The sequence below is a fragment of the Lithobates pipiens genome, unplaced genomic scaffold (genome assembly GCF_037356315.1).
Source record: "Lithobates pipiens isolate NorthernLeopardFrog02 unplaced genomic scaffold, aLitPip1_a1.2 Scaffold_18, whole genome shotgun sequence".
In the NCBI taxonomy this organism is placed as follows: domain Eukaryota; kingdom Metazoa; phylum Chordata; class Amphibia; order Anura; family Ranidae; genus Lithobates; species Lithobates pipiens.
Genome location: NW_027507758.1, coordinates 310277330 through 310349418, shown reverse-complemented (window position 1 = coordinate 310349418; position 72089 = coordinate 310277330).

The following is a 72089-nucleotide window of genomic DNA, read 5'->3' as shown; positions in this document are numbered from 1 at the left end:
CTGTAGAATATAGTATATTCCCATGTGCAATACGTTTAAAAGGCTAAAAATAAAACCATTATTGTTCACAACCAAAGTTAAAAAAGCTAAAAGAAAAGAGCTTTTGAAAATTATAAAAATGAAGGAACACTATCATTGCTTAAATGTTACAAAGAATATAACAGAATGTGTAAAAAGGAAATCAAGGATGCAAAAATCCAAAACGAACGACAGATTGCAAAAGATAGCAGGACAAACCCCAAAATTTTCTCCAAATATATTAATAGTAAAAAGGTCAGGTCTAAGCATGTAGGCCCTTAACAAAATAATCGAGAGTGGGTAACTGGGACAAAGAGAAGGCAAATTTATGAAATACCTTCTTCCATGCTGCATATACAAAGGAGCATGGGGGAGCTCATGTCTGTAATGGGGATGGTATTGACACAGCCCCAAATGACCCACAATGGCTCAAAATTTATCTGATCTCAAGATGAATAAAGCACTTGGATCAGATGGCATACACCTATTTATCCCAAAAGAATTGAGCTCTGTCATTTAAAAGCCTTTGTCATTTTGGTACTCTTTAACCACGTCAATACAGGGCACTCCCCCCATATCATTTTCTACCCACAAATAGAGCTTTCTTTTGGTGGTATTTGATAACCTCTGGGGTTTTTATTTTTTGTTAAACACACAAAAAAATACATTTTTGAAAAAAAAAAGTTTTTATTAGTTTCTTTTATAAAATTTTGTTTTCTCCTTCACTGACAAGCACTGATGAGGCGGCACTAATGGGCACTGATGAGTTGGCTCTGATGGGCACTGATGAGGAGGCACTGATATGTAGAATCGATGGACACTGATAGCCGGCACTGATATGCAGCACTGATGGGCACTGATAGGTCACACTAATGGGAATTGACAGGCGGGACTGATGAGCACTGAAAGGCGGGACTGATGAGCACTGACAGGTGGCACTGATTGGCACAGATAGGCGGCACTGATTGGCACTAACAGGTGGCACTGATGGACACTAATAGATGGCATTGATAGGCAGCACTGATGATGAGGTACTGAAAAGTATTACTGATGGGCACTGATTGGCACTGCGATGAGCACTGATTGGCACTGTGGTGGGCACTAATTGGCACTGTTATGGGCACTGACAGGTGTAGCTGATGGGCACTGATTGGAATTGTTGTGGCTCCTCTCATTAGGGCTGCACTGATAATCAATGTGCTGATTATCAGCGCAGACACTCCCTCTGACAGGGAGAGCCGCCGATCAGCACTCCCTGTCAGCGCAAACCAAGAAAAGCCATTTACTGGAACTTCCTGGTTCATGCTGTAATCAGCTGTGATTGGTCACAGCTGATCACGTGGTAAGGAGCCTCCATCCGAGGCTCCTTACTACGATCGGAGATGCGGTATGTCAGACTGACACACAGCAACACTGGTCGCCACGCTGCACGCCCCTGCGGGTGCGCACCAGCGTGTTATCCTGCTGGACATCATATGGCACCCAGTCAGGATAACTGAACTACTGCCTGGACGATGATTGTAATAGTACCACTGGATTGGTGTAAGGCAAATGTAGTGCCTATATTTAAAGATACTGGAGAGTTTAATAAAAGACCACATAGATAAGTTCTGGCTGGAAAAAATATATTTTAAGCAACAGACAGCATCTTTTTATGAGGAGGTAGATAAAACCCTAAACAAAAGAGTGGCTGTGGACATGGTATACCTGGAATTTGCAAATGTTTCGTGTTGGTGTATGAATCTTTCGTATTGCAGTGTAATGGCCATGTGGTCAATCCAAGCCTAGGGAGGGAGCTACAGTATTTAAATGAATTATGATACGTTTGTGGGCTTGGAAAAGGGCTCAAGAAACGTCCTCTCTATTATGCGGTTCTTGTACTACATCATTAGTTATACCTAAGACACATTGTTTAGGGTCTGATATAATTATAATCTGAAATGCTCCAATAATAGTATTGACTATGTCATCCCAGTACTTATAGAGCTTATGGCCATGCTATAACATATCCACCATGTTTCTATGATCCCAGCAGCATTCACTGCATATGGGATCTGGTCTGAGACCAGCTGTATACAGTTTACCTGTTTGTGGACCACCTACTGCAGATTTATTGCAGCAGAGCAGCCCTGCTGTGCTGTATAACGTACATGTACATTATCCAGCACTTATGGGTAGGGGGTACGTGCATGTGTGCCCACCACCCCAACTGTGCTGTTATTTGCTACAGCACAAGTCAATCAATGGGTCCAGGCCAATGGTTTATGGTGTGGCAGTGTGGTACACTACCAGGGTGATGATGCAGGATTCTCAAACAGGCAGGTTGAGGGAATCCAGGGAGTTTGCTTAATTGGGAGCAGACTGGCTTTTAAGTTTCCTCATTGTTTATAAAAGTCCACGCTGAGACCTGGAGCCCGGGGATTTCTTAGCAATCCGGATGGGATGAAATTTCTAATCCTGGGTGCCGATTTTGTGAACCACCAGCTCGCTGACAGGCCAGGTCTGGGCTGGGTTATTAATAGACACCTGATCATGGATCTGGGCTCCACCCTCCCGAGGAGTCCAAGCTTGCAAGAGAGAAGCCAGAAAGTGCATGGATGCACTGGGAAAGCCAAAGACCCAAGTCTGAGGTCACTGATAGGAGTCAGGAGGGCTCCAAGTGGGAGCCAAAGCAGTAAGGACCTGCAGATAATGTGCACAGAGTGCATAGAGTGTGTATAAAGACTGTGAAAACCAGAGAAAGGCCTGAAGTGGAAGGCCAGAGTGGCAGGGATGTATGTATATGCAAGGAGGCTGAATCTACCATTGTTTGGTGTTGATGGTGAAAACCCCCTGCAAGGGAAAACCCTGTGATTTTGTTTTTCTGGAACTTTGAATTTTCTTTCATAAAAGTGGGCCAGAAAGACCTGAAATGGGAATTTCTGGCATGGAGTATACTCAATAGCAGGTGCTACACTTCAGCTAAATAACCCCAAACTTCACACTGAACAGAACCCGCTGATCGACTGAGCGAATGACAAAAGAGAGGTCTGTGTTGGTAAACAACACAGAGCTCTCTACAGACAGTGGTGATGTGCCATTTTATTTCTCTCCCTGCTTAGCAAGGAGTAAAAACTGGCACATCATTCAGTAAAACCAAAACACGCTGCACACAGTTAACCCCTTGATTGCCCCAAATGTTAACCCCTTCCCAGTCAGTGCCATTACTACAGTCACAATGTATATTGCTAGCACCGATCACTGTATTAGTGTCACTGATGATGTCAGTGTCAGTTCCTCCCCCAGCATCAGTTAGTATTAGATTTTCAGTCACACTATAAGTCACTGATTGCAAAAAAATTACTAAATCCCATAATTTGTAGAAGTTATAACTTTCATGCAAAACAATCAATATATACTTATTGGGAATTTATTTATTTATTAGTATTTCAATCGTTTTTATTGGAATTTACATGCTATACACAAACAAACTCAAATGCTGTGTACACACGACCGGACTTTCTGGCAGACTAGGTCCGAAGGATTAGTCCGATCGTGTGTGAGCTAGTCCGATAGTTTTTCGAAAAAAAAAAAAATCAGACGGACCTAGAAATAGAACATGTTTCAAATCTATCCGATGGACTCAACTCCAACGGACTAAAATCGGGAAAACTGTTCATCTGTGTGCTGGTCCGACGGACCAAATAAGACGCAATGGAAGCTATTGGCTACTGGCTATTGAACTTCCTTGTTTAGTACCATTTATGCCATCACATTCAAAATGAACAGACTTTCGAATGGACTTAGTCCGTTCATGTGTGGCCAAGTCCGTTAGTTCAGAAAGTCCATTGGAAACACCGCCGAAAGTCCGTTGAGAAGACCGTCGGACCTAGTCTGCCGGAAAGTCCGGTCCTGTACGCAGCAAAAGAATGCATTACAAATGTTTGTTAATCATTTAATAACATATTTGATCATCATCAGGAAAGATTAATTAATAACCTGAATTTGGGCCTTTACTCTAGGTTCCACCCCATGCAATCTCTCAGTACAGTCGCGGTGGATGATCTCTGGTAGTGAAGATCCATCTCTCTGTTTGGTATGTAAAACCATAATTTGTACACTTAGTGGTGTTTTAACCTTTGTAAGCATTAACAACATAAAACTAAACTGTATAGAATCTCAATTCAGTCAGAATAACGTTTGTGAAGCTGACCATTATTGGTTATACTATATACTATACTTACACAAGTAATACTGTTCCTAGAATTCCAAGAAGGATAGTGAGAATTTAAATAGCTTATGTTACAATTTTGCTCCCTTAAGGTACCAGTCTAGCCATGGGCTCCAGTCTTGCAAGGTTTTTTCATATTTTCCTATCGTTGAAGAATGTAGTACCTCATAGGTGCGATGTGTATGGACAGTATGTATGACCTCCATGATTGTGGGTGTTGTTGATGGTTTCCAGTGTCTAAGCCCTTGTACACACGGTCGGAGATTCCGACGGAATGTGTCCGATCGGACCGTATTGGAATATCCGACTGACCAAGTTTTCCAACTTGTCTATAAAATTTTCCGACAACATGCTCCGATCGGACATACTCCGATCATGTGTAGCCTACTCCGAGTGCCACGCATGCTCAGATCAAATTCCTAGACCAAAGTTATTGGCTACTAGCCTGAACGTAGTCCCGTTGTAACGAAATCACGTTATGTACAATCGGATTTTCCGACAACTTTGTCCGACCGTGTGTATGCTACAGTTTCGGACAAAATCCGTCGGACAAAATCCGTCGGACAAAATCCAACAGATTTGGTTGTCAGAATGTCCGACTGTGTGTACAAGGGCTAAGAATAGTAAGACGTGTAAACAATATAATGTTTGAGACTACAGTTCTGTAGGGAAATGGTATATTATGCAGGTCATGTGACAGTATTGCCATGCCTGGTGTTAACGTTTGTTGGGTATCTATGATAATAGATAATAACCTTTTAACTCAGGACCATAGTAGGCGGAGCTGCGAAAATGACCACAAAACATGGTACAATTTCCTCAGGCTGCCGTATATTCTCCATCATTGTGGAGAAGCCTCTGGGTAAATTTTGGATATCCGGTTTGGTGTGAGGTACAATCAGAGTGTTATTTTTTACTGCATTTCCCGTAGGCTGTGCATTTAGTGGAGGTGTAAATGAGGTGTAAATGAGGCGTAATGTTATTTCCCAGTGTTGTGTCATGTATTCTACACCTATTTCCTGTTCCACCACTCTTACTGATTAGGATTTTTCACATATATTTTTGTCTTGTAAACTGGAGTAGATGACAAATATGGCTTTAGCTGAAGTTGTAGTACTTTGATAATATCATGTTATTTTTTCTGGTAAGAATGCGAGTCTCAGTGGATTCTTTTTTATTAGGTGATCTACTTTTACTTTCAAAAGATTTTTATTTTATAAAAAAGGCACTTGCAAGAACATACTTATAAAAGCAAACAAACTCCAGCAGGGTAGGCCTGCTGCCAAAGTGCAAGTAAAAGTACAATAAGACAGTTGTATAAACTAGTGGCAAATAAGTACAGACATCCTGCCCCGTCAAAGCGAAGGGGCCAAACGATAAACCAAAGGGTAGCGCCCCGTGAGGAGCCCATCTAAAACATCTGTCTGGGGGAGCAACCAGTAGACCCCCCCAAAACCCCTGATAGGGAGCTTGCTGCATCAGGATGGGGGCGTATTCTCCCGGGTCCCCCCCCTTCCACAAGGAAATTACCCGATGAGCAGCCCACAGGGAGCACCTCTACAAGCAATTTGTCTATACGGTAAATCTGTCAATTATAGCACCGTTGAGATAACCACAAAAACAGGTAATCAAGAGGGACTGAAGAGAGAAGGGGGGAAGAAAAGAGAAGAACAGAGGGGTATAGGGGTAAGCTATTTCCGAAAAGGGTGGAGGGGTACGGAGTAAGAATGCCTAACACTCAGTAAGAGAGGGAGAGCTTTAAGAATTAGATCGGGATGATAGGGAAAAGCCTGGGGGCACTCCCGGCAGAAGGGATATGCCCATGTACCGGGCCCAAGGATCCCACACCTTTCTGAATTTAGGCGTGGTATCCAACAGAATGCATGACAGTTTTTCTTGGGACATTATCCAGGATATCTTCCTCTTCACTGCGAGGAAGGAGGGCCTGGGTTGCTTCCAAGCGGAGGCAATTGCAATTTTGGCACCTAAGAGGATAAAGTGGGTTAGTTTCTGAGTGTTTACAGGCAACAAAGGAGCAGGGGCATTGAGCAACGCAACCTCAGGAGTTCTTGGAACCCGGCAGCCTGTGACCCTGTGAATCAAGTTAAAGATTTTAGTCCAGAACGATCGAAGCCTAGGGCATTCCCACCAGATGTGGATCATGGAGCCACGAAGTTGACACCCTCTAAAGCATAGGGGGTTTGCCGTGGGATAAATTTTGGCCAGCTTGGCTGGAGTGAGATACCACCTGGTTATCAATTTGATGCTAGCTTCCATGAGTGAGATGTTTTGGATCCCACTAAAGGATCTGGCTAGGGCCAACTGCCAGGTTTCAAGACTGCCAGAGGTCTGGAGGTCAGTCTCCCATGCTGTCATGTAGGGGGATTTACCCATTGGGGCAGTGAGCCGCATAGATTACTGATATACCGCCCCTCTGCTCCCCGACCCTACCACACCAGGCTTCGTAGTCAGTAAAGGGGGGAGGAAGGGGCTTGTTCTTCCAAAGCGAGTGTAAGAAATGAGATATTTGCTGGAAGCGGAACCTCTCTGAGTCAGGTAGCTCTAAGTGTTCGATACAATAGGCAAGGGAAATTGGACCCCTTGGGGTGAAATAATGACCTATCCGGTATAGTCCCTTGTCCAGCCACCATTTGAAGGCCCCGATATTCAGGCCGGGGGGAAAATCGTGATTACGGAAGATGTGAGCAAGGGGCCGTAATGTGGAGACCAGGGAAGGCTCTCTGCGGAGACCATCCCATAGGGCACAGGAGTGAGAGAGGGAGGGAGACATGATGGGCGGCCTGGCTTTGGGTGGGCACCACAAGAGATAGTCTAGTGTGAATGAGGGCACGGAACAGCGTTCAATGGACAACCAATCCGGTTTCTCGTATTTGGAGTAGAGCATGGAGAGTTGGGCCAGGCGGGCTGCGAGGTAATATTTGTGGAGATTAGGAAGACCCAACCCACCCCTGCGTCTGTGTAGGAAAAGCGTGTTTTGCGAGAGACGGTACCCTTTTTTACTCCATATGTATTTCAATATTTTGCTTTGCAGAGAGCAAAGATGGTCCTTCTGGACCGGTATGGGGAGGGCTCGAAAGTAATACAAGATTTTGGGAAGAAGGGTCATTTTTAAGGAGTTAATCCGGCCAAGCCATGATAATTCGTGTTTAGACCATGAACAGAGGTCAGCTTCCAACTGTCTGTATAGTTTGGGATAATTGTGAGCATACAACATCTCCGTCCTAGGTGTAAGGGAGATACCTAAGTATTTAATGGCAGTGTTACTCCATTGGAAAGGGAAGGATTGTTTGAGTGAGTTGACTTGATGAGTGGGAAGAGATACATTAAGTGCCACAGACTTAGGCCGCGTACACACGGGCGGACTGTTCGCCCAACTTAGTTCGTCAGACAATCCGACAAACAGTCCGCTCAAAATTTGCATGAACGGACTTGACCACACACGATGAACGAACAGTCCGCTGAAAGCGCGCGCAATGACGTACGTCACGTACGACGGGACTAGAAATAGGAAGTCCAAGACACAGCAAAGCACCCTTTGGGCTCCTTCTGCTGACTTTGCGTTAGTAGAAGTTTGGTTAGAGACGATTCGCGCTTTTCAGACTTCAGCTTAATTTGTCCGTTCACTGCGGCGCAGTCTACCTGTGAGGTTTGTATCTGTCTTTCGGTACGCGTGGATCAGTTGTACCTGTTATTAGGCGCTTCTGGTCCGCTCGTTTCTGGGTTTCAGGTCGTTCTTCATAGGTCTGGCTGTTCTTCAGTGCATTCAGTTGAGCTTGTCTGTCCAGCCGACCGTTTCAAAGCCATGGAGAGTGGACGTACTCGGGAACGAGTTCGTGCTATATTGGGGCTTGGTGTTGGGGTTAATACTTTGACCCGAGCCCAGTCTGTGAACAGGGTGAGGAGGAGTTCATGGACAAAGAATTGGTTGCGCCAGCGTGACCAATTCTCGCATATGCCTTTACTCCATGAGATCCGTGAGAATAATCCTGATGATTTCAGGAATTATCTCAGGATGACGGACCCCGTTTTTCACCGTCTGCTGGCTTTGCTGACCCCTTATATCAGCAGGCAGGATACCTTCATGCGGCAAGCCATCACTCCGGAGCAGAGGCTCGTAGCCACGTTGCGCTACTAGGCGACAGGGAGAAGCCTTCAGGACCTCAAGTTCTCGACAGGCATCTCCCCCCAGGCTCTGGGGATCATTATTCCAGAGACCTGTTCTGCCATTATTCGGGTCCTGCAGAAGGAATATATGAAGGTAAGTTTGTTCTTTTAATATTGCATTATTTGCATTATATGCATTGTATGTTTGTATTCATTTCATCATGACTTTTAATATCCATGACAGGAATATGATGTGAATGTCCCCTTTATATGAATGCATGCATTTTTTTTTTTTTTTTTTTTTTTTTGTGTCATTTTTTTTGACCTTTTTTACCTTTTTGTGTCCCACGTGCATATTTGCTTTCATTAACGTCCTCAGCATTCAATCCTGGGCCCCATATACACCCACAGCCGAGACTGTTTTTCTCTATAATTCATATTGTCAGCTCCATTGTACTATTTTACTTGCCCCCCCCACCCTTTGTATACTCTTTGTATACACCCTGTGTGTGTAGATAGATAGATAGATAGATATAGATATAGATATAGATATAGATATAGATATAGATATAGATAGATAGATATATATGGATTGATATATATGGATTGTCAACTCATTAATTAGTCCCCCCACTCAAATTGGTTGCAGGTGTTGGATACTCATTAATTAGTCCCCGCACCCCACTCAAATTGCTTGCAGGTGTTGGATACTCATTAATTAGTCCCCCCACCCCACTTACCCACCTAATTTATGTCCCCTGGTCCATCAGAGGGCTGATTAATCTGTGAATTGGTCCGCCTATTTTTTTTTTTTTGCAGAAAACAAATTTGCAATATTTCTGTTTAACTGTTGTTCCAAAATGTTTTTGAGTTTTATTTGTTATGAATTGTTTTTATTTAATGACTAATTTTTATTTTTTCCTGTGTTTGACTCCCCAGTGTCCTTCCACGCCACAGGAATGGCAGACTGTGGCTTCCCAATTCGCTGCCCGTTGGGACTTTCCCAACTGCGGAGGGGCGATCGACGGGAAACATGTGAGGATTGTGCCCCCACCCCATTCGGGTCCTACTATTGGAATTATAAGGGGTTCCATAGTGTGGTGCTAATGGCGGTGGTGTCGGCACAATGTGACTTTCTTTATGTGGATGTGGGGAAGAACGGCCGGATGTCTGACGGAGGAGTCTTTAGGCAGACCGAGTTCTGCCACCGTCTTATCACTGGTGGCCTGGACTTGCCACCAGATGCCGAGAATGTGGAGGGTCTACCGTTTGTGTTTCTGGCTGATGAAGCGTTCGGTCTGAGTGAACATCTTATGAAACCCTTCCCCCAAAGGACCCTCACCCCGGAGAAGAGGGTTTTTAATTACCGGCTGGCCAGAGCAAGAAGGGTTGTGGAGAGTGCCTTTGGCATTATGGCCAGCCGGTTCCGTCTGTTACTGACAGCGATCAACCTTGCAGAATATAAACTGAACTATGTGATTCTGTGCTGCTGCATTCTGCACAATTTTCTACGTAAATTTTCAGGTAACCAGTACCTGCAGCCTATTGGGCCTGAGGCCGGACTAATATTTCCAGAACTGACAGGGCTGGATCATGCCCTTCCTGGCTTAGCCCCCCAAACAGCACGTGAGGTGCGTGACCGCTATGTCAGCTATTTTAATGGTAGGGGGGCTATTACAATGCCAGCTGAGCAATAAAAATGTATTTTTCTTGAAATATGTATTGTCTGTTCAAATTTTTAAGTTTGGTTCTTGTTTGCTTTTCACGTTGCTTGTCTCCTACATTGTCCTAATTCAGGGATATGCAATTGGCCAACCTCCAGCTGGTGCAAAACTACAAGTCAATCATGCCTCTGGGTCTCATGCTTGTGGCTGTCAGTCTTGCTATGCTTCATGGGACTTGTAGTTCTGCAACAGCTGGATTTCCACTAATTGCATATTCCTGTCCTAGTGCATTTGTATAGCAAAGTGGTTTTTGACAATAGGAAATAAGGCCCTTTGTGACAGAAAACACAAAATGACTTCCCAAACTGGTATTGAGTATTGAAAGAAGTAGACACACACACACACATCTTTTTTTTGATTTTTTAATAGTGCACATTCCAACCAGTGCCTCTTTTTTAGATATTTTTCTTTTTGTGTTTTTTTTCTTTTTTTTTTCTTTTTTTGTAAACATAGAAATATATAGATATATCTATATCTAAAATACAATTATCACAAAAATTAAAAATAAAAGCATATTTTTAACTATTTACATAAAACAAGGGGCAAAGCCAAATTTTGAAGATGCACACCAAAAATTGGTAATGTCAACATGTGCTATGTACCATCATGAGTGATCAATGGACGTGTTTGGTGTGTGCAATCCCTTCCTCTCACATACTAGAATGAGGAAGGGTTTGCAAACACCAAATGCGTCCATTGCGATCCTCTAATGGCACATAGCACATGTTGACACACCGTGTGCATCTTCAAAATTTGGCCTCTAAAAACTATGTTGTAAAAACATTAAAAACGTTTTTCCAAGGGAATGAAGAACATGATCGATTGGGTTTTACGGAAAAGGGGCTTAGATTCTCCCTAAAACATTGATCATGTTCTTCATTCCCTGCCTCATAGTGATCAGTTCTCTTTGTATGTTGAGAATTTGGTTCTCCATACGGTCAATCTGCCCATTCCAGGCCATGATGTCACCAATCAGCCTCTGGGCACTGTCCGTGAAAAATGGCTCCGCGGCTTCTCCTACCACAACCAGATCATCACCTAAAAACATGTGTAGATAAAAAATTGGTTAAAATATACAGCCATTAATTGTTTACCTTAAGCTGGGTTGTCAGACACTCACTTTGTGGGGTGTGTATCTCCACCTGCTCTTCCTCCTCCACATCTAGCCCTGGGCTCGGCTGATCCAGTGGAGCTACGGAGCTTGGTCCAGCGGAGGATACGGAGCTTGGCTGTTCCCTCTCGGACACTGGGCTGGGCAGCTCCAATACCGACGCGGGGCTCGGGCTAAGTGCCCAATCAGGCTGGCGAGGTCGGGGGGTCCTGGTCTGCTCCGCCTCTTGTCTGAGTCTTTGTTCCCCTATGAGAATGAAAAAAAAAAAAAAAAAAGGATACTTTTAAGCATAGTGATATTTGAGTTCAGAAATTTGAATATGAAACATTGGTTTGAAGTGGTGTACAATTATTAGCTGGTTATTACAAGCTCATAGTTTAATACATCATTAAAATTACTTTTTTTTAGTTAGGCTGTGTTCAGACTGCTGCGATGTGTGAACGCTGCAAATCTACTGTGGTTTCACGCATCGCATGCGCAGTTCGCACTGCCCTATGTGACCTGCTGGGAGTATCAGTGTAAAGTTTTATTGACACCTCCAAATTAGTTCTCATTTCACAGTGCAATCTTTAAACTCGGACAGGAATCGGACCACATGGTGTGAACACCCATGTGATCCGATTCGGCTGTGGACTAAAAAAAGGGCCATGTACAAGTTTGGGCCGGATGCGATGCGAATTCAGCCATACTATATGTATGGCTGAAATCGCATCACACAGAGATCACATGTGATTTGCACTGCAGTGCGGTGCAAATCACATTCGATCTCGTACATTGCAGCAATGTGAACCTAGCCTTTAACCAAACTGTGATACTTTATATCTTTTGTCCAAGTTTCACAGACGGACACACTCGAATCATCCCCTGGAGTACCTGTGTGTGATTATGTCAAAAAATGTTCTATGATGTCCCAAACTACACTAAATGTTTCCCAGTCCAGATGTTGAACCAGCATTTTATCTATCTATCTATCTATCTCATTTTTTTTATTGAGTCTACATTGCACTGAATAAATTTATGAAACTTTATTAAAAATTTATATCCTATAAACTGAGTGTGACAATTCAGTTTATCATGAACAATACAAAAAAATTAATAACTAATTAAAATCTAATCCAACACCAGATAAATTTACACCATATACAAATTCATGCTATTTACGCCCACATATACGAACAACCATATGCGCTCATTACATGAACTATTAACTACACGAACGATCAAATCCGCCATATTTACATATAATACCTACACGAACGATTACGAACAAATCCACCAGATTTACATACAATACCTACACGAACGATTACGAACAAATCCGCCAGATTTACATATAATACCTATACGAACGATTACGAACAAATCCGCCAGATTTACATATAATACCTATACGAACGATTATGTCCGACAGTCACGATAAACGCGGAGTTTACTCACTTTTTTTCAGGGCCTTTTTGATGCGGTGATATTGGTCCGGCTCCCTGGACTTGATGTCGGACCATCGTTTCCGGAGCTGGTCCTTGCCTCTTTGTACCCCAAATTTGTTCTGCAACGTTGTCACGACCTTATCCAAGATGCCGCTTTTCCGGACATTAGGTTTGGGGTACGGGCCATGTTCCCCATCATAGTCCTCCCTTCTTAATATAGCCACCATCTCCACCATCTCTTCAAAGGCCATATTGGTGGCCTTATATCTCCTCCTTGCTCCGGAAGCATGGGGTCCATGGCTTTCCTCCGCGCTGCTCACGCTGCTAATTGAATTTGCGTCCGCCATTTTCTCCTATCATTCACCCACAGCGGAACGAGGGTAAAAGGGGCGGGGAAATACGGTCACAAGGAACGTCAGGGGCGGGCGACGCAGGCGGAGCCTGAACGCATGCACTGTATACAAAGCGTTACCGCGAGGCCGTACGCTTGTCCAAACGGAAGCAGCGAGTGCTACACGCGACGGTAATCGTTTTATTTTAGTTTAATTTTAAGCCTGCGTTAGGAATGTGTATATTGAAATTTAATCTTATTGATGTTTAATTGATTTTTATGTGGGTTGGTGGTTGAGTGGGGTTGGTGTTTTGTGTGGTAGTGTGGGGGTGGGGGTGGGTGTATAGGGGGGGGGTAGTGTGTGTTTGTGTGTGTGTGTGTGTGTGTGTGGGGGGGGGGGGTAGTGTTTGTGTGTGTGTGGGAGGGGTAGTGTGTGTGTGTGTGTGTGTGTGTGTGTATGTGTATGGGGCAGTAGTGTGTGTGTGTGTGGGGGGGGGGTAGTGTTTGTGTGTGTGGGAGGGGTAGTGTGTGTGTGTGTGTGTGGGGGGGGTAGTGTTTGTGTGTGTGGGAGGGGTAGTGTGTGTGTGGGAGGGGTAGTGTGTGTGTGTGTGTGTGTGTGTGTGTGTGTGGGGGGGGGGGGGGGTAGTGTTTGTGTGTGTGTGGGAGGGGTAGTGTGTGTGGGGGGGGTAGTGTGTTTGTGTGTGTGTGTGTGTGGGGGGGGGGTAGTGTTTGTGTGTGTGTGGGAGGGGTAGTGTGTGTGTGGGAGGGGTAGTGTGTGTGTGGGGGGTAGTGTGTGTGTGTGTGTGTGTGTGTGGGGGGGGGGGGTAGTGTTTGTGTGTGTGGGAGGGGTAGTGTGTGTGTGTGTGTGTGTGTGTGTGTGGGGGGGGTAGTGTTTGTGTGTGTGGGAGGGGTAGTGTGTGTGTGGGAGGGGTAGTGTGTGTGTGTGTGTGGGGGGTAGTGTGTGTGTGGGGGGTAGTGTGTGTGTGGGGGGGTAGCGTGTGTGGTAGTGTGTGTCTCGCCTACATTGTCACAATATAAATAGTGTGCATTTGGTCTGACTTTTTTTTTTGTATTTATTTATTTATTTTTTGTTTTTCAGAAAACAACATAAACAGAAAATGCAAAGGTATACCCCAGACCCCTTTAAGGAGGAGGCCTTCCTCTCCACATTTCTAGATTTAATTGAGTCGCACAGTAGTCTTTGGGATTCAAAACACCCCCAATATTCTAGCCGTGCTGCCCGGAAGAAGACACTGGAGACAGTTTTGACGTTTGTGAAAACCCGACTCCCCCAGGCAGACACTGACTTTGTGAACGCCAAAATTAAGAACCTGCGTAGCGTGTATAGGCGGGAGCGCAGAAAGATCCTAGAGTCCCAAACATCAGGATCAGCAGCAGGTCAGGTCTATGTACCTAAGCTGTGGTATTATGACAGGCTGCGTTTTCTGGATGACACGTCAGAAGCCAGGCAGTCACTTTCTACTCTTCCGTCTACCCGTCCCTCCACCCTTCCCTCCACCTCAGGTGAGCCATCCCTGGAAGATCCAGACCCTTCCTTGCTGGACGAAGTTGATGCGCCCAGCTGGAGCCAGGTATATTTTAGTTTCTAAAGTTTGGATTGCTCAAATATTAATGATGTAAAGTTCAATGTTTGAATTGCTTCCAAATCTAGGATTTCATCACAAATTAAATTAGATAGAAGGATACAGTAGTTTACACAAATGTGGCTCAAATCTTGGTGAACTGATGGAAAAATGATGGTGTCAAAATGATAGCCTTTTGTATTTCAAGACAAATGTATTTGCAAGTGAGAACTGTAAAATTGTTAGTGATTGATGATTTCAAAATATAGACATATTTTATTTATTGATTTCTTTGTTTTTTACACAGGATGAGCTCACCCAGGGGGAGGCCGGGACCAGTGGTATGGAGGAGGAGGCCGGGACCAGCCACACACAGGAGCTAGCTGGGCCCAGCAGGAGTCGGACCGAAAGCCAGGTCCCTCCCCTCCGCCTAGCCAGCAAAAGGCCCAGGAGGATGACCCGTACAGAGGAGGAGTCCTTGGCTCTTATACACCAAGCCACCCAAGTTCTGTCCAAACCCCCCAATCCGGAGGAGGCCTATGGCACTTATCTGGCTAGTAAGCTACTCGAAATGGAAAAACCACAGCGCAACTTGTGTGAAGCAATATTTTTTGATGCCATCCAACGGGGTCTGAAGAGTGAGCTCACACCGACCACCAAGCTTTATAACGCAGACCCTACTGCTCCTCCTCCTCCTCCTCCTCCTCCTACCACAAGTCCACCACCAGAGGCACAGCCTCCAGCGACGCGTGGAGGGAAGGCTAGACGGAAGAGTCGCAAGTGACTGCCTGGCTTCAGTCTGCTCTGAAAGAAGACGCAGGCTGTTGTAGTACCACAGTCTGGGGACATAGATCTCATCTCCTGCTGTTCATGGTCTTTGGGATTCTAGGACCATGTTGTGCTCCCTATTTACATGCTACACAGGTTCGGAATTTTGGTGGCCACTCACTTGATGTGTGCCTGGGGGACAAAAGGCTTCACAAACGTCAAAATTGTCTCCAGTGTTGCCTCCCTCTTGATTTAGTTTTGTTCTGAGGAAAAATAAAAATTTATTATTTCAAAAAAATATTGTATGTTTTTTTTTTTTTTTTTTATTTTGGCTTAAAAAACAAAGTTTATTTGTGAGTAGGCAGATACATGTCAAAAGACTCTGGGGGTTATTTACAAAACACACGTTCATGTAAATATGCTAACTTCAAGTGCAATTTTTAAAGCACTGCAAGTGCACTTGGAAGTGCAGTCGCTGTAAATTTGAGGCTTAACATTTGAAATGAGGGGAAGCTCTGCTGATTTTGAACATGCAATCATGTGTAAGCTAAAATGCTGGTTTGGGTATCTATCTATCTATCTATCTATCTATCTATCTATCTATCTATCTATCTATCTATCTATCTATCTATCTATCTATCTATCTATCTACCTATCTATCTATCTATCTATCTCTACTTGCATAGTCCTGCTTGGGCAAAAAAAATGCAAGTCCATCTTGTTTCAACCCCCCCCACAAAAAAAAAAATGACAATAGTAGTTCCAAAAATATATAGTAATAGATAAATTCTATATTTTTTTTAAATAAATAAATAAAAAAAAAAATATATATATATATTTTTTTTTAATTTTTTGGGGTTTTTTTTTTTTTTTATATATATATATATATATATATATATATATATATATATAATTTTTTTTTTTGGGGGTTTTTTTTTTTTTTTAAATAATTTAGAATATATTTTTTCTATAATTGGAAGATTAATCATAGGATGAGGATGAATAAAAACATGTGGTATAACTCTGTGTGAATATAAGCAGCAAAGCTACTTCACTTTTCTTGCATTACGAAGAAGAAAAGAACGGGCTATATTAAAAAACCACAAAATTAGCAGCATGACGAATATGCTAGCTTCAATACGAACACTAGTTTTACAAGACCGAGCGCTTCCGCCCTGTCCGCCCTGTCCGCCCTGTAAATCCTTTCTTGGCATGTGCGAAACTTAGGCCGCGTACACACGGGCGGACTGTTCGCCCAACCTTGTCCGCTGAACAGTGTTTGGGCGGACAGTCCGCTCGTGTGTGGGCTTTCAGCGGACAGTTTCAGCGGACAGTTGGACGGACAAAGTCTTTCGGAAATTCCGAAAAACTGTCCGCTGAAACTGTGTTTGAGCGAACAGTCCGCCCGTGTGTGGGCCTGTCCGCTGTACTTTCGAAATGAGCGGACTGTTCCCGCTCGGAAAGTCCGCCCATTTCGAGCGCGTGTACAGGTAGGCGGGGCCCGCGAAGGAGACGTCGCGGGCTCCGCCGCCTGGAATGGGCTTAAAGGGGAACCCCAACGCCGAAAAAAATCGGCGTGGGGGTTCCCCCAAAGTCCACACCAGACCCTTGTCCGAGCACGCTACCCGGCCGGCCAGGAAAGGGGGGCGAGCGAGCGCGCCCCCCCTCCTGAGCCGTACCAGGCCGCGTGCCCTCAACATGGGGGGGTGCCTTGGGGAAGGGGGGGCCGCGCGGCCCCCCCACCCCAAAGCACCTTGTCCCCATGTTGATGAGGACAAGGGCCTCTTCCCGACAACCCTGGCCGTTGGTTGTCGGGGTCTGCGGGCGGGGGGCTTATCGGAATCCGGGAGCCCCCTTTAAGAAGGGGGCCCCCGGATACCGGCCCCCCACCCTATGTGAATGAGTATGGGGTACAATGTACCCCTACCCATTCACCTGTGAAATAAAGTACAAAAAAAAACACAACACAGGGAAAAAATATTTTATTGCACAGCTCCGGGGGGTCTTCCGTCTTCGGGGGTCTTCTCGCCGGACTCCTCCGCTATCTGTGTGTAGCTCTTTTACTAGCGGAGGAGTCCGGCTTTCTTCCTCCCCGCCGCCGGCCTCTTCTCCCGACTTCGGGGGTCTTGTCCCCCTCTTCGGTTCTTCTGCCGGGCCACCGCGCCTTCTTGTAGCTCTTTTACAGGCGGTGGCCCGGTCTTCTGTCGCCGCTGTCGTCGCCGCCGCCGCCGCCTTCTGTTCTTGTTCTTCTTCTTGTTCTTCTTCTTCTTCTCCTGGAGATGTTGACTCGACGAGCTCTCCGGCCGGAATGCCAGGGCCGCGCTGTGCGGTCACTTATATAGTGACAATGGGGCGGTGTCACATGGTATATGTCACATGGGTTATGACTCCCAAAATCTCCTCTGTCTGAATGGGGGATTCCATGAATTGTTTGTGAGCGTCCGACAAGACAGGGATGGGGAGTCCCTCCAAAAACCATGGAAGAAGGTTTGTTTTGGGAGATGGGGGACTGCTGTAAAGAGAGGTGTAAAAGTCCTGAAAGGCATTCAGAACTGTGACCGGGTTAGAGGTGGGCGGGTGACCTGCACTTCTGATCCAGGGTAGGGTGCTTAGCTTGGTTCTAGGGGAGAGTCTATTAGCTAGGAGTGTGCCTATTTTGTCTGCCTGTGAATAAAATTTGTGGCCGGACCACCTAATAGATTTTTCTGCTTTCGTGGTTAGAGCGAGATTGAGTTCTAAACGAGTCTTGTCAAGCAAGGTGGTGGGAGTTCGGAGAGGGTCTCGTTTGTGAAGAGCCCTGAGTCTAGAGTATTCCTCTTCTAGCTTAAGGATAGCTGATTGCCTTTCACGTTTTATTTGAGTTCCTAGCTGAATGAGTTTTCCCCTAATAAATGCTTTGTACGCCGCCCACAAGGTTTCGGGGGAGACATCAGGTGTCGCATTAATAGAAAAATATTCCTGTAGTGCTTTGTCCAGATCCATTATTCGTGATGGCTCAGACAGAAGAGATTCGTTTAACCTCCAGTGTCTGGGATGTCTCCCACTCGAACCCCCGAGGATCGTCACAATTACCAGGGAGTGATCCGAGACCACCCTGTCAGTTATGGAGGCTTTGACAACCCGGGGCAGGAGCGAAGAGGGAACAAGGATGTGGTCAATCCTTGCATAGGATTGGTGTGGTGCTGAAAAGTGTGTATAGTCTCTCTTTGTGGGGTTTAATTCCCGCCAAGTGTCGGATAAACCATATGCGTGAAGCAATTTGGCGATCCACAGGCTTGCCTTCGTGGGCCGGGTTAATCGGGAATGAAAGGTGGAGGATTTGTCAAGGCCTTGATCGAAGGCGACGTTAGAGTCTCCTCCGACAATAACAGTCCCTTCTAAATGAGGCGCAAGGGTGCGCAGCAGGGATTCAAAGAACTTGACTTGGCCCGTGTTCGGGGCATAGTAGGAGACCAGGGAGTATAGGTGGTCTCCCACAGTGCCCTTTAGAAGTAAAAATCTGCCCCCCGGATCCGCCTTTTCAAAACTTTTGTTGAATTTGCACGTTTTGGCTATCAGGATGGCCACCCCCTTGGTTTTGGATTCTGCGTTGGCTAGGTAGAACTGAGGGAAGTGGGCGTGAAGGAACTTGGGACTATACCGGACAGGAAGGTGCGTTTCCTGAAGTAGGATTATATCCAGGTTCAGGGACTTATAGTAGTCAAGAGCTTTTCTGCGTTTAATGGGGGAATTGAGGCCCTGGATATTGTGAGTGGCTATCTTGAGCCTAACATCTTGTTGATCAGTCATGGAGCAGAGGGGGAGCCTAGCATCTGAAGACGACCTCACTTACCCAGTCAGTGGCGGAGTTCCCGGCAACAGTGGTGGGATCGACGGCCTGTGATTTTCTCGTGGAATGTATTGCCGACAGGGTTAGCTCAGACATACCTGAAAGATACGACAGTGTCAAGCAAACATTAAAAAGGAGTAGCTTACCATCTAGGGGGGAGACAGAAAGAGATAGAACAAGGAAAGAAAGTGTTCCTGGGAAAGGAAAGAGGAGATCAGGGCAGGAGACACCCCCCGAAATCCTGAGAAAGAACAATGTGAACAGCTGACCCATAGGGTCAGCTGTCCCGACCCTCAGGCACCCGAGAGAGACCGAGGGAGGGGGAGTTGCGCAAGTGGTCCCTCGCAGAACTGGGGACCCCTAGTCGGGAAATATCCCGATCCGTTGATTTAACATCATACAACGATAGAAATTAAACAATACTAAAGAACTTGAGGCACGGCCAAACTTTGCGTTTAGGGGACGCGGGGGCAGACCAGTAAAAGAGAGTCATTAAACATAAAGTGAGAATACATATCTGGGGGGGTTGCTGGAATCTGCAGCCCTCTAAAGTGACCGTTTAGAGGCCCTGAGGGCCAAACTAGAGGGGGCGCAGATCATGTGAGGGGTTGTGGATAGTCCAGAAGTGGGTATGGAAGACTGCATAGCGTCCAGGGTTATTGAAAGCAAGGGGAAAAGAGGTCAGCGTAGGTCCTAGGAAGGGGGAGGGCAACAAAGGTGGAGGACCAAACTTCCAATGGTTGGGGAAAAGTCCTCTGGCCCTCTCCAGGACCTCAGACGGTCAGTCACACCATGGAGAGTAGAAGTTGAGGCCTGGATGTAATTCAGGTGGGTGCATTGTCCTTGACATTCTTGGCTCTTCCGGAGGTCCACAGCGGGGATTGTGGGCTGTTGGGTGTGGGCCGTTTGTGTGAGCCCTGTCCAGAGTTAGAAGTGTCCATGTCAGCTTCTTGAGAAATAATTTTCAACCTGGTGAGGAGCTTCTCCCCCTCGGGGAATGTGGAAAAAGCATATGATTTCCCTTTGTCCGTGAACCGGACAGCAAATGGGAAGGCCCACTTGTATTTTATGTCTCTTTGTGTCAGTGCAAGCAAGAGGGGTTTCAGGGCTCTCCGTCTCTGTATGGTGGAGGGGGAGAGGTCCGCAAAGATCTGAACCTGGTGGCCCCGGTACGTGACGTGTTGCATGGATCTGGCTCTCTTCATGACTTCTTCTTTCACAGAAAAATGGTGTGGCTTGGCCAGTACATCACGTGGAGTTCTGTCTTTCCTAGGGGGGCCAAGGGTTCTGTGGACCCTGTCGAGTTCCAGCTTTGGAGCTGGGATGTCAGGGATTAGCTGAGTAATTAGGTCGTGAACTGCTTTGGACACATCAGTTATCGATTCTGGAAGCCCTCGGATTCTAATGTTGTATCTGCGTGACCTGTTTTCAAGGTCATCAATACGGGCCATGGCTAGGTCTAGTTGCTCCTGCACCGAATAAATGTGTCTGGAGTTTTGGATGGATCTGGCAATTGTGTCTTCCATTTTGTGTTCGATCGTTTCGATCCGGGAGCCCAGGTTAATAAAGTCAGCTTTCAATTCCCCTGTGATTTTCAGGGCAGTTTGGGAGAGTCCCCTTTCCAACAGTTCAGAGAACTTACCGAACAGGGCATCCATGTGTGAAACTGGATCTGCATGAGCAGCCTCATGTGAGGCCATGGCAGCCTGGGAGGCCCTGTGTGTCCCTGCGGGGGATGGGGAGAATTCCTGGAGGGTGCGTTCCAGCAGGGATACCGTGGAGGCCGGGGACGGCGTGGCATCCTTGGGTGGGCCCCTGAGGTTGCCAGGGGTGGCATGGAGAGGAGGAAAGTCTGTGTCTGACCTGTAATCCGCCAAGCCTGTGGATCTGTGTTCCTGAGATAGGAGCTGTGCTGCGGTGGCCATCTTGGATTTCTCCCACACATCCAGCGATGCGAACAGCGGGCCCAGACTTCATTTAGCCGATCCCCCGGTCATTTGGTAGTGTGCCCCAACTCTCCGGGAGTCTGTCCGTGCTGCTCGGTAAGCGGAAGGGTGGCCGTGTCGTGCAGTAGGGGTCCCGTTGTTCCGCGAGGCGGCGGGGCTTTAGATGATCGCGGCCATCTTGGAAGCCTCGCGCATGCGCACTCGTGATCTACTTTTATATGTTTATATTGCGCCTGCAGAGGTAGTTGGTGTTTATGTTGTAATGTTTTAAATGGTTTAAGTTGCCCTCCTTCTAATATATCCTCTAGATAACTGATTCCTTTACTTACCCATGTATTGATGTTGATATGGGGTATTAGGAGATTTAAGACGGTAAGGGGGAGTTTCATGGGAGATATTTTACTAACCCCTTTTTGGTTCTTCCTGAGGTGTATCCATGCTCTTATCGATGCTAGAATATGGGTTATGGCTAGTAGATTCTCCTACCATTAATGTGACCAAGGCATGGTCTGACCAAGTGATATTATTGATTTTAGCCCCTTTGCATTTGAACAATAACCACTTATCCACCAAGAATAAATCAATCCTGCTATAAGATCTGTGGCTGTTTGAAAAAAAAAAAACAATAGTCCCTCTCATTGGCATTGAGACATCTTCAGGAGACATACAAATCATATGATCTTAGAGCCTCTTTAAGGGATGGCGGTGTCCGTTTCTGTGTAGCTGTGGAATCAAGGCATGGGTCAGGAGTGATATTTCCTTATAGCCTGGATTGTTTTCATAATATTATGGAAGAAACAGATCTGTCCCTTGTTTGGCGCATATATGTTTGCCACTGTATATGTGGTGGAGTTTATATCGCACACTAGAATTTAGACATGTGCGATTCGTTTCGTACGAATCTCAAATTCGTACGAATTTCCCTAAATTTGTACGTTCGGGAGCATCCGAAATACGAATTGCCATGCGTCCGAATTCTGTACGAAATACGAACTTTTGTTTACGAATCCGAAGGAGGAAGTCAGCACAGCACAGGGATGGTGGGAGCCCCTCATCTAACGAAAATTCGTATTTCGGATAGGAAATTCTTCAACAGAATTTCGTATTTCGGATAAAAACCAAACTTCCATCAGCATCGACTGTCATATTGAGGTATATTTTTGCCATTAAATTCATCGTAACGAACGTTCGTACACGTTAACGAACCTAACGACAATTCGTATTTCGTACGAATTGAAACGGAATTTCGGACACGAAATACGAAGTACGAATTAATTTTAATACGAAGCATAATGGAACAGAACGAAACAAATTTATTGACGGCGCCCATGTCTACTAGAATTAGGAAGCAGCCTTGTGGATCTGTGATAGCCTTGTGTAACTTGAAGGCAATTGAGTCCCTTATTGCTATGATCACCCCTTTTTTCTTTGAGGCAGCGTTCGCATTGTATTGTTAGGGAAATGTAGGATGAGAGCATTTGGGGGGGGGGGGATTGGTTTTGGAAGTGAGTTTCATGAACACACAGTATATCATATTTTTAGTGTATAGCTTCCTTCTATAATGACCTCCTTTTAGCCAGGTAGTTGAGACCCTTAGCATTGATAGTCAAAAATGTTACTGCCATTGGAGTCTAAAATGATGCTGAGTGGTGCATGGTGTGTAGTTTCCACTTACAGTTAGTAGTATAGATGTCCAGGTTTGGAAGGGCTTTGTCAACTGGTGGTGCTGTGTAGATTCTGGGTTATCTTTCAGGAAATTCTTAGCTCTTTGAAGAGATGTAATGGTTTCTGACTGATGAGAAAAACAAGTTTTTTGTTTTTTTTTTAACAATAGCATATTATATAACAGAGGTTTTGAGCCAAACAAGAAAAACAAAATTTGAGTGTGGCACATAGCCAATCAGAAAAGTGGGGTAGGTAAAACACAAGCTAGAAAAGTGTTACTGATTCTGTGAACATTTTCTCCAGCAGGTGGGTATGTGTCAGGATTAGGGATGAGCCGAACACCCCTGGTTCGGTTCGCACCAGAACTTTCGAACAGATCGAAAATTCGTGTGAACTTTAGAAGCCCATTGAAGTCTATGGGACTCAAACGATCGAAATAAAAAGCGCTAATTTTAATGGCTAATAAGCAAGATATTGTCCTAAAAAAGGTTTGGGGACCTGGCTCCTGCCCCAGGGGACAAGAGTCAATGCGATTTATTTTTTTCTTCTTTGGGAGCACTGATTTTAATGACGATTAAAGTGAAAAAAGTGAAATATTCCTTTAAATATCATGCTTGGGGGGCGTCTATAGTATGCCTGTGAAGTGGCACGTGTTTCCCGTGTTTAGAACAGTCCCTGCACAAAATGACATTTAACGGAAAAAAAGTAATTTAAAACTGCTTGCGGTTTTAATGTCATATCTAGTTCTGGCAATATGGATGAAAATCATTGATAAAACATGGCAAGGAAGTCCTCCTCTTTCAGCCTCTGTTCTGCCTCAAGTGCCCTGTCCATTATTCCACGGAGCATGTGCTCCAACAGGTGGACAAGAGGTACAGTGTCACTGATGCATGCACTGTCACTGCTCACCATCCTCGTGGCCTCTTCAAATGGTGACAGGACAGTGCATGCATCCCTGATCATGCCCCACTGGCGTGGTGAAAAAAAATGAGCTCCCCTGACCCTGTCCTGGTGCCTTAGTCACACAGGTACTCATTGATGGCCCTCTGCTGCATGTGCAGCTGCTGCAGCATGGCCAACGTTGAGTTCTACCTGGTGGGCATGTTACATATAAGGTGGTTCTTGGGCAGGTTCAACTCCTTTTTTGAGCTCAGCCAGCCAAGCACTGGCATTAAATGATCGGCAGAAATGCACACAGACTTTTCTGGCCTGCCTCAGGACATCCTGTAAGCCCGGGTACCTGCCCAAGAACCGCTGCACCACCAAGTTAAGGATGTGAACCACACAGGATACATGGGTCAGTTTTCCTTGTCGGAGGGCGAAGAGGAGGTTGGTGCCATTGTCGCAAAACACCATTCCTGGCTTAAGCTGGCGTGGTGTCAACATCCTCTCAGCCTGCCCCTGCAGAGCTGACAAAATATCTGTCCCAGTGTGGCTCCTGTCCCCCAAACAAACCAGTGCAAGCACGGCATGGCATCTTTTTGCCTGCGTACTTGCGTAGCCCCTGGAACGCCTACGGAGCACCACTGGTTCCGAGGACAGAGCACTGGAAGAGGCCATGGAGGAAGAAGAAGAGGAGGGGGTATAGGAGAGAGGTGTGTCACAACCAGTAGTAGCATTTTGGAGGCGTGGTGGTGGAACAACCTCCAACACTACTGCACCTTGTCCTGCATCCTTCCCAGCTGCCAGAAGAGTGACCCAATGGGCCGTGAAGGATAGGTAACGTCCCTGTCCATGCCTTATGGACCACGAGTCAGCAGTAATATGCACCTTACCGCTGACCACCCTGTCCAGTGAGGCATGGACATTGCCTTCCACATGCCCTTAAAGAGCCGGAATCGCCTTCCGTGAGAAAAAGTGGCGTTTGGGGACCTGCCACTGAGGAACCGCACATTGCACAAACTCACTGAAGGGGGCCGAGTCTACCAACTGAAAAAGCATCAGTTGAAGTGCTAGCAATTTAGCCAAGCTAGCATTCAACCGCTGGGCATGTGGATGGCTGGGAGTTAACTTCTTTCGACAGTAGCTGGGGCAGGGAAATTTGCCTGCTCCAATCGGACGTCGGTGTACTGCTAGCAGAGTGCCCGCAAGTAATGGCTGTGACACACCTAATTCTACACCTTCATTCCACTCAGTGCAGGATTCAGAGGATTGAAGGTCTAGTGGGGTTGGAGATCCCAGCTGATGAGGAGCAAGGAGAGGCCCGCTTTGTTCTTTGGTGTGGGTCTTTAAGGTACGCTTGCCAATGAGCAGCCTGGCAGGACAACATATGTCTGGTCAAGCATGTGATGCCCAAGCGGCTGATGTTTTGGCCACGTGAGATACACTTGAGACATATGTTGCAAATAGCAGCGGCGCAATCTGATGCACTCGTCTCAATAAAGTCCACACCAAAGAACTTTTGGAATAATGCGCAGAGGCAGCGCCCTGCACAGGCGGAGCTCTGCGGTGTGATTCAGTCGGTGTGTTGCCCCTAAGCTGGCCCCCGGAGGGCATCCTGCCTCATTGGATATGTGCATCCTCCTCCTCTCTCCTATCAGGCACCCACGTGGAGTCAGTGACCTCATCATCCCCTCCCTCTTCATCACTGGGGAAAACCTGGCAGTATGCTGCAGCTGGTGGAACATGACTGCCAGATTGCTGTCCTTCTTGAGCATCCCCTCTCTCTGCGCTCACGCTACTGCCTTCCTCTAGCTGGGTATCATCATCAGAGCCTTCAAAATGCTGGGCATCCTCCTGGAGCATGTACCCAACACTGTGCTCAAACTGTTCGGGGGACTCCTCAGGAGGACATGGGGGGTCTAGAGAAGGAGTGACTGATGACGTTGAGACGAGGGAAGACGATGCGTTGGCAGCTGCTTTGCTAGTACCCTGAGACTGGGTGAGAGAGGATGAGGAGGATGAAGAGGGCTTGGTCATCCACTCTACCAAGTCGTTGGCATGTTGCGGTTCAACATGTCCAGCTGCCGAAAAGAAGGACAAGCGTGTCCCATGGCCACGTGCTGATGACAATGCACAGCGTCCACGACCAGCACTGTTGTCTCTAGACACAGAGCCTGCTTGCCCCCTTTTATCGGCTTGCGCCTGTCTGCCTCTCCTTGCTGGCCTTCCAGACATGGTAATGGCCTGAAGGGAGTTAGGTAAAACAGCAGTTGGGTAGTGTATATTGTGCTGGAGGCACACAACACCCACTAACTCCTGCAGATGCCTTTATTATAGAACACCAGAGATAAAGGGGTATACTGTACTGGTGGCAAACAACACCCACTAAGCCCTGCAGATGGCTCTATTAGAGAACAGCAATAAAGGGTAGATGCAGGTGTATATTGTGCTGGAGGCACACAACACCCACTAACTCCTGCAGATGCCTTTATTATAGAACACCAGAGATAAAGGGGTATACTGTACTGGAGGCAAACACCCACTAAGCCCTGCAGATGGCACTATTAGAGAACAGCAATAAAGGGTAGATACAGGTGTATATTGTGCTGGAGGCACAAAACACCCACTAACTCCTGCAGATGCCTTTATTATAGAACACCAGAGATAAAGGGGTATATACAGATATATACTGTGCTGTGCTGGAGGCACACACAACTTCCAATAACTCCTGCAGATGGCAAGTGGGCTCAAATAGAGAAGAGCGATGTAGGTGGATATAGCGGTGTGTACTGGGTACAGAGCATGCAGACAGCACGCACAAGCTCCTAACACTACTGACTGCAAGCTCTATTATAAAAGATAGATCACTAGCTATATAGGTGAGGTGAATATAGCGGTGTATACTGCGGTCAGGGCACGCAGACAACAACCACTACAGAAGAGCAAGATCGAAAATCGGCCGATAACGATCGGTGTATACTGTGTTGAAGGTACACAGAACACCCACTAACTGCTTCAGACGCCAACACACTACACAAGGCCGCCGCGCTGGCGGCCTTATATAGTGTGGGGCGTGTACTACACAGCCTGAGCTATGATTGGCCACAGGCATCCTGCCTGTGGCCAATCATGGCTCTCCTCGCTGCTGGCGCTGTGATTGGCCAAGCATGCGGGGTCACAGTGCATGCTTGGCCAATCATGAGCCAGCAATGCACTGCGATGACGCAGTGCATTGTGGGCCGTGAGCGCCACACGAATTTGTCGCGAACGGCCCATAATGTTCGGAATTCGCAGAACGGGCGAACAGCCGATGTTCGAGTTGAACGTATGTTCGACTCGAACATGAAGCTCATCCCTAGTCTCCAGTCTCCTGTGATTGACCCTCAGCCTGCCCCTGGATTGCCTTCTGTCTTCAGTGCTTCAAACTCTTGCTTGTTCCTGGACTTCTTGCCTGTGTTTGACCCCCGGCCTGCCTTTGGACTTTCTCTTACGTGTTTACGGACTTGCTTGCTGCTGCCTTCTTGGACCTGCCCTGGACTTGCTACTTACCTTCTGGGTCTAGAATACCTCAGGACAGCCAAACGCTTAAGACCCCGACAAGCTCGTTGGGCACTTTTCTTTTCTAGGTTCAACTTCCACATTTTCCACATTTTGTACTGACCCGGGTCCAAAAATGGCAAAGCAGATGCACTCTCCTGGATGTTCCCTGAATCTTCCCAGTTGACTGAACCCAGCACCATTCTGTCTCCACAAAATTTTCTCCTTCTTACGCAACCTGATTTGGCAGCCATCATTGAAACCGCTGTACTGGTCTGGAAGTGCCTTCCTTGGAGGGACGCAATAATTTACTTTGGGCTCAGAATAAGATCTTTGTCCCTCAGGAAGTAAGGTCGCTAATTCTAAAGACTTATCATGACCATAAGTTGGTCAGTCATTTTGAAATACATAAAATGTCAGAACAAATTTTTCGTTCCTTTTGATGGCCTGCTTGGAGGCGTGACTGTCAAAAATATGTCTCCTCGTGTGTTCCTTGCCAATGCAGTAAAGGATGTAATAACAAACCTTGGGGATTATTGAAACATTTGCCTATTCCTGAATGGCCATGGGCAAATGTCTCAATGGACTTTATCATTGATTTTCCACCCTCAGAAGGCTTCACCGCCATTCTGGTTGTTGTTGACAGCCTCTCGAAAATGGCTGACTTTCTGCCCATGACTGGTACTCCTTCCGCCCTGGACACTGCCAACACTTTTATCAGGGAAAGCATCAGACTCCACAGTGTACCTAAAAGTATTGTCTCAGATAGAGGCGCTCAGTTTACTTCCAAATTCTGGAGAGAACTCTGCAAGGCACTGGAAATTAAGGTTTGTCTCTCATCTGCATACCATCCCCAGAGCAACGGATAAGAGAGAACAAACCAAACCTTAGAACAGTATCTCTGCTGTTTCTGTTCCGGTTCCCAGGATGATTGGTCTTCCCTCCTGCCTTATGCAGAGTTCGCTTTATAACAATTCTGTACATACAGCTACTAACCAAACACCCTTTGGTCAAATTTTGGATTTCATCCCTCCTTCCTCCCCAACTCCATCCCCGAAACTTCAGTCCCTGCTGTCCAAGATCAGATAGCCTCTATCCAATCAAACTTTCAGAGAATTCAAGAAATGATGCAAAGGGCTCAGGACGACTACAGGAAGTACTATGATAGGGGAAGAAAGGAGAACCCAGCTTTTTGAATAGGTGAGAAGGTTTGGCTATCCGCTACTCACCTTAGGCTACCTTGCCCCTCACGTAAATTAGGCCCTGGATTCATAGGCCCAGTCAAGATTAAGAGAATGGTGAATCCTGTAGCCTTTAATCTACAGTGGTGTGAAAAAGTGTTTGCCCCCTTCCTCATTTCCTGTTCCTTTGCATGTTTGTCACACTTAAGTGTTTCGGAACATCAAATCAATTTAAACAATCGTCAAGGACAACACAAGTAAACACAAAATGCAATTTGTAAATGAAGGTGTTTATTATTAAAGGTGAAAAAAAATCCAAACCATCATGGCCCTGTGTGAAAAAGTGATTGCCCCCTAAACCTAAAGCTTTTACAGCGTCCTGGAGGAATTTTGGCCCACTCATCTTTGCAGAATTGTCCTAATTCAGTTACATTAGAGGGTTTTCGAGCATGAATGGCCTTTTTAAGGTCATACCACAACATCTCAATAGGATTCAGGTCAGGACTTTGGCTAGGCCACTCCAAAGTCTTCATTTTGTTTTTCTTCAGCCATTCGGTGGTGGACTTGCTGGTGTGTTTAGGATCATTGTCCTGCTGCAGAACCCAAGTTCGTTTCAGCTTGAGTACACGAACAGATGGTCGGACATTCTCCTTCAGGATCTCTTGGTAGACAGCAGAATTCATAGTTCCTTTTATCACGGCAAGTCTTCCAGGTCCTGAAGCAGCAAAACAGCCCCAGACATTCACACTACCACCACCATATTTTACTGTTGGTATAATGTTCTTTTTATGAAATGCAGCGTTCCTTCTACGCCAGATATACTTGGACACACACCTTCCAAAGAGTTCCACTTTTGTCTCATCGGTCCACAGAATGTTGTCCCAAAAGTCTTGGGGATCATCAAGATGTGTTGCGGAGAAATTGAGACGAGCTTTGATGTTCTTTTTGCTCAGCAGTGGTTTTCTCCTTGGAACTCTGCTATACAGGCCATTTTTGCCCAGTCTTTTCCTGATGGTGGAGGCATGAACGCTGACCTTAACTGAGGCAAGTGAGGCCTGCAGTTCCTTGGACGTTGTTGTGGGGTCTTTTGTGACCTCTTGGATGAGTCGTCGCTGCGCTCTTGGGGTAATTTTGGGCAGCCGGCCACTCCTGGGAAGGTTCACCACTGTTCCATGTCTTCGCCATTTGTGGATAATGGCTCTCACTGTGGTTCGCTGGATTCCCAAAGCTTTGGAAATGGCTTTATAACCCTTTCCAGACTGATAGATCTCAATTACTTTCTTTCCCAATTGTTCCTGATTTTCTTGGGGTCTTGGCATGATGTGTAGCTTTTAAGGATCTTCTGGTGGACCTTACTGTGTCAAGCAGCTCCTATTTAAGTGATGCCTTGATTGTGAACAGGTGTGGCAATAATCACGCCTGGGTGTGGCTAGAGAAATTGAACTCAGGTGTGGACAACCACAGTTATAGTATGTTTTAACAAGGGGGGCAATCACTTTTTCATACAGGGCCATGATGGTTTGGATTTTTTTTCACCTTTAATAATAAACACCTTCATTTACAAATTGCATTTTGTGTTTACTTGTGTTGTCCTTGACTATTGTTTAAATTGGTTTGATGTTCCAAAACACTTAAGTGGGACAAACATGCAAAGGAACAGGAAATGAGGAAGGGGGCAAACACTTTTTCACACCACTGTAGCTTTACCAAGCTCGTACAAAATACATCCAGTATTCCATGTATCTCTCCTAAAGCTGGTGGTCCCTAATCTGTTTCCCGGGAGAGAGGAGCCTCCCCCTGCTCCTGTCGTAATTAACAGAGAAGATGAATTTGAAATGGAAGCTATACTTGGCTGCAGGAAAATGGGTAGGCAACTCCAGTACCTGGTGTCATGGTACTACTTACAGTGAGCCCACAGGAGAGCAGGTGACATGGGATCCCCCAGGGCGTGGAATCTAAGAGCCAGCCGGTGTTCCACCAGGGACCCCCTCACGCGGGTTTGGGCTTAGCTGCATGCTGACCCCAGGTCACGACCCCCGGGTTCACCCTGCTGGCTAGGGAAGTACCAGCAGACACTGTTAGACAAGGATGGATGTATGAAGCAAAGGAGAGCCGGATAGTGAGCAAAGGTCAGGGCAGGCTGCAGACAACTTAATCAGAACAAGCCGGGTCGGTACACAAGAGGTCAGTTCACGAGAGGTCAGGTAAAACAGGTTACATGAAGGGAGCTCAGAAACAAACATTGCTCAAGCAATCAGTAGCTGGTTTGAAAGGGATTTAAACAGAGAACCACATGAGGGGCTGGACAGGAAGTAGCAGGAAGGAAACCTATATTAAACAACAGGTGATGGGTGGCGACACCCATAGCTGCAGAGTGCACTGAGCTGAACACCAGCTAGTGGAACAACAGATGCCAGCTGACCTACAGCAGTAAAGGTGAGACACAGATCAGCTCCGCAGCTGATCTGTGACAGTACCCCCTCTTACATGGTCCCCCTACACATCTGGGGGCTGGCTTGGAGGGAAATTTCTGATGGAATCTGGTCACCAAACGTGGAGAAGAGACATCGGTGGCAGGAACCCAAGACCTCTCCTATGGACCATAGCCCTTCCATTTAATGATATATGAGAGTAGCCTCCTCTGGGAGTACTTGGAGTCCAGTATTTCTTTAATCTCATACTGATCCAAGGTATGAGCCACAGGAGCGGGGTGAGAAGAAGGGGCGAGAGAAGCGATTGAGGACCAGTGGCCTGAGCAGGGAGACATGGAAGGCGTTGGGTAACCTGAGATGAGAGGGCAGACGGAGCTTGAAAGCTACTGGATTGATCTGGCAGAGAATAGGAAATGGACCAATGAAGCGAGGGGCAAATTTCATTGAGGGTACCCGGAGTCGGATCTGCTTGGTAGAGAGCCAAACTCTATCGCCAGGCAGGAACCTAGGAGCCGGACGGCGATGACGATCTGCTGCCGTTTCATGCCTGGAAGCAGCTAGATGAAGATTCCCAGGGACTTCTTTCTAGATTGAGTTGAAGGACCTTTGGGTCTCAGCTGCTGCTGGTACAACAGGCGAAATGAGAACAGGAAAGGGTACAGATTGATGCTGCCCGTAAACAGTGAAGAAAGGAGATTTTCCAGAACTGGCATTGGCGTGATGGTTTAAGGCAAACTCTGCCCAGGGCAAAAGGTCCACCTAGTCATCTTGGTGAGCTGAGATGAAGGCACGGAGAAAACATTCTACATTTTGATTGACACATTCCGTTTGCCCATTGGACTGGGGATGAAAGGCAGATGAAAAATCCAATTTAATCCCAATGGAGCTGGCCAAGGCTCTCCAAAACCGAGCAGTAAATTGAACTCCTCTGTCAGAGATGATATGTGAAGGCATCCCATGAAGACGAAAGATCTCCTTAATGAAAGTTGTGGCAAGACCGGGAGCAGAAGGTAGGCCTGGGAGAGGAATCAAGTGACACATTTTGGAGAACTGATCCACCATTACCCAGATGACTGTGAACCTATTGAGGGAGGCAGATCTGAGATAAAATCCATGGAAATACAATGCCAAGGTACATCAGGCACTGGTAAGGGCAAAAGCAACCCAGCAAGGGCAGACATGGAAGATTTGGATAGTACACAAACTGTACAAGATTGAATGTATTACTTGACATCCTTATGAAGAAAAAGCCACCGATAATGATGCTGAAAAAGATCACAAGTACGAGATATGCCAGGATGTCCAGAGAACTTGGAGTCATGTGACCAAGCAAGGAGTTTGGGACGAAGTACAGGAACTACAAAAGTTTTACCTGGAGGAGGCTGCATAGACTGGAGCTGAGTAGTGGCTAGAATACGATGCGGAGGGATGATGGGACCAGGGTCTAGGTGAGTCTCAGAATCATTAACATCAAATGACCTGGACAAGGCATCGGCTCAAAGGTTTTTGGCACCTGGACGGAAAGTAATGTTAGAATTGAAGCGGGCAAAAAAGAGGGCAGAGTGAGCTTGACGTGGGTTCAAGCGTTTCACGGATTTTAAATACTGCAGATTTTTATGGTCAGTATAGATGGTAATACAATGGGGAGAACCCTCTAGAAGATGTTGCCATTCTTGAAGAGCTAGTTTAATAGCGAGTAGCTCACGGTCCCCAATGGTATAGTTCTTCTCTGCATCAGAAAACTTATTGGAGAAGAATCTGCAAGGTTGCGACTTGCCCTGCTGAGCTTGAAGTAGGACGGCACCGACTCCTACTGATGAGGCATCTACCTCCAAAGAAAAGGGTTTAGTAATATCCGGGTGTAAAAGAATTGGGGCGGAAAGGAAGGCTGCCTTGAGTTTGCGGAAAGCTTCAATGGCTTCAGGGGACCAAAAACAAACATTGACACCTTTGCGGGTGAGAGATGTAATTGGGGCCACTAAGGTGGAGTAGTTACGAATGAATTGGCGATAGTAATTGGTGAAGTCCAAAAAGCGTTGGGTGGCTTTAAGACCAGATGGCTGGGGACACTCGGAGATGGCCTGAAGTTTGGCTGGGTCCATGAGGAGACCTTGTGACGAGATTATATATCCCAGAAATGGAACTTGTGTTTGTTCAAATAGACATTTCTCCAATTTTACATGTTAGAAGGCTGGCTGTAGGCCAGCCTGTATTTGTGGGAGGAGTCGGAGACTATATAACCCTCCTCCTCTGTCAGGGCCAGGGTTGGGGTTTTCTAGGTGGTGGCACTGGCAGCCGGCGTTCATGGGGGGGGAGGAGGAGGCCGGTCAATCTATCCTCCACTACGCTCCTCTCTTCGTCCCTGCCGGCTTCCAGGGGGGGGGTGATCCCGCTCGGCGTTTTCTTCCGGCATGGGAGGAGGGGAGAGTGTGTTCGGCTACCCCCAGCGCCTCTCTCTCCCCATGTGTATCGCTCCGTCAGCCTGTCCTCCATTTCTCCTGGTGTGGGGGAGAGGGGGGTGATCGGCCAGCTCCTCTCTCACTCATGGGCATTGTGCTGTCCGCCCACGTTCTCCTGTCTCTGCTTCTTTCTCTCCCCGCCCACCCTCTCCACAGGTACAGGGCTCCTCGTGGCTTTTCTCCCATTGGGGGAGAGGTGGGTCGGCTGGCTCCGGCTGCTCCCTCCCAATTTGTGCCTTTTGCTCCGCCCGCCGATTCTCCTGGGGAGAGGAGGTAGCCGGCCGCCGCCGGCTCCCCTTCTCCCCTCGCAGGTACGGAGCGCCCGCTGTTTCTCCTCGTGGGGGGGGGGGGGAGATGATTGGCCGCGCCGTCTCCCCCTCCCCCCTCGCATATGCAGTACACCTGCCGATTCTCCTTGCGGGGGGGAGGGGGGGTAGTCGGCCGCCCCCCCATACACACATATGTTGTACACCCGCCGCTTTGGTTGTCCTTCACTCTCCCCTCCCTCAGCTCTCCGGCAGTCGGCTCAGTGTTCCTGGGGGGGGGGGGGGGGAGGAGCTGGGGCGGCCGATCGTCGATCACCCCCCCCCCTCGCCCCACACTGGAAGAAACATCCGCCTGCTATCATATCCCCATAGCTCCGTGGGGCTGGCATGCGGCCCGCCCGCTCTTCCCGGCGCTCAGGCCGAGGGAGCGGGGGGGGGGGGGGCGTTCGGCCATCCTTCCACCTTGCCATGTCCCCAGTCAGTTCCCAGCTCCACCTGGGCGCGCTCATGCCGGAGGCAGCGGGATGCGTCCTTCCTTCCTGGTGCATGGCTGCACTCTCCCTGCCCGCCCACTCCTCATGCGTCCAGCCATCGGCCGCGCCGGCTCTCTCCCCCCTCACAAAAAAAAAAAAAAAAAAAAAAAAAAATGACAATGATGATGATCGGCCGATTCTCGGGGGGGGGGGGTATTCGGCCCCTCACATATGCCGGGGGGAGGGGGGGTTGATCGGCCGTCCTTCGCCCACATTCTCCCCTCCTTCAGCTCTCCTGCGTGCAGTCCGCCCTTCCCACCGGTTTTTCCCATGGGGGGGGGGAGGTAATTGTAGCTTCCATGAGCAATATATATGTGTCATAGCGTTCTGCCAGCGTTTTCCGTCATATCATTCTGCCAGCGTTTTCTGTCATAGCGTTCTGCCAGCGTTTTCTGTCATAGCGTTCTGCCAGCGTTTTCTGTCATAGCGTTCTGCCAGCGTTTTCTGTCATAGCGTTCTGCCAGCGTTTTCTGTCATAGCGTTCTGCCAGCGTTTTCTGTCATAGCGTTCTGCCAGCGTTTTCTGTCATAGCGTTCTGCCAGCGTTTTCTGTCATAGCGTTCTGCCAGCGTTTTTTCTGTCACAGCGTTCTGCCAGCGTTTTTTCTGTCACAGCGTTCTGCCTGCGATTTTCTGTCACAGCGTTCTGCCTGCGATTTTCTGTCACAGCGTTCTGCCTGCGATTTTCTGTCACAGCGTTCTGCCTGCGATTTTCTGTCACAGCGTTCTGCCTGCGATTTTCTGTCACAGCGTTCTGCCTGCGATTTTCTGTCACATCGTTCTGCCTGCGATTTTCTGTCACAGCGGGCTATCCAGCATTTCTGTCACCGCGTTCTGCCCTGCATTTTCTGCCCAGCATTTTCTGTCACAGCGTTCTGCCCAGCATTTTTCTGTCACAGCGTTCTGCCCAGCATTTTTCTGTCACAGCGTTCTGCCCAGCATTTTCTGTCACAGCGTTCTGCCCAGCATTTCCTGTCACAGCGTTCTGCCCAGCATTTTCTGTCACAGCGTTCTGCCCAGCATTTTCTGTCACAGCGTTCTGCCCAGCATTTTCTGTCATAACATTCGGCCCAGCATTTTCTGTCATAACGTTCGGCCCAGCTTTCCTGTCATAGCGTTCTGTCAAGCATTTCGGTCACAGCGTTCTGTCCAGGTTTCGGTCATAGCATTCAGTCCAGGTTTTGTCACAGCATTCTGTTCAGCATTTTCTGTCATAGCGTTCGGCCCAGCATTTCTGTCATAGCATTCCGTCTAGCTTTCCTGTCATAGCGTTCTGTCCAGCATTTCTGTCACAGCGTTCTGTCCAGGTTTCGGTCATAGCATTCAGTCCAGTTTTGTCACAGCGTTCTGTTCAGCATTTTCTGTCATAGCGTTCGGCCCAGCATTTCTGTCATAAGCGTTCCATCTAGCTTTCCTGTCACAGCGTTCTGTCCAGGTTTCGGTCAGCATTCAGTCCAGTTTTTCTGTCACAGCGTTCTGTTCAGCATTTTCTGTCATAGTGTTCGGTCCAGCATTTCTGTCGCAGCGTTCGGTCCAGCATTTCTGTCACAGCGTTCGGTCCAGCATTTCTGTCACAGCGTTCGTGTCACAGCGTTCGGTCCAGCATTTCTGTCACAGCGTTCGGTCCAGCATTCCTGTCACAGCATTCGATCTAGCTTTCCTGTCATAGCGTTCTGTCCAGGTTTTGGTTATAGCATTAGTCCAGTTTTCTGTCACAGCGTTCTGTTCAGCATTTTCTGTCATTACGTTCGGCTCAGCATTTTCTGTCATTACGTTCGGCCCAGCATTTTCTGTCATTACGTTCGGCCCAGCATTTTCTGTCATTACGTTCGGCCCAGCATTTTCTGTCATTACGTTCGGCCCAGCATTTTCTGTCATACGTTCGGCCCAGCATTTTCTGTCATATGTTCGGCCCAGCATTTTCTGTCATACGTTCGGCCCAGCATTTTCTGTCATACGTTCGGCCCAGCATTTTCTGTCATACGTTCGGCCCAGCATTTTCTGTCATAATGTTCGGCCCAGCAATTCTGTCATAGCGATTGGTCCAGCATTCTCGGTCATAGCATTCTTTCTAGCTTTCCTGTCATAGCGTTCTGTCCAGGTTCGGTCACAGCATTTAGTCCAGTATTTCCGTCATAGCGTTCGGTCCAGTATTTCCGTCATAGCGTTCGGTCCAGTATTTCCGTCATAGCGCTCTGTCCAGCATGGCGGTCATAGTGGTTTGCCCCTGGGTTCCTGTCATATCATTCTGCCCGGCATGTCTGTCAGTGTTCTGCCCCTGGAGTTCTGTCATAGCGTCCTGCCAGCATGTCTGTCATAGCGTTCTGCCCCGGGATTTCAGTCATTGTTCTACCAGGTTAACTTTTAGCATTTCTGTCATGGCATTGTCGTGACATTTTTCTGTCAGTATTTCTGTCAGAGTGTTTCTGTTCAGTGGTTCTGTCATGGTGTTTCAACCTCTGTGTTTGGCTTCAGAGTTCGCAGAAGGGCGTTCACTTATGACATATTCTGGTTAGGTTTGTCTGCATTCATTGTCATGTCTTATCGTATCTGTGTTCATGTTTGTACCGGGGTCAGTTAGCTAGGGCTCGCACATCGGGATCTGTCACGTCTACAGATCCATACGGGCTGAGGTTTCGTTATTAATGATTGTTGACCACAATCTTCTCGCCTGTATACCATACGTCATACGATGCATGTTCATTCACCACACCTGTACGTCTACCCACCACGGTCTGTGGGTACTCTAGGCCTGAGTTTCTGTTAATTACCTGTCTCTGCGCTGCAGGTTACTCGGGTTAACTCACTATTTCTCAACTCAAACACGGGGGGGGGGTTCATCATTAGGTTCATTCATGCGCTGTGGTCTTGACTTTTCTGCCATGTTCTCATTCTTAGGTAGGCAGAGGGGCGTTGTTGTTGTTCTCATGTCTGGTTGTCTGTCTTTCCTTCTAGTTACGTTTTCAGGTTGGGCCGTCTTGGCATCCATACCAATATCAACCATGCCTGCACTCACGTACAGATGTCTTTTCGCCACTGGGCGCACCCTCAGGTTGGAAGCAGACAACAATTTTCTTTAGTGGACATCCTGTTGCATAGAGGCCCTGGTTACCGCCCTGGGATTCATACTCATTCAGGGTGTGTCCAAGCCACGGTCCTTAGGTGGTAGGTTGGGCGACGTCGTCACCATTCTGGATTCCACTCTCAGCTCCGATCTCTTGTCTAGGAGGTTGCCTGGAGTACTGCTCAGGGACGTTGGTCCAGTCATCTTTGCTCCTCCCCGGTTTGTTCCAGGTGGGGAGGGGGGTGCTTTAGTCACTTTGGGCATGGCTGGTTCATGCTATGGGACTTATTCCCCTGGGTTGGAGTCTGTTTCTCCTTCCTCGGTTCAGGATTCGGTCTCGGTTGGGAGGTCTCGGGCAGTAGCATGACCTGCTCACATCCGGTGGGACCATTTTGTCTTGGTGTCGCCATGTTGATGATGCTTGCCATGGCATCTACTCCATCACATCCATCAGGCAGCCAGGTTTCCTCTCCTATCACTGGTATTTTTGCCACTCACCCTCTCACATCCTCTTACCAGGTATGGGAAGGGGTGTTTTCACGGTGCTTCTTCTGGTGTGTGTTGTAGGGGTTCTTCGGGTCAGCCCTTGCTCTCTTTTCCCCACGTATCCTCTCATTCATAGCAGTTCATTCTCATGTCTGGGTCACCTTGGGCATCAGGCTCATCCTATCCTTCACGGGACGTTCAATTGGGTTTGCGTAGCTTGCAGGCTCTAAGGAGGTTCCTTCTCATCTCCAGGTCTGGAGTCGATGGGTTCTACTCTCACAGCGGATACTTACCGGTTACTTACGGTTGGCGTTTGGGCATACGTCATTTTAGGGATGGGATCTCTACCTTCCCTCTCCCACCTAAACTGGTGTCTTTTTGCCCTCTTTTCAGGCATACTGACCATCCAGGCCATGGCACACCTCAGGCCTTGTTTCTTAAGTAATATTGCATTTCCCACTTGAAGACTCCGATTACAAGTTAGAAGGCTGGCTGTAGGCCAGCCTGTATTTGTGGGAGGAGTCGGAGACTATATAACCCTCCTCCTCTGTCAGGGCCAGGGTTGGGGTTTTCTAGGTGCCCACCCACCCGTTTCCCCCAGGTTATTCACTCATACTCATAGTATTTTTCTTATTCTTACATTCAGGGTATGCCCTCTTTTCAGGCATACTGACCATCCAGGCCATGGCACACCTCAGGCCTTGTTTCTTAAGTAATATTGCATTTCCCACTTGAAGACTCCGATTACAAATAGACAATTATCCCGTAGACGCTGTAGCACAATTTTCTCATGAAGACGATTGGTAGGTTAGTCTGGTGAGAAAATAAGAATATCATCTAGATCTGCAATAACACTGCCGGACTTTCAGCCGAGAATCCCCTTGTGCGCATGCACCGCTGCAGTCAGCTGCGCATACCGAGGGGAATATCTCCTAAACCGTACAGGTTTAGGAGATATTTTTTTTACCTACAGGTAAGCCTTACTATAGGCTTTCCTGTAGGTAAAAGTAAAAAAAACGAGTATACAACCGCTTTAAATTGTAGGCCCCTCTAAGATCCAGCTTAGTAAAAACACGAGAACCTCGCAGTCTTTCAAAGAGTTCTGAAATTAAAGGAAGAGGGTATCGGTTCTTCACGGTGATGGTGTTAAGACCCCTGTAGTCGATGCATGAACGGAGTGAACCATCTTTTTTCACTACAAAGAAGAACCCGGCTCCTGCAGGTGAGTTAGATTTCCTGATGAAACCCGTTTGCAGGTGTTGTGTCTCGGGGATAGATAGAGGGAAAAGAAGTGGGGAAGAAACTGCGCTACAGTATAAATTAAAAAATCTCCCGAGGGATACGGTAATGGATGAAAGCTGCAGTTCTGTCTTGTACCAAAAAATACAACATACATATGAATTTGTAAAACTAGAGAACCGCGCTAATTCACAATAAGGTGATATAATGCCCACCTATCGGAGCCACCCTCCCCTTAACCAAGCATGCAAACCCCAGTGCTAATTAATTAAGTCAATACCGATAGGTGGGCATTATATCACCTTATTGTGAATTAGTGCGGTTCTCTAGTTTTACAAATTCATAGATAGAGAGTAGACTCAGCCTCGGGGAGGAAAGGTCCCAGGTAAAAGATCAATGGAGCAGTCAAAGTCTCTGTGAGGAGGAAGGCGATCAGTGGACTTTTTCCAGAAAACATCTCGGAAGGACTGATATTGGGCAGGCAACATAGGAGTTGTGGAGGTCTCAGCAAGAGGAATGGAAGGAGGAGGTAGCACCTTGGAAATACATTGTTTCTGACATGGAGGACCCCAAGCCAATACTTGTCCAGAATTCCAGTCAAGATGCGGGGAGTGTTTCTGCAACCAGGGAAGACCCAGGATGATGGGACTGGAGGATTTAGGCAAAATTAGTAAAGAGATCTCCTCACCATGCAAAGCCCCAATGTGTAACTCTATAGGAGATGTTTTAAACTGGATGGGACTCATAGGCAAGCCGTCTACTGCGGTCACAGAGAGGGGTATAGCCAAGGCAACAAAGGTGATTCCCAACTCGGAAGCTAAAGATTGTTCAATGAAATTCCCGGCAGCACCAGGGTCCACGTATGCAGAGAGTTGATAGGCATTCTGAGCCCAGTGGATAGCCAGGGGAAGGGTGAAACGAGGGAAGCGAACAAAATTAACAGATCGGTCTAGATCACCTCCCTCCGAGTGACCTAGACTCTGTTTTTACCTGGACGGACTGGACAGGAGTTCAAAAGATGTCCTTTTTCGCCACAGTAAAGGCAAAAGCCCAATCCCATACGTCGGGCACGTTCCTCGGGAGTGAGGCGGGTTCGCCCAAGCTGCATAGGTTCTTCCAACGCATGAGAGGTTGAAGACAGAGAGGATTGCACCGGTCTTTGGGCTATCTGTGCTGGATGGCTAGCAGGGGGATGACTGGATCTGAATTTCTCCAGGGCCCGCTCCTGGAAGCAAATGCCTATTTGAATGCTCAATGCGATTAAGTCATCCAATGTGGTAGGAATGGTGCGTCCAGCCAGTTCATCCTTGACACGGTCAGATAGGCCTTGTCAGAAGGTAGTAGTAAGGGCCTCACTATTCCATTTGAGTTCAGCGGCCAGGGTACGGAATTGAACTGCGTATTGGCCACCTGTTATTTCTTGCTGACGAAGACTGTTGTGATTAAAATGGTATTTCTATATACCTGACAAAGACCAGCTAGAGGTATAACTAACGCAATCACAATACTCACAAAAACCCTTTACTTAACACTGCAGTATTAAGGAGACAACATCTTGGCCTACACAAGAAGGTGATGAGTCAAGATTACAGTTCAGCGGTTGTCTGGTTTATTCTGGGAGGGGCTGCATTTTATATGCACCCTTATCAGCCAATCATTGCATAGAACATGGGTGTGGTTAATACAGAGGCATACATTACACATCATTACACATCATTGCATATCATTACATATCATTAATTATGTCATCTGCTTCTGAGTCACAGTCATGAGTTATGTAGCCCAGACATATTGTGACACAATTTATTTATTTAGACAGTACAGAATAAAACTGCCTATGCAAGCTATATTTTCTCATATGCATGTTTTATATAAAAACTGCTACAGTCTGCAGATACAGAGTTTAAACCAACTAGTAAGTTAACCCAAGTTAATCTTATATGAACTTATAAAGATGGAGCCACTCTGGTTCAGCCATATCACAACAATGTTGCCCCAGCAGCCCATGACACTCTGCCGGGCTCATCAAAAGTTTTCCAAAATGTATCCAAAAAGAGCTGGAGGTTGGAGGTGATAGAATTGTGTGATTCCCAGAGTGGAGAGGCCCAAGCTAGAGCATCATCGGAGAGGAGAGAGATGATATATGCGACTTTGGTGCGATCAATTGAAAAATGGGGGCTGGAAAGTTCGAAGTGGATGGAACACTGATTAATGAAGCCCCGACAAGCCTTAGGATCACTGGAAAAACTAGGTGGCGATGGCATATGCAGGCAGGGATTGCCAGATGTATCAGGTAAGACGGGAGCAACTGAAGCAGGAGCAGGAACGGGAGGAGCTGAAGTTGCAGCGAGTTGCAGATGATCCAGACGGGAGGCAAGATCCTGAAGAACCAGCATTATTTGCTCTTGATTAGCTTTCTGGGAGTTAAGTCTCTGAACTAGATGTTGCATTTGATCCTTGGTCAGTGGCCGATTCTCAGAGGCGCTCATGGCTTGAGCAAACTGTCACGGTACTACTTACAGTGAGCCCACAGGTGGCACAGGATCCCCCAGGGCATTGAATCTAAGAGCCAGCCGGTGTTCCACCAGGGATCCCCTCATGAGGGTTTGGGCTTAGCTGTGTGCTGACTCCAGGTTACGACCCCCGGATTCACCCTGCTCGCTAGGTCAGTACCAGAAGACACTGTTAGACAAGGATGGATGGATGAAGCAAAGGAGAGCCAGATAGTGAGACAAGGTCAGGGCAGGCTGCAGACAATGTAATCAGAACAAGCTGGGTCAGTTCACGAGAGGTCAGGTAAAACAGGTTACATGAAGGGAGCTCAGAAACAAATGTTGCTCAAGAAAGCAGTAGCTGGTTTGAAAGGGATTTTAATAGAGAAGCACATGAGGGGCTGGACAGGAAGTAGCAGGAAGGAAACATATATTAGGCAGCAGGTGATGGGCGGCGACACCCATAGCTGCAGAGTGCACAGAGCTTAACACCAGCTAGTGGAACGACAGATGCCAGTCGACCTACAGCAGTAAAGGTGAGACACAGATCAGCTCCGCAGCTGATCTGTGACACCTGGTAAAATGGTAAAACCTTTCATCAGGAACATCTGGAGTTAATAGTCAGCCTGGGCATCCAGAGGCTGCCCCTCAGGGGGGCACTATCAGGTAAGTAACCTGGATCAGTTCCGTTAGCTTCACCGTTTCCCTGCGCTCATGCGTGGCGGAACGGCACTTTGGCGCACACATATTTGCCACTCCGCTGAGTGGCACGCATAGCGGGCATCTTCTGACCGGCCTATAAAAAGAGCTCTAGTACTCAGACAAGTTGCTGGTTAGTTTTCAGCTCTCCTCTGATCCTTGCTTCCTGTTCCTGTTTACCGTCTACCTGTTGTGACCCAGTTTGTTTAATGACCACGCTGATTCTCTCCTGGACCTGACCTCTGGTTTGTTTTACGGACTTCTGGCTCTCTTCTGTGTTTGACCCTAGGCCTGTACTCAGATTTCTCCAGTCTCTTGTGATTGACCCTCAGCCTGCCCCTGGATTGCCTTCTGTCTTCAGCGCTTCAAACTCTTGCTTGTTCCCAGACTTCTTGCTTGTGTTTGACCCCTGGCCTGCCTTTGGACTTTCTCTTACCTGTTTATGAACTTGCTTGCTGCTGGCTTCTTGGACCTACCCTGGACTTGCTACTTACCTTCTGGGTCTAACCCCATCCTGCACAGCTATCTCCTTGACCTTCATGCAAGTCGGGTGTCCTGCTAGTAGCTTGTGCCTCTTGGTGCAACAAACTCTCTGTACCATCTTCAGGGGTGGTGTGCACTGAGTCGCAACAGTGACCGCTCTCTGCATCTTAGCCTCGGTGAGTACCCTTTTGCTGATACTCGGTTGGCGGTTTTGTGGCCGTGTTTCAGGGATTATCCCCCAAGAGTTGAGTAGGGTCATTCCTTTCACCATTGTCTCCATCACATAGTCCACCCCCTCCTTGGTGACTATTAGTTTTGTCGGGAATCCCCATTTGTAGGTTAATTTGTGATTCCTAAGGCCTTTCATTATTGTGTTCAGATTCCTGTGTTTCTGCAGCATGAACTGCGATAAGTCGGCATATAATTGCAGAGTGGCATATGGTTCAGGGATTTGATCATTTTGTCTTGATGCTGCCATAATCTCTCTTATGGTTTGGTAAAAATGTAGCCTCAGTATGACATCTCTCGGGACATTCTCAGAGTGGTAGGGGGGCTTAGGCTGATGGTGTATTCTGTTTACAGTAAAGTCTAATGCCGACATGTCAGGGAGAATTGCGTTAAAGAGCTGGGATACATAGCTGGGCAGATCCTGCTGCTGGACAGGTGTTTGGGGACCTGGGTCCTGCCCCAGGGGACATGTATCAATGCAAAAAAAAGTTTTAAAAACTGCAGTTTTTTCGGGAGTCCCATTATCTTCACATTATTCCTCCTAGCTCTGTCCTCCATGTTCACCATCCTAGCTTTAATCGTCTCAATTTCTTCATCCCTGCCATCATTTGCATCAACCAGGTCATTGATTGTAACTGCCTTTTCCTCCATTTTGTTTTCAACATGTGTCACTCTATCAGAAACAGAGTTTAGGTCCATGCTGAACTTATGCATACAAGAGACCATGTCTGAGTGTAGTGAGCTTCTCACAGGGACTAGCATCTCTTTTAGAACTGTGTCTAATACTGGCTGATTATTAGTGGGGAACATATCAATGGAGTCTGGTAGACATGTGCAAAAGGAAAAAATGTGTTTAGTTTCGTTTCGTTTTAATTCGTTAATTAATTAATTTTGTTTATTTATATTCGTTAAATTCGTAAAAAAAAATTTCGGATTTCGTTTCATTTTCTACCGAATTTGAAAAATCGGTCACATTCAAAAATATTTCAACCAAATTCGAAAATATTTCTACTGGATTCGAAATGAATTCAACATGATTCGAAATTATTTCAACCACATTCAAAACTATTTCAACCGGATTCGAAAATATTTTGCGACCCGACTTTAGGGCCATGTATCTCGGGGTCACTTCATGCTAGAAACCCCAAATAGAGATGTTGTAGTGCTAGTTATATTGTGTTTGCATACCAAATTTGGTGTTTCTAGCTGTAAGTGACCCCGAGATATGTGGCCCCAAAGTTGGGTCACAAAATGTCATTTTTCGAAATTTGATTTGAATTTCGTCCGAATTCGGTTGAATTTGTTAGCATTGTAATTCGGTAATTTAGACGGATCCGAATGTCCGAATAATGAAAATTCGTCCAAAACTAAACTAAATGCACATGTCTAAAGTCTGGCAGCTCCCTGTTGTCTTCCCTGGTGTCCTCCCCTAAGTTATGGAAATGGCTCACCTCAGCATCCTCTGCATCCGTCCTGAACCTGGACTTCTCAGGGCTCCCAGATGAAGGTGTAGGTGGTGAAGAGTTGGGGGATTTAGGAGGGCTGCTCCTTTTGTGAGATTTCCCCTGTTGGGCTGGCTGGGATCATGTTCCGGATGCCAGGGTGGATGTGGCACTGGAGCCATTTTGCCTGGGCCCGGGCGTAAAGAACTCCGTCAGCTTCTGGGGATGATGTCCCTCTTTCTTATGCCTGGGCATGCTGATGACTCTTGCTGCTGATCTGAGGAGGCAAAACACCGTATGTTGGTGCTGTCACGGGCTGCTATCAGTCGCTTTTTCCCCCCTGTTGCCGGAGCTCCACTCTCAGATGTCCATTGAGGTCTCCAGCTAATTCCGCCCCCTTATTGGGATTTTTTTACCACAGACATGTAGCAGAATACATTTTGAACTACATTTTTTGAAGAAATTGGATTTATACATTTTTTTTATTGTGTATGATTTATAGCAGGAAGTAAAATATATATTTTTTCAAAAATGTCTGTCTTTTTTCATTTACATATTTAAAAAAATTAAAAACAACCCAACGATGATTAAATACCACCAAAAGAAAGCACTATTTGTGTGAAAATAATAATATAAATTTTGTTTGGGATACAGCGTTACATGACTATACAATTGCCAGTTAAAATAGCACAGTGCCAAATAGCAAAAAATGGCCTGATCGTGAAGGGGGTAAAATCTTTCAAAACTGAAGTGGTTAAGAGGAGTACGGTGTACCCGCAGCAAAATATATGATTAGGAAAGTATCAGCGCCACATTTAGTGATCAAGAGTGAACCCACTCGAAAGCGATTCCCATTGGTCCAACATTAAATCACCCATATCCATCTCCCATCTCTACCAAGGCTTCATTAGTCTACGAGCAGCATGGTATAGCACCTGGAAATGAATCCTTTAGTAGAGGAGGATTGATGCATGATGTTGAAAGCAGGAGATGGAGACAAATGTAAAGTGCTAGAGGTTTTTTGGGTAGTGGATTGCATGGTGGAGCTGTAGGTAGTATAAATACATCTTTCAATACTAAGTTGCTCTATAATTTCTATATAAAGTAAATCTGTGCAGTATAAATTGATTGTAATAAACTCCTATAAAGTGAATATCATGGATAAAAAAATTGATCAATCAGCACACTATAAATAGTCCATTCAGTTGATGATAGATTTCAGATGTGAAATTAGCACACACTACACCCAGGAATTGTGATGATAAAAGATGCAACTTCTACCTCTACACACACTGCCACTTACTGACTCCTGTTGATCTCTGTTTACGGGAGATTGCTTAATACCCAGCCCAGGCCAGTAAGATATGAAGCAATGGTCCAAACGTCTTCCCAGATGTTATCATTCACAGCTACATGTTGGCAGATAGTCTGCAAAGAGGGGTGGCAAAAGCACATTGTTTTAAACTCTAATAGATGAAAAACAGTCACTTTGGGAGTGGTGTGCAGAGTTTGCAGGTGCATCAATTCTGATTGATGTTGCAGATAAATGATGCCATGGGCCTGCCATTTAACTGCATATTGTAGTTTGGCCAGTTCCAGGTAGGAATGGTTTTGCCAAATTGGGCAAAAGATAATGTAACCTGTAGTATGTTGGAGTTGCTTCACATTAGCCCATACCTTGTACCTGTACAGTATGTGAGGGTTAGCTGATAAAGTGAAGTCCCGGGTAGCTCCCTCTCCCTCTGACATCTGTGCGAGGCCATCCACCATGTGCTGGAGTTAGGTTTCCAGATAATACAACCATGGGTTCGGGAATGCTCTGTCTTTTGTATACTGTAATTGTGCAAGCCGGATTCTGGGTGTACCAATTTTCCATATCAAGGTATGAAATATTGAATTCACTCTTTAGAATATTTTATGGGTTATAACCACTGGAGTATTGTGTAAAAAGTATGAAAGTTGAGCCGTTATTTTCATTATACATATATTGACCCTAACAGCCACAGAGAGCCAGGCCTATGTTAGGAGCATAAGGTTGAACATTAACAATTTTAGACTGAAAATGACCAGTCTGTTCCCCCTCCTAATAAAATAAAAGCTCAGAAAGGAACCATGTTTTCCTCCATTGTAGAATTGACTAACCATATCAAGGCATCCAGTGCTGAAAGCTTTGCATCCTTAAAGGAATCCAAGGGTTCTGATATACAGTATATTTCTGTTCAAGTCTCCAGATATGTTGAGTTAATTTAAGCTCATGGTCCTTTGTTGCCTTTTTGATTGCTATTATTTCAAATATAAAAACTATCTGGAAATTAAGCAATTGAGTAATTCTCTGTTCAGCCATATTTTGGACTGATCTGAGATGCCCCTCGGAGTATATTGTAGCTGAGAGACAAGTGGGACCATGGAAGCCGATCCCAAGCACATACAGGGCCGGTGCTACCACTAGGGGGATTAGGCAGCCGCCTAGGGTGCACTGCCACCTAAGGGCGCTACTGACCCTTGCCTCACTTCTTCTTCCTCCATGTCGCTCCCCTGGCTCCTGGCAGGGCCGTTGATAGAGGGGCTCTGGACAGCAAGGTGCTCAGTGCGGCAGTGTTAATAATTGCAGAGCGGTGTGCAGCTTCCCCTTCTCCCTACATGGCTTTCATATGCTGGAGGCAGAGGGACAGACCAGTGTGTCAGTGGGAGGGCATGACTGCTAAGTTGCTCCTACCACCCCCTTAGCCAATCAGATTGCCCAGCCCGCCACATTTGATCAGAAGATGTTAGTGACCAGAGCAGGACGGGATGCAGAGGATCCGACATACTTGAGAATGAAGAAGGTATGATCATGTCGCACCCTCACTGGTAATGCAGAAGTCTAATAATTGGTGTGTTCTCCTGTCCTGTGTATAGATTAGACAATCCCTCTGTCTTCTTATCTGTGGTTGTATTTACACAGCATGGTGACTGATCATTAGACTTCTGCAAGATGCTTCAAATTTAAACTGTTTCTATAGCTATTTATGCCCCAGTTGGTGTCAGCCATCTCTGATTTATCTAACTTTCCTTGCTATCTTTGTAGGATTTAGCTGGTCAGGCTAGGAGCTTCACAGACCTCTTAACCATTTACTGTCCTCCTGTGCTTGAGAAATAACTGTTAGAAAATACTTTTTTTGGCACTTATATCTTATGTATACTTATGTATATCTGGTAAACTCCTGTTTGCAGTGATCAATGTTTTTCCACACTGGCCACTTCTAGGATACACTTGTACTATGTCTGCAGTTTCTGACCCTCTCCTGTACTATGTCTTCAGGCCCTAGCCTCTCCTGTACTATGTCTGCAGGCCCTGACCATCTCCTGTACTATGTCTGCAGTCTCTGACCTTCTCCTGTATTATGTCTGCAGGCTCTGACCTTCTTCTGTATTATGTCTGCAGGATCTGACCCTCTCCTGCATTATGTCTGCAGGCTCTGACCCTCTTCTGTACTATGTCTGCAGGCTCTGACTTTCTACTGTACTATGTCTGCAGTCTCTGACCACCTCCTGTAGTATGTCTGCAGGCTCTGACCCTCTCCTGTACTATGTCTGCAGTCTCTGACCTTCTCCCGTACTATGTCTGCAGGCTCTGACCATCTCCCGTTCTATGTCTGCAGGCTCTGACCCTCTCCTCTATTATGTCCGCAGGCTCTGACCCTCTCCTGTAGTATGTCTGCATTCTCTGACCCTCTCCTGTACTATGTCTGCAGTCTCTCACCATCTTTTGTACTATGTTTGTGGTCTCTGACCTTCTCCTGTACTATGTCTGCAGGCTCTGAAAATCTCCTGTATTATGTCTGCAGGCTCTGACCCTCTCCTGTACTATGTCTGCAGTCTCTGACCATCTCCTGTACTATGTCTGCAGTCTGTGACCCTCTCCTGTACTTTGTCTGCAGTCTCTGACCACCTCATGTAGTATGTCACTCTGCAGGCTCTGACCCTCTCCTGTACTATGTCTGCAGGTTCTGACCCTCTCCTGTACTATGTCTGCAGTCTCTTACCAGCTCCTGTACTATGTCTGCAGTCTATAACCCTCTCCTGTACTATGTCTGCAGTCTGTGACCATCTCCTGTAGTATGTTTTGCAGTTTGTGACCATCTCCTTTAGTATTTCTGCAATAAAGGGGGCTACAGGCACAGTAGGTGGTGAGGGAAGGTGTACCTAGGCATGGTAATTAGTGAGGGATGGGGGGCCCAGGCATGTTGGGTGGTGAGGCAAGAGGGCTGTAGGTGCAGTGTTGGATTGAATTAATATAATAATTCTGGTATTTCACTTCCTGATTGAGACAACCACTTAGCCTCAGTTGAAATGAAAAACATGAAAGCTTTGTAATCAGAAGAACAATGGCTTGGCTCAGGCCCACCTGCTGTGATATGTGTGATTACAGGCTTCAAAGGGAATAAGAGCTAGCTAGACGGCTCAGGGCTAATAGAGACGCTGCCCATAGTGGACAATACAGAATGCCTTCTGAAGAATGGGCAGACAGGTGAAGGATTACCTATTGACGATATCTATTGGATGGAAAGCAAATGGGGGTGGCTACGAGTGGGCGTGTATGTTTGAATGAAAGGATCACACACACACAGGCAATGCTCTCACTTTGTTCACTGCAAAGAGCCTCTCATGAGGCTGTGTTTCTGCTAACCTGATGATTCGGCCATCTTGAGGTCTACTCTGGGTGATGGCTCTAAACCTCATGGTGAAGGCCCTCTCCTGGTCTGAGCCTAGCCGATGCAACAAAGCCTCATGGAGGACCGTGTTATAAGTATCTTTCATATTCTTGTATTATATGTTCTGATTGTAAGCTTTGTGATATTGTAATGTCCTTTTAATACTTTATGTTAGCTTTCCTAATTTCTTGGGAAATAAATAAGATAGTGTTTTACTAGCAGCAGTGTGTGTGTTTTCATAAGTAACTTTATATCCGTGTGCCTAGTAGGGTTCTATAAACTAGTAATTATGGGAAGAGAAAAATTAATAGTACTTAATATCCTTCATGCAGTGGGTGGTAAGGCAAGGGAGGCTGCAGGCATAGTAGATAATTAGGAAAGTGGTCCCAGGTGCAGTGGGTGGTGATGGAAAGAATGCCTAGGCACAAGTGGTGGTTAATAAAGGCAAGGCTGTAGAGAAAATTATAATGTAGCATACAGGGCAAGGGGCTTCATAATCCGGGGCCCACCAAAATCCTCAGCACCAGGCCTATGATGCTCTTAATCCAGGCCGAACGAAACAGGCAGCAAAGGTCGCACTTTCAATTGGGAACTGGTGTTCCACCACTAATATTTTTTTTATAATGGCACACAATATATTAGTGAAATAATTAAAAAGTGCCATTATAAAAAACAAAACATTGTGACAGATTGTCACACAATATACACTGGGATCTGTGATCAAAGAGTGTATTATTTAATGACACTGCACAAAGCCATTCCGTTTTTGGGGGGGGGGGGTGCAAGTAGCTGGTCTTGCCTAGGGTGCAAATAGTCTATCACCGGCCCTGAGCACATATCAATGCAAGATAAAGACATGTGCGTTTTAGAAAAGTATGAAAATTGGAGAGTATTGGGGCGTTTCAATCTCTAAACATCAGACTAGCCCATTTAGTCAATAAAGTGTGACAGGTTTATTGATGACTGGGATGTTTGTCTGTGGTGGGATTCAAATACCTGTCAGGAACTTACCAGCAATAGACAGGTACAGCTGCGTGCACACAGGCGTCGGCGTGTGTCTTCTGCGCGTTCGCGTACGCGTTCGCGTGCGCGTTCGCGTGCGCGTTCGTTTACGCGTTAGTGTGCACGTTCGCGAGTGGCGTTCGTACGCGCGCTCGTCCACGTGGTCGTGCGTGGCGTGCGTGCGCTCCTTCCCGCCACTGAGCGTTTAAAGGACTCTCAAGTGCGCCGGTGCGGCGCTGTTTCGTCTCAGCTTCCGTGTGTCTGAATATCTGATCCTGAACCCGGTTACCTTTGAATACCTGATCCTGAACCTGATTACCTGCTACCATTATCGACCCGGCTTGCTTGACTTCTCTGCCTTCTCCAATCCCGACCCGGCCTGCCTGACCTCGAAACCTCTTCTGCTTGTGATCCCGTTGCCGACCTCTGCCTGCTTACCGACACCTCTTCTGCCTTCCGTTACCATCAGTCTGCTTACCTTCTGACCCGGACCGTCTGACTCTTCTCCAGCCTGCTGCCAGTTCCAACCTTCGGTCTCTGAAGCTACTGCCTGCATTTCTCAGCTTCCAGCAACCCGCAGTCCACTCAGCCTTCAGAGGGATCTCCGCTCTTCTACCAGCTCCAGCGGCTCTATCCAGCAGGCCCTCCTACCCACTGTGCTCTCGAGACCGCTGTTCCCATTCCAGCGGCTCCTGAACCAGCGCTGTAAGAGAGGTCTCCTCCTACAAGTCGGGCTCCACATCTGGACTCTAACAGTACGAAACAGCCATGACTGAGCCCGCAGGAGAGACCTCTCCCATGAAGGAGATCTGCACGCACCTGTCGGCCCTTACCCAAGCGGTAAAATCGCTTCAAGATAGCTACGCCAGGCTTGAAGGACAGGTCCAGGACCTTACAGATACTGGTCACATGGCCTCTGCTCCTGCCTCCTTATCGGCACAGCCCGTCGCCTCACCATCCGTTGTCATGCTTCCACCTGAACCAAGGGTACCCATTCCGGAAAGGTTTTCTGGGGATCGAACCAAATTTCGGGCTTTTCGGAGCGCTTGTCAACTCTATTTTGCCCTACAACCACGGACTTTCTCCCTGGAAGCCACGAAGGTAGGATTTGTAATCTCCCTCCTACAAGGAGAACCGCAGACCTGGGCCCACCGTTTACTTGAAGGAGATTCACTCGCAACCTTCTCTCTGCAATCCCTCTTTGAGGCCATGGCTCAGCTTTACGAGGACCCCCAAAAGACTGCCACGGCTGAATCTGCTCTGGTTGCGCTCCAGCAGGGCCGCAGACCGGCTGAAGATTATGTCTCGGACTTTCGACGCTGGAGCGCAGACACGGAATGGAATGATGCGGCTTTAAGGCATCAATTTCGCATGGGGTTATCTGAAGGACTTAAGGACGAACTGGCTCGAGTCGGTATACCAGAAACCCTGGAGGCCCTGATCTCCTTGGCAATCCAGATTGATCGCCGTCTCAGGGAGCGAAGATCAGAGCGCTCCGCTCAGCAAGTCCGTCCAGTCTGGATGACAGCGAGAGCCCCAATGCCTGCTTCTCGCTATGTATCTCCGTCCAGCCCTATTCCGCCCTGCACGGCTCCTGACACCTCCGAGCCCATGCAATTAGGACTACTGCGCCCCGCTTTGCTTCCAGAAGAGCGTGCACGTCGCCGGCAGCAGAATCTCTGCCTCTACTGCGGTGGTTCGGGTCACTATGTCTCTAATTGCCCTGTCAAGACAAGTAAGTGTCTACCTTCTGCTTCTACCAGTCTCTCTGCATTGACTGCCAATTCAACCCACCTTGCTGTTCCTCTCTCACTACAGCTCCAAGGAAGGACGGTGACAGTCAACGCTATCATTGACTCCGGGGCATGCCGCTGCTTCATAGACTCCACCTTTGCGGGCCGACAGGGCATCCCGTTACGAGGCAAGGCTCATGAACTCTCAGTTTTTCTGGCCGATGGGTCTAGCATCAGTTCTGGAAAGGTAACTCAAGAGACTCTCCCTCTACCTGTCATTATCTCCTCTCAACACAAGGAATTCCTGACGTTGGATGTCATCTCCTCTCCAATGTTCCCAATCATTCTGGGCATACCCTGGCTCCAGGCCCACAACCCCTACATCAATTGGGTTACCAGAGAAGTCACATTCCCATCTTCCTATTGCTTGAAACACTGCCTAACAGATTCCACCAAGCCTTCCGCCACCCTTTTATGTGTAGACTCTGATCAAGACCTACTGCAGACTGTGCCCAAGCACTATCATGACTTTATTGATGTGTTCAGTAAAAAGGGAGCAGACACTCTGCCTCCTCATCGTCCCTATGATTGTCCGATCGAACTACTCCCTGGGGCCGAGATTCCTTTCGGACGCATATTCCCTTTATCAGAAAAGGAGCAGGGGGCACTGAAGACCTACTTGGACGAGAACCTAGAGAAGGGGTTCATCCGTCCTTCAACTTCCCCAGCAGGAGCTGGAATCTTTTTTGTCACTAAAAAAGATCAGTCCCTCCGTCCATGTGTGGACTATAGAGACTTAAACAAGATTACGGTTAAGAACCGCTACCCCTTACCCTTGATACCCGAACTCTTTCAGAGACTGAGATCCGCTAAAATATTCACCAAGTTGGATCTAAGGGGGGCGTATAACCTAGTTCGCATCCAGGCCGGGCATGAATGGAAAACAGCCTTCCGGACCCGATTCGGTCATTATGAATATTTAGTGATGCCCTTTGGGCTCTGCAACGCCCCGGCCACATTTCAACACCTAATCAATGACGTGTTTAAGGATTTCCTCGACGTGTTCGTGATTGTCTACCTGGACGACATTTTAATATTTTCCAACTCTCTTGATCAGCATTGAGAACACGTCCGTAAAGTCCTAGACCGCCTTCGCCAGCACCGACTCTACGCAAAGGCTGAGAAATGCGAATTTGAGTTACAGAGCATCCGATTCCTGGGACTAGTAATCTCTCCAACGGGTATCAGGATGGATCCCCAAAAGGTGTCTGCTGTACTAGATTGGCCAGCGCCTCTGGATAAGAAGGGTGTACAACGCTTCATCGGTTTTGCGAACTTTTATAGAAAGTTCATAAGAGACTTTTCAGCTATAATTGCGCCCATCACGCAACTGACCAGACAAAACTTCCGCTTCTGCTGGACTCAGGAGGCCCAGAGTGCTTTCGAAAGACTTAAAAAACTCTTCACGTCCGCCCCAATTCTCAGCCATCCGGACCCGTCTCTACCCTTCATCCTCGAGGTAGACGCCTCTGAAGTGGCCGTAGGAGCGGTCATCTCCCAACGTCAAGGCAACAAGGACCTAATGCATCCCGTGGGGTTCTTCTCCAGGAAACTCTCTTCCGCGGAGAAGAATTACGACGTAGGCGACCGAGAGTTGCTCGCCATTAAGGCCGCCTTGGAGGAGTGGAGATACCTATTGGAGGGCGCTGCTCACCCGGTACTAATATACACAGACCACAAGAACCTAGAATATCTACGGTCTGCCAAGCGACTGAGACCCCGACAAGCCCGCTGGGCCCTGTTCTTTTCACGTTTCTCCTTTCACATCACGTACCGACCCGGATCGAAGAACGTGAAACCGGATGCGCTGTCACGGATGTATGACAATCCTAAGGACTCATCTGTTCCTGACACCATTTTACCTGCCGGGAATTTTTTACTTTTACAGCCTGACCTCCTCTCTCTGATCAGAGAAGCATCCTCTGACTCCTCAAGACCCCCCGGAATCACCTTAATGTCCAGAGATGGCTTGTTCTGGAGGGGAAGTCAAATTTTTGTCCCCAAGAATGTCCGAGTTAAGGTGCTGTCCCTTCTTCATGACCACCCACTGGCAGGCCACTTTGGGGTCCGTAAGACCCTTGATCTGGTACAACGCACGTTCTGGTGGCCCAATTTGAAGGACTTTTGCGAAAAGTACATCAGCTCTTGCCCCGTCTGTATCCAGAACAAGACACCCAGGAACCGGGCTTGGGGACTGCTGAAACCCCTACCTGTACCCGACAGACCCTGGAGAATGATTAGTATGGACTTTATTGTCGAGCTTCCATGTTCTGAGGGATGTTCAACTATTTTTGTGGTTGTAGACCGGCTATCCAAAATGGCCCACTTCTCACCCTTAAAAGGCACCCCATCTGCCGTGGAGACTGCCCACGTGTTCATTAAGGAGATTGTGAGGCTACACGGGATTCCAGCGAATATAGTCTCCGACAGAGGAGTGCAGTTCACCTCACGCTTCTGGAGGGCCCTGTGCGAGATCCTGAAAATTGAGCTGGCACTGTCCTCGGCCTATCATCCCCAAACTAATGGGCAGACAGAAAGGACCAACCAGACTCTTGAGCAGTACATTAGGTGCTTCACATCATTCGTACAGAATGATTGGGTGTCCCTGCTGCCTTTGGCAGAATTTGCCTACAATAATGCTTGTCATTCGGCCACCGGTCAGTCCCCTTTTTTCGCCAATTATGGCTTTCATTTAACCTTTTTGCCTGATTTTCTTCCAGAAACCTCAGTTCCAGCGGTCCAGAAGACAGTGGATTTCCTCAGCCACAATAACCGGGTGTTGCAGGAAGCAGTGGCCAAGGCCCAGGCAGACAGTAAGAGAGCCTTTGACCGGAGAAGAAGAGGGGAACTGATCCTACAACCTGGCGACCAGGTATGGCTTTCTACCAATAACATTAAAATGGCTTGTCCCTCCAGGAAACTTGCACCTAAATTTATGGGACCATTTCCGGTTAAGAGGAAAATTAATGAAGTTTCCTACGAGCTAACCCTGCCTGAGTCGCTTAGGATTCATCCTGTGTTCCATGTGTCACTGCTGAGACCTGCCACCCCTGATCCCTTTCCTGATAGAGGAACTAGACCTCCAGAACCCATCTTAGTGGATGGAAACGAGGAGTACGAGGTGGAGGCCATCCTCGATTGCAGAAGAAGACAGGGACGCATCCAATTTCTGATCAAATGGAAGGGATTTGGGCCAGAGAACAATTCCTGGGAACCAAACAGCAATATCCATGCCAGGCGGTTAATTCACGCATACTTGTCTGCCCATCCAGAAAAGAGGAACCTGTTGGGCATCCGGAGGCTGCCCCTTGGGAGGGGGCAATGTCAGGAACTTACCAGCAATAGACAGGTACAGCTGCGTGCACACAGGCGTCGGCGTGTGTCTTCTGCGCGTTCGCGTACGCGTTCGCGTGCGCGTTCGTTTACGCGTTAGTGTGCACGTTCGCGAGTGGCGTTCGTACGCGCGCTCGTCCACGTGGTCGTGCGTGGCGTGCGTGCGCTCCTTCCCGCCACTGAGCGTTTAAAGGACTCTCAAGTGCGCCGGTGCGGCGCTGTTTCGTCTCAGCTTCCGTGTGTCTGAATATCTGATCCTGAACCCGGTTACCTTTGAATACCTGATCCTGAACCTGATTACCTGCTACCGTTATCGACCCGGCTTGCTTGACTTCTCTGCCTTCTCCAATCCCGACCCGGCCTGCCTGACCTCGAAACCTCTTCTGCTTGTGATCCCGTTGCCGACCTCTGCCTGCTTACCGACACCTCTTCTGCCTTCCGTTACCATCAGTCTGCTTACCTTCTGACCCGGACCGTCTGACTCTTCTCCAGCCTGCTGCCAGTTCCAACCTTCGGTCTCTGAAGCTACTGCCTGCATTTCTCAGCTTCCAGCAACCCGCAGTCCACTCAGCCTTCAGAGGGATCTCCGCTCTTCTACCAGCTCCAGCGGCTCTATCCAGCAGGCCCTCCTACCCACTGTGCTCTCGAGACCGCTGTTCCCATTCCAGCGGCTCCTGAACCAGCGCTGTAAGAGAGGTCTCCTCCTACAAGTCGGGCTCCACATCTGGACTCTAACAATACCTATTAAAGTCCCCCACAACAATAAAATGTAAATCTGGTTTATTCAATAGGAATGTTACCAGTTCTCTTTGCACTACCTTGGAGAATATAGGAGCATACATCACTGCTAAAAAAAAGCAATTGCATGGATTCTACAGTACAAGAACACATATCTACTCTCCACGTCAATAACAGAAATCAGTTCTTGAAAGTCCAGCAATTTATGTATAAGCAAACTCACTTATTCTCATCTTGTGACATCCTACTTTATAGGTTTGTGACCTGTCACAAGGAGGAGAATGTGAAAATACGTGTCTATGTCATCATGTTGCTGTACGCTCAAGGAAGGCTTGTTGGTGTCCAGCCCTATGTTGGCATTGTGTCCACAGTAGCATTTGCATTTGCAGGGCAATGTAGAAGTGACCAGAGAGGGATTACTTTGATGCAGTTGATCAGCTTAAACATGTATTGCAATATGTGTGACCTAAAAATCCCTATTTTTGTATTGAAAAGTTTGCTAGAAAGGGTATATAGCAGTGTGCAGAGGGTGTATCCAGAATTTCTAGTGCTAATATGCGGTCACACCCCTTTAGCACCTGATAGATTATATACAAGTACAAGCTATTGGCATTTGAGCACAAGTTTATTTTGATTCCGTTGCATTGCAGGTCAGTGACCAGACATGAAACTAATAGCTCTCCCCCACTTTGTGTCTGTTTGCCCCATGTTGGCATTGTGTCCACTAGGGTTGCACCGATACCGATACTGGTATTGGTTCTGATACTAAGCATTTGCACAAGTATCGGTACTCGTGCAAATGCACCAATACCTGAAACCGATACCTTCAGGTTTGGTTCTTTCAGCTGGATTCTCAGGTGTTTCCCTGATGATGTTACCATATAACGAAACGATCGTAGGGATGATGCACACACGCTGCTGCACAGATGCTTCTTTGAATTTTCGGAATTTATGACTGTTTGAAGGATAGCGCTGGCTATAGCGGAACGATTTATGGCCAGCGGCTTGTTTTATATGTAAGTGCACTGATTTTAAAATAAAACAGTTGAGATCATATTACACTATGCTTAGTCTCCCTGTTTTTTTACCCATTTTAACTCATGATTCATCCATCCATCCCATCTGAGACTGTGAGCTGGATCATCTTGTCACAATAAGGGGAACACAGTGAGGCTGGCGGGGGAACATTTTATGATGTCCATCTGATGATCAGAGATCCCAATAAGCGCAGAATGAGCTTCCTGAGTAAGGGAGATTGCTGGTGATTTGGTAAGCCCCCATCTGATTTATGGTGAAGGTGTCACAACAGTGAATGTCTGAGCACTGCGCTGTCAGGGTCGATCTATCCATTTTGGGACACTGGCATACATGAATTGTTTGCATAGGAGCACTTTAGTGATCAATTTATGGACTTTGCACTTTATGAATATAATATATTTTGCACTTTTGCATAAGGACATTTTTGGATTGGATAATATTTTGATTGGATTTTCTGTTCATTTCAAAGGTTTTGTACTTGTCGTATGTCATGTCATGCACATGTCATATATGGTGTTTTGTACATGGTAATTTTATTTATCGCTGCACTTTTAGGACATACACAGATGAAAGAATGCCGGCAATTATTGAATGTTAAAGGGGTTGTAAAGGTAAATGTTTTTTCATCTTAATGCATTCTATGCATTCTAAACAATAACACCCCTCCCACCTCTCCACCCTAAACAATAACCACCTCCCCACCTTAAACAGTAACACCCCTCCACCCTAAACAATAACCCCTCCCCACCTCTCCACCCTAAACCATAACCCCTCCTCACCTCTCCACCCTAAACAATAACACCCCCCACCCCAAACAATAACCACCTTCCACCCTAAACAATAACACCCCCACCTCTCCACCCTAAACAATATCCCCCTCCCCACCTCTCCACCCTAAACAACAACCCCCTCTCCACCTCTCCACTCTAAACAGTAACCCCCTCCACACCCTAAACAATAACCCCCTTCCCATTTCTCCACCCTAAACAATAGCACCCCTCCCCAACCTAAACAATAACCCCTCCCCATCTCTCCATCCTAAACAATAACCCCCTCCTCTCCTCTGCATCCTAAACAATAAACCCCTCCCCACCCTAAACAATAACACCCATCCACACCTTCCCACCCTAAACAATAACACCCCTCCCCACCACTCCACCCTAAACAATAACCCCATCCCCACCTCTCCACCCTAAACAATAACCACTCCCCATCCTAAACAATAACCCCCCACCCTAAACAATAACCCCACCCTAAACAATAACCCTCCTCACCTATCCACCAACAAAAAAGTTAAAGGTACAATGTTAAAAAAATGGAAATTAAAAAAAAGTTTAAATATTTCTAGTGATCTCCAGAATAATCTTTGTTTTTGTTGTTTTTTTATCAAGATCTCCAGAATAATCTTTTTTTATTTCTTATAGTGATTTCCTTTTTTTTTTGTGTGTCAAGTTACCATAACACCATTATTATATTGTATTATTTTTACCTCAAATAGGTTGGTGTTGGTGTCCCTTGTTAATTTGACATTGTATTTTTTAAATGTACCTGCCTACTCACAAACAAACTGTCCTTTTTGAAGTAAAACACATAGCCAAGTATTTATTCAAACCAAAAAATTTATTAAGGGTCCTAACAAAATAAAGAGGAAGGCAACGCTGGAGAAACAGTTGGAATTGGTGAAGCCTTCGTACCCCAGGGCAGACATCAATTATTTGACAGGCCAAATTGGTAACCTGACGAGTGCATTTAATAGGGAGCACAATACAGTCCTGGACTCCGAGAGATCGGGAGCAGCAGTAGATGACACAGCCTGCGATTTTTGCCAGACCACACTAAACCCAGGTCATCACTCTCAAGACTTCCTTCCATGCTTCCCTCCAGGCTGCTGTCGGGGGTTGGGTGGCTGTGTTGTTGGAGGTGTTTCTGGAGGTGGTGGAGCAGTAATATGATCTGACTCACACAGGTGGGTTTTAGTTGTGAGTTGGCCCCTCATCCCATTGTTTAGGGCCTGAATTATTATCTCCTCACAGATGAAACATTGGCCCACCTCCATTTCTTCCAGTTTACTGGCTGTCAGACAGCCATATGACTCGAGGCCACCAGGGGTTGTTGTGAGGACCACAGTAGCCTGCCGAATCAAAACAGTCACTGACTCCTCCAGGTTCCTTGCCTTCCTGGTCCTTTTTGTTGGAAGACGGACCTGGGATTCGGTCAGGCTGCTTAGCATAGCCACCTTCTGGCTGCTACATTCCATGGCCACCTCCTGGCTGCCACTTTCTACAGCCACCTCCTGGGTGCCACTTTCCACTGCCTCATCCTGGCTGAAACTTTCCTTTGTATGAAAATGGTGCATAGTTTTAGTTTTTTGGTCATCAATTACACACAATGTTGAGCTCATGACTGTTGCAAATTGAATGTTAACAAATAGAAAAGTCTATCATTCTGACCCCAGCATTTATCATTCTTGTCCCAATCATTTTTGGCTACTATTGTCTATTGATATGTAAACCACTTTGTTAAATCAGAAATTAGTGATCAATAATAACATCTAGTTAACATCATTCATTTTTTGACAAGAAATATGTTGAATAATGCTATACCTGGTGCAAGCTGGGCTCCTCCACATCTTCTTCCTGGGGGAAAGGCCCAGGTTTGACTTCTGAAGCCTCATCTGATGTGGAAGGAAGTGTGGAAGGAAGTGTAGATAGTGATGGCCTGGGTTCACTATGTATGGTCTGACAAAAAACGCAGTCTGCCTTAGTACCACAGCCTGGGAACATAAACGTCATCTGCTGCTGCTCCTGATCTCATGGTATCCTGAACTTTTTTGTGCTTCCTATTATGCATGCTCCTCAGGCCACCAATTTTGGCCTTCAAACAGGTGATGTCTGCCGTGGGATGCACCGGCTTCACCAATTCCAACAGTTTCTCTAGCGCTGCCTTCCTCTTTAGCTTGTTGGAGTATTTTTGGTGTTTGACTTGGCACAGACATGGCAGCTCCCTGTACATGTCTATGAAGTTTGGCAGGAAGTTTGGGTCAGTAAATGTATCCATTTTCTCTGCAAGGCACAACACAAGACAAACCCTAATGTCAGGCTTAACTCTCCTAATCTTGTCCCAATATAGGCTTCAAACTATAAGCATTATAGGCCACTAATCACTGATGCCCCAAGTCAAAATTGTAACTTATCTTGCACGATCTGCACTTTTGCTACTCTGTCCTCCACTCAAAGATCGTACATATGACACACGCGTCTTATGCTTTATTTACACTGCACATGCATGAAACTCCGCCCCTGACCTTCTTTCTAGTGTATTCCATAACCCTTCTCTTTTGGGTGGGAGAGCACATGGTGGAGAGTTATCAGGTGTGTGATAATAGCAGCAATGAGGAGGACGACAAAAGCCCGGAGCAATTGAGGAAATGTTGGTCAGACCTGAAATTGAGGGAGCAAGATCAGTACAGAAGGATCAAGAGAGTGCTGCAAAAAAGTATTTGTCGTGTGTTCCTTTTATTATTATTACTTTAGCGCTGCTCTATGTGCTTTTCTTTATTGTTGTACAGTTTAAAATGGCAAGCTTCAGGTTCGTGGACACAGTAATCATTCGTAGTTCGTGTCTATTTGCATTAAAAGAAGTTTAGTACATTGTTGTCTAGATGGGTTTGTAACTGGAATGAAATGCAAACTAGATTCAGTGTAAAGAGAGGACAGAGAGAGAGAAAGAAAGAGAGAGCAGCTGTTTACACATATGGATGCAGGAGCACTAGTGTGGGACACTAGAACACCCTTTTTTCCACACAGGTGGATACTAGGGGTCTCTCCATGTGTGAAACTTTAATAACAAAGAAAGTAAGTATTCCAGCTTTTGAAAGTGAAAAAAAACATGTTTTCAGCTTGGAACTCTGCCAAAACAGACAATTGTATGACACTTCCAAGCAATGTTTCATATTCATATCATATATTGCTAAGGAGAACTTTGTTTTATTCACACAGGGGAGAAAAGAATCAGGACATCTGAGGACACCGCAAACCCCACTACTCATGAAGAAGGGGAAATCCCCACACCATAAAAATGTGGAGGGAGAGGTTCATGAAGTGGGTGAAATAGTGACCACAACAGATCAGAGTCTGAGACCACAGCTTCAGGAAACAGATGTATGCCTGCATATTTAAAATACATGGTGTGGTTTTTTATTTTTAGGTGATGTGGAAGAAGAAACTAATTTCAACAGTGCAAGTGCACAGATCCTCATCGCTGAAATCATGGTGTGCAATTGGAATTTAAAGATGGTCAAGCAAAACGTCAATGATGTCCAAAAAAAATGACCAACATTGATGTTTTAGGCAGAATCTAAAAACAACAAAAATTGAAAATTTGCTTTTTTTTTTTTTTTTGAAGATGCACACAGTGGGGGATGATAAAATCAGCAGAGCTTCCACTCATTTCAGATCTACCCCTTAGATTTAGAGTGACTGCACTTCCAAGTGCACTTTCAGTGCAAAGTGGATGTCCCGAGGATCCTGGCAGCAGTGGTCAGTCCGGACCTTCCGCCGCGCGTCCGCGGGTGCGCGCGGGTGCGGTCGTGCACGCGCGTGCACTCATTGGCGCCAGGCGGGCTATTTAACTCAGTTGATCACATCCAGTTCTTGCTGTCTGATCTACAGCGTGTGAGTACCCTGATTCCGAGAACCTGCCTTCTGTGACCTGTTGACCCGGCTTGTTTACTTACTGCTCCTGCTATCCGCCTGCATCTGACCCCGGCCTGCCTGACCTCCCCTCTGCTTGATCCTTCGGTGCCTTGCTGCCTGCCCATTTACCGACCTGGCTCGTCCGACCATCCACCTGCTTGATCCTTGGTACCTTTGCTGACCGTCTGACCTCCGACCCGGCTTGTCTGACTGCTCTGCTTCCAGCCTCCTGTTCCGGTGCCGTCTGCTGCTCTACTTCCAGTAGTGGTTCCAGCACCTGCTTGAAGTCCTGCCTCTGCCAGAGTTCCTGCATTGGTGTCCTGGTCCAGCCTCTCTGCCTGCCGCTCTGCTTCAGCTTCCTGCACCTGCCTGCTGATCCTGTTTCCCTCCGATTCCAGTCATTCCCTGATCCAGCCGTTGATCCTGCCAGACACTCGTGCCCCTCTTGACTCTTGTGTTACCTGTATACACTACCAGGACCCTTGAGTCGGAGCCGCAAGAGAGGTCTCCTCCTGCAAGTCGGGCTCTACCACCAGGTACGTGACAGTATCAGACAGCCATATCCGAGCCCGCGCAGGGAGCCTCTCCCATGGACAAACTTTATTTGCATCTGGCTGGCCTCACCCAGTCTGTTAAGAGTCTCCAGGAGGGATACACTCGTTTGGAGGAAAAGGTCCAAGCTCTCACTTCACCCACAACCGCTCAGGGGCCTCTTCCGTCCGCTGCCGTCTCCAGCACCTCTTCTCCGACAGTGGTAATGTTGCCTCCCGAACCCAGGGTTCCCACGCCTGAAAAGTTTTCTGGAGAGCGAAGTAAATTCAGAGCATTCCGGAACTCTTGTGAACTGTACTTTGCCCTACAGCCTCTCACCTTCTCACTTGAGGCCACCAAGGTGGGATTTGTGGTGTCCTTGCTCCTGGGAGATCCTCAAGCTTGGGCTCATCGTTTGCTGGAACAGAAAGCAGAGGTCCTAACCAACCTGACCACCTTCTTTGATACGATGGCCCAGCTCTACGAGGACCCTCAACTCTCCGCCAAGGCCGAAGCTGCTCTGCATACCCTTCAACAGGGGCGTAGGGCCGTTGAGGACTATGTCGCTGAGTTCCGCCGTTGGAGTACAGATACGGACTGGAATGATGCGGCTCTTCGTTACCAGTTTCGTATGGGGCTCTCAGACCCACTGAAAGATGAACTGGCTCGTGTGGGAGTCCCACAAACTCTGGATGCCCTGATTAATCTGGCCATTCAAATTGATCGACGGCTGAGGGAGCGAAGAGCTGAAAGAGGTGCTGGGTCTACTCGTCCCTCCTGGATGCTGCCTCGGGTACCTAACTACTCTCATCCGGCTCCCACTCCTAGTCCTGTTCCAGCACCTGATACTTCCGAACCTATGCAGCTCGGAGTCCTTCGCCCTGCTCTCACGATGGAGGAACGCCAACGTCGTCGGGTCAACAACTTGTGCCTTTACTGCGGGGAACCTGGGCACTATGTCAGGAACTGTCCTGCTAAGCTCCGTAAGTGCATGTCTGTCTCGTCTGGCTCTACTACTGCTTGGCTTAAGACCTCTTCTCACCTCGCCCTTTCTGTCTCGTTGCAGCTCCCAGGAAGGACTTTGCAGGTCCCCGCTATCATTGACTCGGGGGCTTGTAGCTGTTTCATGGACTCTTCTTTTGCCAGTAAACACCAAATCCCTTTGCTGTACAAGGCTCAAGGACTCTCTATACACCTGACCGATGGCTCAACAATAAAATCTGGACCAGTTACGCAAGAGACTACCCCCCCTTTCAGTTTCTGTCTCCAATCTGCATCAGGAACTGCTTCGCTTGGACATTATCCCATCTCCTTTGTTTCCAATCATCCTTGGCATGCCATGGTTGCAGGCCCATAACCCTGCTATAAACTGGGTGATCGGGGAGATCACATTTTTCTCTCCTTATTGCCAGCAGTACTGTCTCCTGAAGAATTCTGGCGAATCCTCTGCCTTACTATGTCTGGACTCTGATTCTGAGCTTCGCCAAGCAGTTCCTGAAGCATATCATGACTACCTAGACGTCTTCAGTAAGAAGGGGCATATGACTGCCCCATTGAACTCCTTCCCGGGGCTGAAATTCCCTTTGGTAGGATCTTTCCACTGACCGAACTGGAACAGGAGACTCTGAAAATCTACATAGACGAAAACCTGAAGAAAGGCTTCATTCGACCCTCCACTTCCCCAGCAGGTGCAGGCATCTTCTTTGTGGAAAAGAAAGACCATACCCTCCGGCCCTGTGTTGACTACAGAGAGTTAAATAAGATAACAGTAAAGAATCGATACCCGCTTCCTCTGGTACCAGAATTATTTCAGAGACTGGGAACTGCCTCTACCTTCACTAAGCTGGATCTCAGAGGGGCCTACAATCTGGTTCGTATCAGAAGTGGGGATGAGTGGAAGACAGCTTTTCGTACCCGCTTTGGGCATTTTGAATATCTGGTGATGCCCTTCGGATTGTGCAATGCTCCCGCTACCTTCCAGTATTTCATTAATGATGTCTTCCGGGACTATTTAGACTTGTTTGTCATTGTCTACCTTGACAATATCCTCATTTTTTCCCCTTCTCTGGACTCTCATCGCAAACATGTTAAATGTGTCCTGGACCGGCTCCGGCAACACGGGCTGTACGCTAAGGCTGAAAAATGTGCTTTTGAACAAGAAAGTATCTCATTTCTGGGCCTAGTTATTTCTGTGGAAGGAATAAGGATGTATCCACAAAAGATTTCTGCAATTCTTGACTGGCCAGCTCCCACTTACAAAAAAGGGGTCCAACGTTTTGTTGGCTTCGCCAATTTTTACAGGAAATTTATCAAGGGGTTCTCCGCTATCATCTGCCCAATCACGCAACTAACCAAGCAAGGGGTGCGTTTTCATTGGTCCCTGGAAGCTCAAGTCGCTTTCGAGTCCCTCAAGAGACTGTTTACCTCCGCGGATGTCTTAAAACATCCCGATTCTTCTCTACCATTTGTCCTGGAAGTAGACGCCTCTGAAATCGCTGTTGGAGCTGTCCTCTCCCAACGACAAGGTACCAAAGCTTCACTTTTTCCAGTTGCCTTCTTTTCCCGAAAGCTGTCCCCCACGGAGAGAAATTATGACGTAGGTGATCGCGAATTACTGGCCATAAAATCTGCCCTGGAAGATGGCGATACCTGTTAGAAGGAGCTGCTCATCCTATCCTGATCTACACAGATCACAAGAACCTGGAATACCTGAAGTCTGCAAAGAGGCTGAGACCGCGACAAGCTAGGTGGGCCTTGTTCTTTTCCAGGTTCTCATTCCATGTTACTTACCGGCCCAGCTCCAAGAACACGAAACCCGATGCCCTCTCTAGGATGTTCCACAAATCCGAAGAAACTTCGCCCCCTGACACTATCCTGGCCCCAGGGAACTTTCTCCTGCTACAGGAAGATCTGCTCTCGCGGTTGAAACAAGCTTCCATGGGGTCAACACCCACCGTTGGAACTGAGTTACAGGTCAGGGATGGACTGTTTTGGTACGGCAGCAAAATCTTTGTACCCGAATGCTTACGGGTGGCCATTCTCGAACTTTGCCATGATCATGCACTAGCAGGGCACTTTGGTGCCTACAAGACTGCTGATTTTGTCCAGCGTACTTTCTGGTGGCCCCAAGTACTTAAGGATTGTAGGAGTTATGTGGAGTCCTGCACCACCTGTGCTCGGAGCAAAACCCGTAGGTCCAGAGCCTGGGGGTTACTGAAACCTCTGCCCATTCCAGACAGACCTTGGAAGATGTTGTCTATGGACTTCATTGACGATCTACCCCTGCATCTGGGCATACTGCCATCTTTGTGGTGGTAGATCAGCTGTCTAAAATGGCCCATTTCATTCCGATGAAGGGTACCCCCTCTGCTTCCGAGACTGCCCAGATGTTTATCAGGGAAATAATTCGACTTCATGGAATCCCGACCAATATAGTTTCTGACCGCGGAGTGCAATTTACCTCACGGTTTTGGAAAGCGCTGTGTAAAGTCCTGGGAATTACGCTATCATTCTCCACCGCTTACCATCCTCAGACGAATGGTCAGACCGAGAGGACCAATCAGACCCTCAAGCAATACCTGCGTTGCTTTTCATCCTTTTCTCAAGATGACTGGATCACACTGCTTCCGTTGGCCGAATTTGCTTATAACAATTCCATGCATTCTGCTACCAAGCAAAGTCCGTTTTTTGCTAATTATGGTTTTTATCCAGCTTTCCTTCCTAATTCCATTCCTGAATGTTCTGTGCCAGAAGTCTTGGAAACTATAAATTTTTTCTCCTCGAACAACCAATTATTACATGCGCGTCCGTGCGCGTCCGTGCGCGCGGGTGCGCGCGCGCGGTCTTGCACGCACGTGTGCGCTCGTTGGCGCCAGGCGGGCTATTTAACTCAGTTGATCACATCCAGTTCTTGCTGTCTGATCTACAGCGTGCAAGTACCCTGATTCCGAGAACCTGCCTTCTGTGACCTGTTGACCCGGCTTGTTTACTTACTGCTCCTGCTATCCGCCTGCATCTGACCCGGCCTGCCTGACCTCCCCTCTGCTTGATCCTTCGGTGCCTTGCTGCCTGCCCGTTTACCGACCCGGCTCGTCCGACCATCCACCTGCTTGATCCTTGGTACCTTTGCTGACCGTCTGACCTCCGACCCGGCTTGTCTGACTGCTCTGCTTCCAGCCTCCTGTTCCGGTGCCGTCTGCTGCTCTACCTCCAGTAGTGGTTCCAGCACCTGCCTAAAGTCCTGCCTCTGCCAGAGTTCCTGCATTGGTGTCCTGGTCCAGCCTCTCTGCCTGCCACTCTGCTTCAGCTTCCTGCACCTGCCTGCTGATCCTGTTTCCCTCCGATTCCAGTCATTCCCTGATCCAGCCGTTGATCCTGCCAGACACTCGTGCCCCTCTTGACTCTTGTGTTACCTGTATACACTACCAGGGCCCTTGAGTCGGAGCCGCAAGAGAGGTCTCCTCCTGCAAGTCGGGCTCTACCACCAGGTACGTGACAGTGGATTTGCCTTTCATAAATAACCCCCAATGTGTCAACATGTGCTATCTGCCATCACGGGATATCAATGTATGCGTTTTGGGTGCAACCCCTTCCTTGGAACTTAAGTAGATGAGAGAAAGGGGTTGCATGCCTGAAACACGTCCATTGATCCCCCATGATGGCAACTAGCACATGTTGACATTAGGCATGGGATCAAACACTGCCATGAAGACCAAGGAACTCTCCAAACAAGCAAGGGGCAATGTTGTTGAGAAGTACAAGTCAGGGTTAGGTTATAAAAAAATATCCAAATCTTTGATGATCCCCAGGAGCACCATCAAATCTATCATAACCAAATGGGAAGAACATGGCACAACAGCAACTCTGCCAAGAGACGGACGCACACCAAAACTCACAGACCGGGCAAGGAGGGCATTAACCACTTCAATACCCAGCCATAGTCAAATGACGTCCACAGATGGGATCTCCCATCCTGGGTGGATGTCATATGACATCCTCGGCTTTCCACCGCTACTGCGGACCCCTGGGGGCCCGCAGAGCAGAGATCGGGGATCCGGGGTGTCCCTGGCGGTGGCGAGCGGCGGAGCAGCTTTACTGGCTGTGATCCGTCACTAGCCAGCGCTGCTTGTGTATCTCTGGGAAGCGGCGTGCACGGCGCACGCTCCCAGGGACGAGCTGTGCCATGATCGGGGCTGAGGCTGGCTGAAGCTTTTTCCTTGGATACAGCCCAGCCCTGATCAGTGTAAAAAGCGAATGAAATTGGCTATTTAGTGACTGGCTGTGTCCAATGACAGTCTGTCACTAAATGTAAACAAACTATGTGTAACTCCTGTTGCTGGGTTCTCCTTTTAACACCCTGATCCAGTGTGAGGAGGAGATCAGCTAACAGTGAGTTACACATATTGTACCATATATATGAACTATTGTGCCCAGATTGCCCCCCTAAATAAAGAGGACCTGTCACCAGGAGTACCTGTCCCCTCACCAGAGTACCTGCCACCTCACCAGAGTACCTGCCACCAGAGTACCCGCCACCTCATCACCTACCACCAGAGTACCTGCCACCAGAGTACCCACCACCAGAGTATCCGCCACCTCACCACCTGCCACCAGCGTACCTGCCACCAGAGTACCCACCACCCCACCACTGCCACCAGAGTACCTGCCAACAGAGTACCACCAGAGTACCCGCCACCTCACCATCTGCCACCAGAGTACCTGCCACCAGAGTACCTACCACCAGAGTACCCCCAGAGTACCTGCCACCAGAGTACCCACCACCAGAGTACCTGCCACCTCACCACCTGTCACTAGAGTACCTGCCAACAGAGTACCACCAGAGTACCCACCACCAGAGTACCTGCCACCTCACCAGAATACCCGCCACCTCACCACCTGCCACCAGATTACCTACAGCCACTATGTCCAGAAAGGTGTACACCCCAGAAGAGGAAGACCAAATACACAGTCTGATCGATGAGAGCAACAGGGAGCTCTCACTGCTCAGTTCTGTTTCTGATTCTGTTTTGGAATATGAGCTCCCTGAAGGCAGCACATCAGGATCCGAATTGGAGGAGGAAGCAGTCCCTCCTAAAAGAAGATGGTCTGAACACCAGGCAGCTACCAGCAGTGCCAACGGCAGTAGACCCCAGGAGGAGAGGCCCAGTACAAGCACTGCTAGACCCCAGGAGGAAAGGCCTAGGGCACGCCAAAGAATTAGGGCTCAAACCCATCTTCCAGAAAGCTTGGCAAACCCATTGTGGCTGCCTTCTACCACAGGGTCAGCCACGACCCCCCCTTTTACAGCACATCCAGGTGTGCAGGTCAACACTGCGGGTTTTTCCCAAATTAACTTTTTTCATTTATTTTTCCCTGACGAATTGCTTCAAGGCATCATGGACCAAATCGACCTTTTTGCACAACAATTTATTGCAACCAACCCCAGCTCCAGCTATGCCCACCCTTTTGAAAGGTGACCCCTAACAGTGGTGGAGCTTAAATTGTTTTTAGGCCTAACGTTCAACATGGGGCTTACAAAAAAAATGAAATGCATAAGTATTGGTCGACCAAACACATCTATCATATGTCAGTTTTTTCATCAGCCATGTCCAGGTCCCAATACAAACTTATAATGCGCTTCCTGCATTTCAGTGACAACTCACAGTGCCCCCCCCCCCCCCAAAATCACCCAAACTTTGATAAACTATATAAAATGTGCCCCCTAATTATTTTTTTTTCAAAGAAGTTTTCCGAACTTTACGTCCCTGACAAAAACATATGTGTGGACGAATCCCTGGTGCATTTCACAGGCTGGCTGGAAATCAAGCAATATATCCCCAGTAAGAGAGTGAGTTATGGCTTGAAGCTCAACAAGCTCTGTGAAAGCGCCACTGCTTATGTGCACTCATTCCACGTGTACTAAGGCAAAGATTCCCAGCTCCATCCCCCTCAGTGTCCATCATACATGGGAATAAGTGAAAAGATAGTTTGGGAGTTGCCATTCCCACTCCTCCAAAAGGGGTATCATATATACATGGACAACTATTACATTAGTTTGCCCCTTCTCCGCCACCTGTACCTAAAAAAACTTTGGCCTGTGCTACAACAAGGAAAAACCGAAAGGGCTTCCCACAGCGTCTTGTCGCCACAACCATTCAAAGGGGGGAATCAGCAAGCTTGAGGAATGAGGAAGTGTTGGCTGTGAAGTGGAGGGATAGGAAATACGTGTACATGATGTCCACCATCCACGATGACACCTCGGTGGAACTTCACAGAAGACTCAGTCCCGTTCACAAGCCTTCCTGTATCAGAGAGTATCATAAATTCATGGGGGGGGGGGGGGGGGTGGACTTAAATGACCAGATGTTGCAGCTCTATCTTTCAACAAGAAAATCCCCTTTCTGGTACAAAAAAGTCGCAATTTACTTTTTTCATTTGGCCTTTTTAAATTCTTTCATCATCTACCAAAAATCAACAGAAACACCCACCACCTTCATAAAGTTTATTGAAGACATTGTCACTTCCCTTATCTACCAACAAGTATCCCCCCAGAAAGCATTCGCTCAGATTATGGCAGCAGACTACATGAGCGTCATTTTCCAGACCATATTCCACCATCAGGATCCAGAAGACGACGTCCAAAAAAATGTCGGTGTGTCCCAAAAGAGGAATTAGGAAAGACACCAGCTTCCATTGTCCCGACTGTCCCTCCCAACCTGGCCTTTGCATCGGAAAATGCTTCAGGCGATATCACACTCTGGAAAACTATTAGCCAATATTTCTAATACTGCCATTTCCCCTTTTTTTTTATTTCTGTCATGAATATTCCCCTGCCTCAACCAACCATATCATTGTCTTCCATGTGAACTGACCCTGGCCTGTTTCTCAACTATGCCTCTGCCTACCGTCTGCATTGTTTATCTGATATGTTTCTGCCTTTCATGTGAACTAACCCTGGACTGTATCGACTATGCCTCTGCCTACTGTCTATTTCTACCTTTTACCTGCACTGACCTCAGCGTGTTGACCATGTTTTTGCCTGCCCCTTGGACTGATCTTTTGCCCTGCTACACAGGGGTCTCACATATGTGAGCGGCTCCAGAATAGTGTTTGGAGTTCAGAAAACCAGTTTTTGGTTTTCTGTGTTCCCAGAACAAGGTCTGGTTGTCTGGAGGCTTCAAAGCGATTTGGGTGGGAGAAGCCTCTACCCCTATCCCCATTATTTCCTGACCGATGCCCTAAGCTTGATGGTCCTGCCTGCTCCCTGGACAAATACTCTGGCTGTGCTGACCATACCTCTGCCTTCTGCATGTACTAACTATGGACAGTATTCCTGCCTGCTGCATGAACGATCCTTTGATCCTTTTGCTGCTGCTGACCACATCCCTGCCTGCTATCTGGACCAATGCATTGGCTGTGCTGACAACATCTCTACCTGTACGGACTATACCTGTCTGCTGCCTGTTTTGCTGTCACTGTCCACATTCCTGCCTGCTGCCTGGACTAATGCTCTCCTCTGTGGACCACTGCACTACTAAAACCGCAAGTAATCTTTTTTTTACCCTTTGCTCAGCAGAATATATTTTGGTTTTGGTGTATTTTGGTTTGTAATTGATATGTGCAGTACCTGCTATGTGTTAGAAATATGAAGAGCCTTCAATAATGTGATAGGTTGGCATGTATCACATTGTTGAAGGCCCTTCATATTAGGTTGTGTGTAATTTATGCTCCTAGAACACCTGACAGTGTTACTTGGATGTTGGGCCTCTGTATGTGGCCAGGCTGTGTAAGTCTCACACATGTGGTATCGCCATACTCAGGAGGAGTAGCAGAATGTATTTTATGGTGTCAGTTTTGCTATGTACATGCTATGTGTTGTAAATATCTTATAAATGGACAACTTTGTATAAAAAGAAATGCGTTTTCATATTTTTTCCACATATTCCAAAAACTTTGGGAAAAAAATGAACCATTGAAAAGACTCATTATGCCTCATAGATTATACCTTGGGGTGTTAGCTTTCCAAAATGAGGTCATTTTGTGGGCATTTCCATTGTCCTGGTGCCCCAGGGTCTTCAAAACTGTAATAGGTGGTTGAGAAATTAGATGTGTAATTTATGCATGTAGAACGCCTGACGGTGCTATTTCAATGTTGGGCCTTTGTATGTGGCCAGGCTATGTAAAAGTCTCACACATTTGGTATTGCCATACTCAGGAGGAGTAGAAGAATGTATTTTAGGGTGACATTTTTGTACATACTATGTGTTGGAAATATCTTATAAATGGATAACTTTGTGTAAAAAAAAAATGCGTTTTAATTTTTTTTCACAGTTTCCAAAAACGTCTGGAAAAAAATGAACCATTCAAAAGACTCATTATGCCTCATAGATTATACGTTGGGGTATTAGATTTCCAAAATTGGGTCATTGTGTGGGCGTTTACATTGTCCTGGTGCTCCAGGGTCTTCAAAACTGTAATAGGTGGTTGAGAAATGTGATGTGTAATTTATGCATGTAGAATGCCTGACGGTGCTACTTCATTGTTGGGCCTCTGTATGTGGCCAGGCTATGTAAAAGTCGCACACATGTGGTATTGCCAAACTTGGGAGGAGTAGCAGAATGTAGTTTGGGGTGTCAGTTTTGCTATGTACATGCTATGTGTTATAAATATCTTATAAATTGACAACTTTATGTAAAAAAAAAGCATTTTAATTTTTTTCCAGTTTCCAAAAACTTCTGAAAAAAATGAACCATTCAAAAGACTCATTATGCCTCATAGAGTATATGTTGGGGTTAGCTTTCCAAAATGGGGTAATTTTTTGGGTGTTTCCATTGATCTGGTGCTCCAGGGCCTTCAAAAGTGTGATAGGTTGTCATCAAATGAGATGTGCAATTTATGCTCGTAGAGCGCCTGACGCTGCTACTTTGATGTTAGACCTCTGTATGTGGCCAGGCTATGTAAAAGTCTCACATGTGGTATCACTATACTCAGGAGGAGTATCAGAATGTATTTTGGGGTGTCATTGCAAGTATGCATGTGCTGTGTGAGAGAAATAACTTGTTATTATGACAATTTTGTGCAAAATATATATATATATATATATATATAT